Source organism: Protopterus annectens, chromosome 2.part1 (genome assembly GCF_019279795.1).
Source record: "Protopterus annectens isolate FY-2018-M chromosome 2.part1, PAN1.0, whole genome shotgun sequence".
NCBI classification, from domain to species: domain Eukaryota; kingdom Metazoa; phylum Chordata; order Ceratodontiformes; family Protopteridae; genus Protopterus; species Protopterus annectens.
Genome location: NC_056729.1, coordinates 125155951 through 125228039, shown reverse-complemented (window position 1 = coordinate 125228039; position 72089 = coordinate 125155951).

Below are 72089 nucleotides of genomic sequence, written 5' to 3'. Positions count from 1 at the left end.
CTGAGATGGCTTGCCAGAGATGGCCTGCATCTTTCACCCCTGGGTTTCCAGGTACTGGCTTACTGTCTTGCCACGGGTTTATATCATAACATCAAATTTGCATAACATCGAACGGCCATAACTTCAAATGTGCCTTTCATTGAATCTTTTCATGTGCGAGGCTGTGCCCCCCCACATCCCCCGCTAATTATATATACCAACTCTGAGGTTGCACTACAGTGAGGAAAGGGCATATTTACTAAACCTCACTGCACCACGATCCCACAAGTACAGATTCGATGAATGGCACATTCAAGGTTATGGCCATTCGATGTTATGCAAATTTGATCTTATGATATACACCCTCTTGCCACCCCTATAGTGTCTTTTTAGGCAGTATTCCAAATCATATTACCACTGTAGCAGCTATACATATATGCAATCAGAGGGTCATGCTGCTCAATACTAGACATCTACATATCGAGGTGCAGCCACTCGAAGCACTCCTCAAAATGCAGAACACTGACATTTGTGCTGTAACAGAGAAATGGTTTAGAGCAGCGGACAGCACCCCTGCACTACCAGCCTATAACTCATTCCACACCTTTCAACCCCAAGACATGGACCACATCTACAAAGGCTTTGGTGTCTCAGTATTAATAATGGATATGCACACATCCAGAGTAGTATCACAGCACAGGGTTCCTATTACGTGATCGAACTTCAACAAGTTCGAACCCTATATGGTCAAAACCATATAGTCAAACTTGCAGACGTTCAAACACGGAAAAAATAAATAAATAAATAAAACATGCAACAGTAAACTGACTGTTGCAAGCAGGGGGGAAGCTCCCCTGCAACCCCCACACCCCCGTTCTTTAAATATACCAACTCCGAGATTGTACTAAAATGCAGAAAGGGAATATTTCCCTTTACTGCACTGTAGTGTGATCTCAGAGTTCGTATACTTAAAGAGCAGGGGGTGTGTGGGGGGGGTGCAGATGGGCTTGCCCCTTGCTTGCAACAGTTTGTTTACTGTTGCATGTTTTATTTTTTTTTCCTTGTTCGAAGTTTTGAAACTTCAAACAGACAAGTTTGATATTGTCGTTTTCAAAGTTTCAAAACTTCGATCATGCAATAGGAACCCCACAACAATGGCATCTGAGATACTTCAGGTACAACTGACATTGGGTAATAGTGCAATCAATGTCATAGCCTGCTATAGGCCCACATCTATTTCCCGAGATTCTCAATCTACATTCCCCAACACCCTGGAAACTATCAAGATCCAACCCAACACTCTCATACTAGGAGAGTTCAACTACCCCTCCATAAACTGTGTAAGATACTCAAGCACCAATACACTGCCCATTGCTTCCTGGAATTCATCAGTTCCAATGACCTGGACCAGCTCATTCTGATACCCAGTAGAGGTAGCAACATCCTTGATCTGTGTTGATTACTAACATATGGGACCATTGCTTGACAACAGTAGTCAATCGCTACCTGGTCAGATCCAAAATAGAGTAATCAACATGGAAATCCACATCTCACCCACATCCCCCGCAAAGGTACCTACCTTGAAAAACTTCTCCAAATCTGACTTTGGACTCATAAGAACAGAGGTAGCTAACTTCACAGCACCTATACCAATGGAAAATGCCTACATGACTGCCGAATCATACACTAATGCACTGTACAAACATGTACATCAATGCATGGAACTAGCCATACCCAACAGAACCATGAAACTCTCCTCCAAACACTGGAGGCCAGTCTGGTGGTCCCCTGCCATTAATAACCTGTACAACAGAAAGAAGAAACTGTAGCAAAAAAGGTGGAGTCCCAAGAGTGGTGAAACTCCCTTATTAGCCTCAACAACAAGTTGAGATCCCTCATGAAATCATCTAAAGCCACATGTGATGGCCGAATTGCAGCAGACACTGACAACAATCACACATGCTTTGTTAGTGATATCAAGAACCTCCATGCCAATAACCAGAAGTGCTCTGAGTTACTGCACAATGCTACCTCCTATACTGAACTGACTAATATTTCCAAAATTTTTGCCAGCACATTCAGTACCAGCTTTACCCCTCTCTCCCTCACTAGGGGAACAATCAGAATGCCAGAAGAATGCCAGGCACCCAGGATTACTGCCACCCAGGTTACACCTGCATTGTTCCCTGGCAAGAATATAGCTTCCATGGGACCCCAAATTATCCCTCTCTGTGTTCAACGTGAACTACAAGGATACCTGGCACCACATCTGTGTGCCCTGTTCAGTCACAGCCTCTCTTCAGGCTTTGTCCATCACAAATTACCCACTGCTACAGTCACCCCTCTCCATAAAGGTGTGGCAACTACAAACCCTAGGAATTTTCAGTCCAGTAGTCTGATGAATCTGATGTGTACAGCTATGGAGTGCATCATCAGGGACCTGATCATGACACATATAGGTAATCCCCTAACTCATGACCCCACACAGTTTGGCTTTGTGTAAGAGAGATCACCAGGGCTGTGTTTGACAGTAAGGCATTGCATACAGCCTATATCAATCTGGCCAAGGCTCTTGATACTATTCCTCGGTCATGAATTATGGATGAACCCACCAAACTAGGCATCAACCCCTATATCACTAGGGGGTTGCAAATTGGCTCACAGATAGAACACACACTGTAAAAGTAGCAAGCTCCAAGTTAGACTACCCATCATTCATGAATGGAGTCCCATAGGGATCAGTCCTGGGTACTCTCCTGTTCAGCAATTACTTCTCGGAGCCGAGGCCAACACAAATGAACTCTGGCTGACCAAGTTCACAGACAACTGCAAGCTGGGAGCCATCATTAACCCCACAAGTGATGCAGACATGCTACAGAAAGGCCTCCCTGACACCACTGATAGGTTTGGAAACCATGGACTGAAACTTAACACCACAAAATGCGTCATCAGCCCCTTTGGTAAAATCTCAGTTTCCACTAAATACCACATTGATGGGAGCCCACTGAACACTGTAGGCATTATAAGAGATCTGTGGACAGAGGATAACAGCAACCTGCCCTTTAACCACCACATTGCAAAGTGGTCAGGAAATCCATCTATGTGGCACATCTCATTACCAAGGGTTTTGCATCCAGGAAGAAAAAGGTCATCATCTCTGTGTACGCTTCCCTCATTAGACCAATCACCAAGTATAATGGCCCCTATAGTATTTACCTCACTAGACACCAGCAACAGCTGGAGTGACAACAGAAGTACCTCACAATGAGGATCCTAGGCATTAAACACATGTCCTACATAGACAAACTCAAAAGACCGCAGCAATTTTCTGTCTCATATCGCCTACTTAAAGGCGATCTCTGCATTACTTGCAAATCCAAGTCTGACCCAGCTCATTTACAAATGTTACATCTAAAGACATCCCAATCTTTCTGCTCCACACACTGCAGTGACCTTGACCTCATTACTACAATCAACATAACATGCTGGAGGGACAGGTTCCTCACCCAGAGACTGCACATGCCCTGAAATAGACTTCCCACACATGTCAAGCAAAGCACCTAGATGACCCTGTTCCAGAGAGATCTTGATGAGTGGATGGATAATAGAAAGTACACCCCAGGGATCACTCCAGTAGCTCTACTTGATGGGGTCACTGAGAACTAATGTCAGGTGGAACAGTGGCAAGTCACTTCTAAGGGCTAGGCTTGTGATGGCTCCAGGGCCATTAGCCTAGTACACACCTAACAACCTATAAGGGGAGTGACATTAGAATGACTGATACAGAAGGGCAGTGGGTAGGTAACTTAGCAAAATGCTTCTTCTTACAAACATACACAATTCCACACCCACACACACAAATTGGCCAGATCTGAGAGTCAAGCCACTGCCTATCTAGTTATTTGTATTATAGTGTTACGCAGTTATCGCATGTGCTACAGAGTTACTGGACTGATAACTGGCCAAAGGTGCTGATAAGGGGAATGACATCAGCAGGAGTGATAAAGTAGGGCAGTGGGTGGGAGACTTATCAAATGACTTCTTCTTATAAACATACACACACACTCATTTGTCAGATCTCAGATGAGAACCCTTGACTAGCTAGTGATTTTTACTATTGTGTTACACAGTTATCACACATGCTACAGAGCTTACTAAGTTGACAACTGGCCAGAAGTGCTGATAAGGGAAATGACATCAGCAGGAGGGATAAAGTGGGGCTCTGCAAAGTGTTGGGGTGGGAATGGCCTAAAACTGTTCCACCTAAAAACAAACACTGCCTCACTCTCACATACACAACTGTTACACACACACACACACACACACACACACACACACACACACACACACACACACACACACACACACACACACACACACACACACACACAGTTGCTAGTATTGAGATTATAACCCCTATCTCTCTAATTATTTGCACTATAGTGTTACTCTATCACACTTGCTACAGAGCTTATTGGGATGACAAGTGGCCAAAGGTGCTGATAAGGGAAATGACATCAGCAGGAGTGATAAAGTAGGTCAGTTGGTGGGGGAGACTTATCATAATACGTCTTACAAACATACATGCTCATTTGCCAGATCTGAGATTAGAACAGGGTAATCCTGTCTGATGTGTGTGTATGGGGATAGTTGAGGTGTGCATAGCTTTCTGTATGCACAGAAATATATACACAATACAGTCATATATTCTGATGTGGATTCTAACATGTCCTGTGATTCTCTAAGTGTAGAAGCATGCCCAGTGTGACCTTCTATAATTAGAGTGGGACTCCATTACAGAGATAGGTGTACTCCAGTCCAGGGTTTTGTATGCTACAGCCATACCTCTCAGGGGTACACAGGACTTTCCTCAGGGTACTTGCTTGGTTTAGCAGACATTTTCTGACAAATTTGTAGTCTGAAACTGCAATGTACTGTGTCATTACCTAGTGCCAAACATCATCAGATCATCACAGTGCATTACCAGAGGAATAGAAGTTGTATGATGCATAGACCAATATTATGAGGGTAGCTATGTAAATTCTTGCCCAACAAAGTCATTTGTGAGGTGCAGCTACAGCCAGTGTTGTAATGATACACAGCTGTGTGAACAGTCCAGCAACCTGGTGATATAATGGCTGGGATTTCCTGCTTGTCTGGTACCTTTCTAACTTGCAATGTCATATTCTTGTGTGTGCATACCTCTGAGCTGTAGATTTTTTGATAGGTTGTCCAGGTGTTTGTCTAGAAGTTTCATCCTTTCTATGGAAACTTGTGTTTTTATGGCAAGTTAGTAAGATATAATTGAAGTGTGATGTTATAAAATAATACAGACATTACTGTTTCCAAATGCATAACCTTCAGACAATTCCCACTACTGCAAAGCCCTCACCCCACTGACTTTCAGTATGTAAGGGTGATATTTACAACACATGCATACCATTGTGCCTTTGTTCCACTTTTCTTTCTGCCCTTGTCCAGATATTTTGCTGTCAGAGTTTGGAAGTTATGGGTTTGAGTACAGAGTGCATTCAACTGTGAAGGCATGTCCATTATTTGTAAAAGCAAACATAAGAAAAAGGATTCTTGAGAATGACCTCTGGCAACAGTACCACACAGCACTTATATTCACAAAAGCCTTGACATCTCTGCTACACATCCTTTAAGATGTCAGTACTATTTGTAGCATATTCCACATAGCACTGTGACTTCCAGGTATGTTAGTGGCAGAGCAGTGGGTGTAACTGACATGCATAACAGTTGGCACTGCAGTTATCTGCACATGGCCCTGTCAAAGGCAGCACTGTATCTAGGGCAGTACGACATGACTGTCAGGAGAACATGCTGCCCAGATTCAGACAGTATTAACCACAAATACACATAGCTCATTGACCCCTGCATATTGTGGGCAGGCAACATGTTTTCAAGTGTATTGGTACAGCTCTGCCAATGTGTGATATGCTGCTATTTCCATTCAAACATGTATTACTGCATTTGTGTGTGTATATGGGGGGGGGTTCATCTGTCCACTGTACACATTTGCACAGACTGTGCAGGTATTTGCTTTACATTTTGGTTCCATTTACCATACTATTGTGCCCTGTCTTGGGGAATGCAGGCATATCAATAAAGAGCCCAGGTCAGATTGTACTGGCATACATTTGAGTTTCAGACTTCTTACCCTTAATAGCCTTACTGCAACTGTGGGTCCTGCTGTGCTATCACTGTGTGAGTCTGTAGGGGGTTAATTCAACATTGCCACCATTTATGTGCCTTTACCAGACATTTCTCTGTGGTTTTCTACAGCTGACTTGCTGTGTGGGTGTGAGGGGTGGTTATGGGATCCCCACCCTGACATCCATGCCTGTGACCTATGACCCCACACTGAGTTGTCCCACACCTATACGGCTATGGGATTTGCCACCTTGGATACTACTGCATAGTTTTCGGAGGACAGTTTTGGCCAGACATTTCCTGGTGGCCAACATAGCTGTCAGTTGTGTGCTGCTATCACAGTAGGCCACCCCATTCCCTTGCATGCATGCAGCATTACCATACATATGTAGCAGAACATACTATTCCATTCATTTATTGTTAAGAAGACTGACTTACCTTGTGCTTACAGCAGTTATGAGGACAGTGCTTGAGGGCCGCCTATGTTGGATTCACATGGTACACTGCCAATACATGGTAAGTTACAGGTAATGTGATGTGTGTGTCATCCATTTTACTGTGTGTGCGAGTCAGAGAGAGGTGTCAGTACCTGTTGTCCCTACAGTGTCAGTGTGTGGGCTACGGATTGCCTCTTTGCCAAGGCCTGAGCATACTTGGCACACCTCCGTCTGCCTATGAGAGCAGGCTCAGGGCCCTCCTCCTGTGAGTCTCTCTGTGCCTGTGGGGACCTTGCCAATGGTGGTGGGCTGTATAGCCCTTCCTCGTGCTGTTACTGCTGCAGCTGTTTCCACAGGATCATATTGTGTAGCATGGCACATACTATGAACATGTGTGCATATGTGGCTGGAAAGTACTGCAAGGCTCCACCAGATATGTCAAGGCAGCGGAACCATGACTTAAGCATCCCAAACACATGCTCTATAATGATCCTGGTTTGTGCATGTGCCTCATTCTTGTGTGGGTGTGTTTCTGATGGGGGTCATCATCAATGGCTCCAGTGCATAGCCAGCATCCCCCACCAGATGTTCATATGGGATGCCTCTGTCGTATTCTTTTACCATAGAAAGAAGACGCGGGACAACTGTGTGCAGTTGGTACCAACTCCAAACTTTATTGACCGGCCAGCATACATACAGTACACACAACTTCCTGTCTCACGCCCTTGCGTCATGCACTTTCCCCCGCCCCCAAAGAGCACTAGCTAAGGCAAGACAACACAGTCCATTGAATACACCACATCTCCTTTTCCATAAGGCCCCTTTTCACTTAACACAAAACCCAGATCTATTCAATTTCTCCCACTTCACTACGAACTTGGTACATTGACACCAAATGCTCACTTAGCCACATTCAGATTACTATAAACCCCAAATGACATTGTTATTTATACACTGATCTTCACAGATCCAAACGGTCCGCTTGTTAATAACTCTTCCTGATCTGGTCCTCACAACATCACCGTGTGCCGGATTCCGGGAGGGCCATTGCAAAATGGCAAGGCCTCATTGGTCTTACTTAGCACACTTCCGGACACTCAGGGTTTGATTCACAGTCAGGCTCAGATAGGGGAATCAAATGCACACGGTTTCGCCGCACAGTCCCTTGGGGCACATCCACCTTGAATGACCTCGGCGAGTAATGTTTTTGCTCTACAGTACCTGGGGTCTTCATATCTGTCACCCACACCTGGTCACCGGGCAACACATCCCCCAGCGGCCTCGCCTGATGGCGTCTGTTGTAGTTTTCGCCATTATACACCCTCTTCTCCCCCTCTTTCCCCATGAGCCTTCTCCAGTCCGGCTGCACAGGGTCCAACTGCGAAGGATGAATCGGAAGAGAGGTCCGCAACCGTCGTCCCATAAGAAGTTCCGCAGGGCTATAACCATTCTGCAGTGGCATTGTCCTGTACGCCAAAAGAGCCATGTACGGGTCAGCACTTTTTTTTAGCAGGTTCTTCACCGTCTGCACCGCACGTTCTGCCTCCCCGTTACTCTGTGGGAACCTGGGGCTGCTAGTGACATGCTCGAAGCCATAAGCGGTTGCAAAGGCCGCAAAAGACTGCCCTGAAAACTGAGGTCCATTATCAGACACAAGTACCTCTGGAATACCATGGCGTGAAAGAAAGATTTTAGGTGGGTGATGACCTAGTTGGATTTGCTATGTTTCAACAATGCGATCTCAAGAAACCTGGATAAGTAGTCCACAGCAAGGAGGTAAGTGTGACCTTTTAATTCAAATAAATCCGCGCCACTCTTTGCCATGGTCGGTCAGGACATTCTGTTGGGATGAGGGGCTCAGGAGGATTCCTTCTCTCTGAGATGCACGTCCTGCATCTTAAAACCATGTCATTTATCTGCTGGCTAAGTCCCGCCACCAGACGGTCTGACAGGCTCTGGCTTTGCACTTCACGATGCCTTGATGTCCCTCATGTAATTTCAACAACACCTCATTACGCATGGCAGAGGGATAACAAGGTGCGAATCTTTAAAAGCAACCCATCTTTCACTGTTAGTGTGGACCGATCTGGCCAGTAGCTCTTCAGTAAGGGTTCCTGGTTCGCATACAGCGGCCACCCCTGGCTGCACAAGTCCATGACCAGCGCACACACTGTCCGCTTTCAGCTGCTCCAGTGTTTGGAGGAAGGATGGCTTCACCTGCATGTTTTCCACAATACTGTTCACGTAAATATCCGTGTCCTCCATTAACTCCGTTTCCTCCGGGTTAGCTTGGTTTTAAGTGGAGAACGTGACAGGGCATCTGCCACCCACAGTGATTTCCTGGAGTGTACTGCACCGTGTATGAGAACTGCATCAATCTCATCCTAAAGCGTTGGATTCTGGTAGAAGATCCAGCGCCTGACCTCCCAGCAATGAAACCAGGGGTTTGTGATCAGTCTCTAGACAGAACGATTTGCCTAATAGGTAATCTCGAAAGCGTTCACATGCCCAGGTAGACGCTAGGGCCTCTTTCTCAACCAGCGTATCGTTGCTCTGTGGGTGAGTGACCTTGATGCATATGCCACGGGTCTCCAGCCGTCCTCCCATTGTTGCTGCAACACACTCCTAACCCAAAGGAAGAAGCATCCGCGAAACCTTCGTATCCCTCTCGGGTCATACACAGCCAAAACTGGAGGTGAGGTGATTGCCTCTTTTAAGTCCTTGAATGCCTTTTCCTGGTCCCCACCCCAGTACCAGCTGTTCCTTTTGATAATAAGTCTCTCAAAGCTCTGTCCCTCTCAGCCAAATGAGGGATGAACTTCCCACCTGATTCACCATGCCCAGGAAACTCCTAAGTTCTCCTACTGTAGCAGGTGCCGCCATCTCCGTGATGGACGCGGTCCTCCTTGGGTCCGGGCTTATACCAGCATTCGTAATGACATGGCCCAAGAAAGTCACTGTGCCCTCGACAGGTCACATTTCCCTACATTCAACGTAATACCTGCTTCTTCCAGTCTCTTTAATACCGCTGAAGCCGGGCATCGTGCTCCTCCTGGCAACGCCCCAGACCAACACATCATCCATGTGACAAATCACACCCTCTAAGCCTTCAATGACCTCTGCCATCATGCTGAAAGTGTTCAGGTGCAGAATTAATGCCAAAGGGAAGGCGATTGAACGGAAACGCCCAAAAGGGGTTATGAATGTGGTAAGCGCGCCGACTCCTCTGACAAAGGAATTTGCCAAAATCCCATATTTGCATCCAGTTTGCTAAACACCTTCGCCCCAGCGAGCATCCCAAGACTCTGCTCAACCGAGGGCAGCACAAACCTTTTCCTGCATACGTATTCATTTAGCTTAGTGTAGTCTACACATAGTCTCAGTCTGTTACTGTCTTTCTTTGGGACTACCACCATGCCTGCACACCAATCAGTAGGTTCTTCCATTCTGGTAACGACACCCAGCGCCCATCCTCATTAACTCCTCTTTCACTTTCCCCATCAATGGCAGTGGTATCCTCCTGGGAGTCTTCAGAGAGTATGGCACCGCCTTTGGCTGAAGCTTTATGTGGTACTTTCGCTGCACTACCCCAACCCAGAGCATAAGTCCGGGTATGAGGTCTTCAAAGACTCCATGGTGATAGCATCAACACGTTTCAGGAGGCCCAGCCCCAAAATAGCAGGAAGGCCTAAAAGCGGCATCGGAGTCCTTTTACAACGTACACTTTCTCACATGTCTGTCTTTGTCCATAGCCAAGCTGAAGCTCCAAGGATCCTGTAACCTCCAGTGGCATCCCTCCAGGACCCAACAAGGGTTTCTCCGGCTGCTGGAGCACAGGGCATTCTTTCCACTGAACAAGTTGTGCAGGTCTGACTTGGAGATAACAGTAACATCCGCCCGTGTCAAGCTTGAAAGTCATAGGTGTGCCCTGTATTTTCACCTCCACAATCCAGGAATGGTTCCCGAGGAGACAGAACCAAGGAAGAACCCCTGTTCTTCACGCTCACCCGCTCCTCGTTCCTCAATGCTCTGCACCGCCTTGAACTGTCGGCAGACCCGCTGGTAGTGGCCCTTCTTCCCACACGAGCGACATCTTGCAGCAATCGCCAGGCATAGGAGTCTATGGTGAAATGGCCCCCACACCTGTAACACTGCGAGCTCGGGCGTCTTTACTTTTGCGCCTGGCGCTGAAAAATCGGTGCCAAAGGCTTACCCTAACTTTTCGAGCCTCTGGCCTGCGCCTGGCGCCCAGTGGTGTCTGCACAGCATTCACGTTATACTGCAGGGCGGTACTGTCGCACCAAGGCCGCTTGCTGCTTCTTGACCTCCTCCGACTGTCTGGCCATATTTACAGCTCTCTCTAAGTCCAACTCTTTCTCCATCTGCATCCGCCGGACAGTCTGGTGTCTGCTAAGCCCACAACAATTCTATCCCTTATAAGCTCGCCGTGCAGCGCCCCATAACTGCAATGTTCGCTAAAGCATGCAGGGCAGTAACAAAACCATCAACAGTCTTGTTCAGTTCTTGTTTTCGCATGTTAAATCGTGCACGCTCAGAAACAATGTTCTTTTGACAATAAAAATCTTTGAAACCCTCCTTCACTTTGGCATACTCCTGATGCTCTACCTCGGTTAGCTTGAGGCCTCTCAAGACATCGCCGGCCTCATCGCCCATACAGTATATCAGGGTGTTCACCTGGTTCCCTCTGGGTTGGAAGATAAATTACTGGCCTGCCGGAACCGCTCAAACCGCGAATCCATCGTGTCCATTCGTGGGGTTTGGAGAAGTCAAGGGCTCTGGCGGCTGAATACTGAATGTAGCATTGGGAGCACTAGCCGCCATGTTGATTCTAGCACGTGGCTGCCGACCATTCTCGTCGTCCGACATGTCCGCTCTCCACGTCACTTGGCCACTCGTACAATCTTCAGCAAGAGGTCAGCACGCCCAGGCACAGCCACACAGCACTTCTGACACCATGTCGTATTCTTTTACCATAGAAAGAAGACGCGGGACAACTGTGTGCAGTTGGTACCAACTCCAAACTTTATTGACCGGCCAGCATACATACAGTACACACAACTTCCTGTCTCACGCCTAAGGCCATGCACTTTCCCCCGCCCCCAAAGAGCACTAGCTAAGGCAAGACAACACAGTCCATTGAATACACCACAGCCTCCACTGGCAAATGTCTGATACAGCTGTGACAAATGCCAGATGTGGGAGTCGAGATAACTTCCAGGATTCCCAGCACACACATTCATGATAATGCCCTGTGCATTGCACATGACCTGGCAGTTGATGGAGGGGAAACCCTTGTGGTTATGTAGACCCTACCCTGTTCACCAGGTGGTGCTTTGATGTGGATGTGCGTGCAGTCTATGGTACCCAGTACCTCTGGGTATTCTGCTACACAATGGAAGAGACACATATTGCTAGTCCTCTCCTCATAGGTGTTGAGGAATTAAATGTGATCACTGGCTTATGGTAGCACGGCATCCAGGAAATGGTGGAGTACCCTGGATGCAGATGCCTGTGAGACACCCATCATGTCCCCAGTAGGTCTTTGGAAAGTACCTGTAGCTAGTATTCTTAAGGCTACACATACATTGGTATCCACTGGGATGGGTTCCCCTCTGTTGGTTCTAGCTCTGAGTTGAGGCTGGCACAGCTCAGTGAGTTGCTGAAGTATGTCCCTGTCCACCCTGTAGTGCTCTTCTATCTCCAGATCATGTAGCCCCTGGTAGGTTACCCTGGGTCTGAACACTCTTCTCCTCCTCCTTGGTCTGTGGTAGTTGTCAGCATTATCCTCCTCTCCGCCCTCAGCCTCTAGCACATACTGATGGATCAAAGCAATAACAGCCCCTAACATGTTTCCAGTTAAAATTCCTCTGCATATAGACACCAATGGTGCAGAGTTTGTGGGAAAAAAAACAGACTGTAAGGTGTTTCCATACTTTATACTGTTGTGCTGCAGATGCTGCCTGTATGATTGGCTGACTATGATGCATTCCAGCTGCCACCTATATTATTCATGGCTTTGATTTGACCACTGTGAGTGTTAGAGGCATTACTGGTAAATTGTGCATGATTGCCTTTATTCTGTTATTTCCCTTGTTTTAATTATTTTTTACTTACATCTCCTCCCCCTTTCAGCTATGCAGCTCCCTGCCAGCTGTATTATTATGTGCTTTGCCTGGCCCATTGTAAGTTGCAAGAGTCCCGTATTAGTGATTTCTACTTCATTTCTCCTTTATTGTGCTGTTGCCTTTTCTTTCTTTTTTTACATTTACTCCCATTTTCAGCTATGCAGCCACCTGCCGGCTGTATCATTGTGTGCTTTACCTGGACCATTGTGAGTTGCAAGAGCCCCATAGTGATTTATACTTTATTTATCCTTTATTGTGCTGTTGCCCTTTATTTATTTATTTATTTTTTACATCTCCTCTCATTTTCAGCTATGCATCCACTTGCCAGGTGTATTGTTGTGTGCTTTCCCTGGCCCATTGTGAGTTGAAAGAATCCCATATTAGTGATTTCTACTTAATTTATCCTTTATTGTGCTGTTGGTCTTTATTTTTTTTTTACATCTCCTCCCATTTTCAGCTATGCAGCCACCTGCCAGCTGTATTATTGAGTGCTTTCAATGGCCCATTGTATGTTGCAGTATCCCATATTGCTGTTTGTACAGGATTTCCCTTGTTCTGCTATTTCTTTTCCTATATCCTTCCTGTTTAATCCCCATCACTACCCAGACCCATTTAGCTAGTGTAAACAGCAAGAAATGGGCCTCCCCTAGGTATGAACACACTCCTCAACTCATGAAATAAGTGTAAACAGCCTCAAACGCACACCCTCACTTAGGTGTGCTTAGCTAAGCACAAACCCAGCCCATGTTAGTTGCTCCTCCTATCAACACAGTGGTGTTACAACACCTACACAGTTAGGTGTTGTGTGACATTTAGAAGAATTTTGTGTTTCAGTAAAAGTCCCCTCATTAACATACCCCACTGGCTTACTCCATAGTTACTCCACTACACAAGATCCTTCCCCCTTAGCAACCACTGTTCCCTGCCATTGTTTTGATTCTGCTTGCCATTGACTATAATAGCAAAATGCAGCTTTCACCTAAAATGGACTTTGCTCCTTTTGTTTTTTATTTTCCCCACCATCCCATTTGCGCGGCGCTACCCTATGCTTTAACAGCCGAGATCGGCCAAAAAAAAAACATTTATTTTTATAAACATTAACCACTTTCCCATGCCAATGGCCATATATTTGGCCATTGGCATGGCCAACCACTTTAATACATGTTATTATTGGAGCTGTCATAGTTCTGTTTTCTTTTTTCCAGAAATGTATTTGGTTAGTAACTGTATACATTTCTAAATCTTACACTGTTCCTACACGGAGACCTGCCTACTTCCTGGATTGCTAAATCAGCTCATTTGCATGGTTTTCACCAGCAAATGAGCTGATTAGCATACTGCATGGCTTTCCATGCAGGAAAAGTGTAGGGCCGCTTGTGCACATCAAGATGGCACATTCGTGGATCTCTCGGCTACCATATTCTGTGCAGGAGGGGCTACACTGCTCTTGCACAGAATTTTAGCATCACAAACCCTATGGACTGTCATTTTGTGATATTTTAAACTGTCAGAAAGCTTGACTTTGAGTTTTATTTGCTGAAAATGTTGACCCTGATGTAAAACTTTATAGGCCTGGCTTGTCTAACCCTCCCTTGACCCAGAGCTTGAAGCTTTTCTAAATATGAGCAAGGTGGAGATTAAAGAATTATTAAAGCAAAAGCCTGAATAAAAATATTATAATTTTATTGTTGATGAAAGTAGAGCTTTTTATCAATTATTAAAGAACCAGGATATAGTTATTACCAAAGCTGACAAAGAACATGCAATTATTGTTTTAGATAAGCAATTTTACTGTGATATAATGTTCAGCATGTTATCTGGCACAATTTTTTATAAATCAGTTTCTTTTTGTGATATTAAAAAAGTGTGTTATTTAATTGATTCATTTATGGAAGAATGATTATGTGAGGGTGTAATCATCTGTGAAACAAATTTTCTTTATAACAAAAATCCTAGAATTAATAAAATGTTTGGATTGCCTAAAAGTCATAAGGTCTTAGATGATCTGCCTCTTACACCTATTGCGGCCAGTGGTAAAGGGAAGACTGAAGCCATGGAGATTTTGTTGACAAGTTTTTACAGCAATTAGTACAAAAGAGTGCCTCTTATATTAGAGACATGTTTGACTTTATACAGAAGATAGAACAAATTGTATTACAAAATTCAGATTACTTAGTAGCATTGGGTTTACAGTCACATTGCACATTGATTCCCAATGAAATAGGGATGGATTTAGTAAGGTTAGAATTATGTAATTCAAGCTATTTTCAAATGATATAATTCTTCTCATTATGGAAATGTTTGACATTATTTTTAGATTTTTAGGTACATTTTTTGAATTTAATTACAACTTTTTTCAACAGAAAAACTATACGACTGCAGTGGTAGTGAGGAATATTTCAGATCACAAAGCTAAAATAGTATTAGTAGAAATAACTGGAGGATTTTAAGCAGTGTTCTAGATGTTAAGAGAATAATGGGTGAAGAACCTACATTTGTGTGTCAGAGGGCTAAGAACTTGAAAGATTATTTTCAGTCTCACTTAAGTTTGCAACCTAGCAAGAACAGTAGTAAGATTGGGATGTACAAATGTTTTAGTTGCAATTATTGCAATATTTGTTCACTGGAATCACTGACATAGTTGTTAATAATGTTAACATTTATTTGTCCAGCTATTTTGCTTGCAAATCCAGATTTGTTATATACTTAGCTGTGTGTATGCCCTGCTCTGCTTTTTACATAGGATGTATGACTACAGGATTATACCGCAGGATATACGCAAATTGTTATGCTATGTCTACTAGTGATAATTATAATGTTTTAAGTAAACATCATAAGAATACTCCCTGTAATGTTGATTTTAAATTTATTGTTTTAGATCACATATTGAACTAAGAACACATTTGATGCACAGGAAGAGCTCAGTTGGAAAGAGTATTTGTGGCAAGTTAAGTTGGATGCTTGTATTCTACCTGGACTAAATAATAAGGAAAACTTTAAAGTTTTTCCTAAAAGAAAGAGAATCGAGCATTAATTAATTGCATCATATGATTTTTAAGTATTTAAATTCTGTGCTGTGTAGTGTTCTTTAGTCTGATGAAGTCTTAGTTTGAAGATGAATGTGCTTACTGTCTGTTGCTCAATAGTGGATTTTATTGTTTGTGGAAAAAAGAACATTTTTTATTTGCCCTTTTTTGTTTTATTAAAACAAGTCATAAGTTCTGGGACAATCCTCTGGCAAAGGTTCAGTAGTATATGGGTTAATACATCTATCTTTAACCTTTTCAGCATTACCCTTCAATTTCTGAGTGGATACTGAATAGTGAAATATGACCAGAAGTACTTCCGGTCTGCTTAGAATCAACCACTCTGTAAAACCTTTTTGCTCTTTGAGCTCATATTCCAGTGGTTCTAATGTAACAGTTAATCTAACATAGTTTGCATTATAGATACATTTGCATCTTCATATGTAGCCAGTTAATTCTCTTTGTATGCTGTTCTAAAATATCTAGCTGCTACAAAGAGAGAAAGCACTTCTAGTATTTTTTGGTAACTTAGGAATTTTAAGCCTGTGATCTTGTTTGCTAGGAATCTCTGGGGACATAACTAGCCAGAAACTGAGGGATATCTTTCTGGGTACTTAAAACCATGGTTCAGTGATTATACACATACTGATGCCTTCCAAATGCAGGCATACTTCCAAAACATGCTGTTTAGTCTTATAGCATTGAGCATAGACACTTTAATTTGATCCTGTTTTGATATTAATAAGTTTGCGACATAAGAATGCCCATTAACTAAACTTTGCCTGAAAAAAGACACTATGGTGGCAGCAAGGGCTTTAACCAGTATGCATAAACCTTTAGGTGAGACATGTAGACCTTCCAGAACTGAACGTGTAGCCAAGCTCAGGTTAAACATCTTATGGAATGATTCTACCAAGAGTATGTTTAGTACTATTTAACAAGTGGCCCTACATTTTATCTTCTCCCATGGAGGAAGTCTTATTCTTGAACAGTATTTTCAGTACCAGTTTTTTAGTGGTTTGAGGATTGAGAAATAAGGGTATCATAGGTCTTTGGACAATTGTTCCAGGAGTAAAACTTGCACTTGGATGTTCATTTATGTGCCTGGCTAATGCATTATTGCAATCCTTCCTATGTATGCTATACTGATGTTCATAAATTCATTGCTTCAATTGTCTTTCGGTTTTTCCTATGTAAAACCATGAGCGACCTTGGCACTCAGCCAGATAAACAACTCCGGGGCTGTTGCAATTATATCTTCCACTAGTGGAGTAATTAAAGTTTCTTATAGAAAACTTGGTTGAAAGTTTTATAAATTTACAATAATTGCAACACCCACATTTTAGCATACCCCCAGTTCTATGGTAACAATGTATGTCCCTCTCAATTACTTTTTTAAGAATAAACCCTATTTTATAAATTATTTTGGGCACTTCTGGGACCTTATCTCTTATTTGGGCATTATCAATAAGCACAGCCCAGTTCTTACATAAAATATTCATTACATGTTTTCCATCAAGTGAAAAGGGGGTACTAAAAGTTAATGCAAAATTACAATCATTTCTATCAGCCAAGATACTATTTTGTAATATTAAATTACATGGCCTTTCTTTTTCTATTTCTGCAAGACTGCACAGTATAGGTCTAAACCAACCTGATTCATACTTATGGGTGACCTAAAATGTTAACTCAGTTAATTTATGTGGATACCCACGAGCTAGCAACATTTCTTTAAGCAAAAGACACTCATCTAAAAAATCCTGTTTGAGGGTGGCCATCCGGGCTGCCTGTACAAGTTGTCCTTTTACAACAGACCGCTTCTGGTAATATGGGTGGCTGCTTTCAAAATGTAAAAAAACAATTAAAATATGTGGGTTTTCAATATATTTTAGCAGTATAACATTTATTAACCCTGGCTTTAGTTAATAACACATCAAAAAATGCTATGGTATCAGTATTAAATTCAAATGTGAATTTCAAAAAGGTGGTCATCTCTGATAGTTCCTAAACAAATTCAGAAGCATGAGTTTCATCACTGTTAAACATCACAAATATATCATCTAAATAGCATGTATATCATATAATATGTTGTTTAAAGTAGTCATGGCAGAATAACATTTCATTTCCTCAATATGCCATGACACAATTAGCAAAGCTCCCACCACAGGGGGAGCCCATAGCTATCCCTGATTTTTGAAGATAGATATTACCCCCAGATAAGATGTAGTTTTTAGCCAAAATGATATCTAACAAATATTCAATCAAATTTATCTCCTTGCCTGCAACACCTAGTTTATGTAAGAATTTGTGGGTCCACATTATTCCTAAAGTTTATGGGATTACTGTATACAGGTCCTGGACAGTGAGTTTATAAGAGTTTGGGGTCGGGAGGTCCTCTTCATCTGCCTTGTTAGTATTTAGGTCTTGTTAGTATTTTACAGATTTCCTGCACCACAAGGTTGGGAGGTACTGTTTTACTGTTAATCAAGAGGGAACAATATGGTGGTTATGCAATTATTTTGCTGGGTTTTTGGCTACCTTGACCGAATTAGTGGAATTGGGAGCTGTGTTGTCTAATAGTGAGTACAATTCATACTGGGTTCAGGCTGGCATAGCCATTGGTGGTACTGGCACTTGTTCTTCACTTTGCGGGTGCCTTGCAAGCCCAGTATATGGCTGTGGTCAGTCGGTAACTGCTGTTTGCGGTGGCCTTTCATTTACTTATTATTTGCATTGGTAATTAAAAAAAAATTGTGTTTAGCCATGGTTTCTCACTCTTGTGTGGTTTCCTTGGGGGAGGGACCAGTGGGTCATGAAGCAACCATGAGTAGTCACTGGGCATGTGCATTGGCAGCATATTAGGAGGAGAGTTAGTGGCAGGCTTTCTGTTCGGACTTTCTGAGTGTTTTAAGCAAACAGGATGTCTAATGCAAGTTGCTTTGCTCATGTGTTTGATTTTGTTGATCTGTTTTATTACACAGCAAGGTGTCATTATATTATTGTTAGACCTGTGATAGTTCTGATGGGGTAGGGTAGAAATGCTGCAGCTTACTTTTCATGGGCTTAAGGTGCCAGGGTAATGTGCAACGTCATATGCAATGGGCTCTATGAATTTTGATTAACACATCCCATTGTTATAATAACGTAATTTAACTGTCAGTTTTTAATGGCTGCAGCTGTGTGTGCAGTTAGGGATGGTGGCAGGCTTATAATTTGCAGGCTGCGGATCCGTTGGAGGTTCATGTTGTTGCAGGGCTTGCTCCAGTTGATTTCTGAATTTGCAAGTATCCTTAGTGGTTCAGTCTGCCAGGAAGGTCTCAGTTAACCTAGTAAGATAAAACCTTTCACAACTTGCGCAGCATGCATACCTACTGTCAGTACACATGGCAGAAGTCAAATCTTTCACTTAGATACTTGCATTTTAGGCATTGCTGACAATCGGGCCGCAAATATATTTACAATGACACTCAAAAGAGGCTAAGGGGAGTGTCATCACATTTTCAGACAAATGATCATGTTTCTGGGACCATAGGGGTTATAAAGGAAGCATAAATGGAAACCCTTCAGCACAAATTGTTACAGTGGTAGTATTCCTTAGGTTTTAGGTCTTAAAATTGAGTTTTATGGGTCACAGTAAACACAGTAACTGTTATGTTTGTAACATCTTGTTAACAACTTACAAGATCTCAGCAACCACTCAGGTTGTACGGAAAATGTCGGTGGCATTTTCTTCAGCTAGCTGAGAGCTTTCATATGAGACTAAGGAGTCTTGTCAGGTTACTTGGTCGTGGAGATATTTAGAAAATGTAAAAAATTGTAGTTATATAGATTAATATCATAAAAACAAGAGTTAAAGGACCTGATGCCCATCTTTGTTGTGGTGTCATTGGGGTGGGGTTGCAGGGCTGTATGCATGCAGGGAAGAAATTGGTAGGCCCTATACTTTAAATGAGTAGGTGTAGTAGTTCATTAAAGAGGGAATTGGTAAATATCAGGCATGAGAGGTAGGCATCTTAGTCATGATTCGGGGTGGGTTATTTCTAACAGGAATCTATGTAAGGGGGAGGACAGGCTTTTATTGTCTTACTGGAATAATAATATTCACTCTATTGATAATGTTTAATCTACTCATATTGAGGTGATGGTTGATGTGAAAAGGGGGTGTCATGGTGATAAGGTGTTTGATGCATAGTCACAAGAGACAGGGACAGAGGTTCATCTTTGTTCAGTTTTGTAAAGGCAAGTGGTTTAACTTGCTTTTCTTTTGCAGATCGTGGAGGTATGGAACTGGAGTGGGCATCTGTTGGTGACCTGAATGAAGGGGTCTCACAAGAGGATGGAGGCTGCTGCAATGGAGGTCCCGTTCCCTTGGGTGGTACGCAATGAAGTCATAGGTGAGGGAGCATTGAGTGAGCAACTGTGAGTGCTCTGATGGAGGTGGATTTGAAAGGCAACGGATTCTGCTTGGATGGAACTTTTGGTTGCTTATGTGGTGTACAATGAGGTCGACTGTAATCTTTATTCAGCATTTTGAGGTAGTGTGGGGGCAAGATGAAGTGGCGGTCTATTTGGGGTAGGGTAGTGCAGGGTTGGGTATTATTATAGGGTCTGGGGTTTCTACAGGTGGGGTGATGTCAACAATCATAGGATCCTAGGACTCTACTTATATCTGGAAAACTGGTTGGGGCCTTGGCTGTCAGAAGAGGTGGAAGATGGCAATGGAGTGGTTGTGCTGTCTGTTTGCAGAAGGTGTATCATGTTGCATTAGTGTTAAAATGCTTGCTGCAGGATTTTGGGGCACATCTTTATATGCATTTAGGCATGTCAGAATTGGGTGGAACTCTTATGGTACATTTACAGTTACCCTTCCAGCTTACTGTGTTGGTAGAGGGCCCATAATGTACTCTGGTAATAGAAAGCATGAAACTGGTTATAGAGCATGGTAGGTATTGGTAGTGTTATATACTAGGTTAGGGTCTAGAAGGGAGTACCACAAGAACCATTTCATTTATGCTTGAGTGAATTTTGTAGGTAGGGTTTTAGGAGCATTGTAGGCATGAGAGTGTGTTTGGGAGCAGATTGTTTTGTTTATGTGGGAGATAGAGGGTTTAAACAAAGCATGCTTTGGAGTTTTCCAGCAGTTGGACATGTTGTACTTTACTAGTGGCATAAGTAGTATGGGGGTTACGGTTAGTTTTGAATGTTGTGGATTAGAATTAGGAGGTAGTGAATTTTGGGGTGGTTTAAGGTTATACTGGTGTTAGGTTGTGCAGGCAGTCAGCACTATAATAAGTAGCATGGTGCAGTACTATCATAACCCTTTAGGTGTCATATGTTGCAAGAGTTCTTTCTTGCTGTGCATCATAGGGAGTTTTCAGGAACTAGTTTGTGGGGGACTCAGGGAAGGAGTATATTTCTAGTGTACAGTTTTCCAGGATGTCTGAATTTTGGTTTTCTAATTGGTTGCCTTATAAACTATAGTGGGTTCGATGGCAGGATTATTAGGCAATTGACCATTTAAAGAAAGGAAATAGCATTGTGGTTACGAGTATAGCCATTATAAAAAAAAAAAAAAAAAAAAGGTGGGGCTGCACTTAGCATGATGGCAAGTTATTGACTTTGTTTTGTTTTTGGGTGTATCCAATATACAGAGGTTATGCTAGGTTATGGTTGTTCACTTAATCATTGTAGTGGTATTGGGATTTAATTTTAACTGTTTATGCAATTCACTACTTTGGTTGTTTATTAGGTAGGACTTTAGGTAGTGATGACAGGAATCCAGTGTGGTGAGTGAGGATGCCGTACACTGAATGGCGGTTTATGGGTAGGTATGAGGTTAATGGTTTTAAGGCCCTTGTAGGCTACCTAAGTTTAATTTCTTATTCCCACATATGGCTGTTGTCCTTCAAGGGACATGGGTGGAATTCTGGGGTGAAGTCTGTTATCCATTCAGTGGATGGTGGGTATGATGAGGATTTTTAGACAATTGTTTCATTAGGGAAAGAAATGGCAATTTGCTCATTAGTATATCCATTGGGTGATCAGGAGGTGGCTTTTAGGCATGATGGGATGTCACTGATTGTGTTTGACCTGGTGTCATGGGGCATTGCAGGTTTGTGTGGTACATTGTGCTTGGGTAGTTTGCTTGGCTTGGGTTTAGTGTTTGTGGTGCATTTCGGATGGTATTTTTAAAAGACCAGGTGGGTGGTTTAAATGCAATTTTGCTCATAATGAGTAGTTGGCATGATGACAAGACTACTATTAAATGAATATATAAGAGATTTTAGGTGGTTATTATATTTATTGGGCAGGAAGATGGAATTTTATATGAAGGTATGCAATTGCCTCTGCATGGTTTCAAGTTGCAGTGTTTGGTTGTCTGGTTGGCTGGTGATGACCAGAGAATCATTATGTAGCTTTTATTGTTATGGTAGTGTGCTGAGTATTTCAATCACATATACTGGGTATGCTAGGTTATGAGGTTAGGGTTGGTTACCTTAGCAGTGGATAGGAAACAGTGGTTTGCTTTCAGCTTTTAGGCAAGTGGCTAATTTTGCTATTTATGGGATAGGGATTTCAGAGGTGATGACATGGACACAGTTTGGTTAGGAAATATGCTGGTACACTGAATGATGTTTGGCTTAATGCCTTAATGGCGGTTACGTGGCTGGAAGTTTGGTGGGAGAGAGGGGGAACAGCCTGATCAGGCTGGTGGGTGGAGAAGAGGGGCAGGCTACCTTCTTCTGTTCCCCCATTGGTGTTGGATGTGCAATTCAATAAGTTGGGAAGGAAAGTGAGTGGTTGCTCTGTTGGATAAGTTAATAAGCAAGCAGAGTTGCTTATTTGGATGGTGGTATAATTCAATAAATTGAAGGTGAATGGGGTAACGCTGCCTTGTTAGCGCAAGGATAAGTGAGCAAGTGGGGGACACTGCTTATCAAGCCTGAGTGGTTATGCTGCCATTATGATTATTTTATGTTTTCATGGATGCTATTATCACCTGTGTCATGTTTTGATTGAAATTTGTAACTACTGGTTAACAATCATGTTTATGGAAGTTTAACAAAAGTCATCAAATGTCATTCTGTGTTGCGTGTTTGGACCCAGACAAATGAGGTTTGGAAGAGACCATTTTGTCCTGGGACATCTTCATGTGGGGCTTGATACATAGATTAGGAGGAATTAATAGAATAAGGGAGGATAGAGTTAAATAGGATGGAAGGATGTTTAGGAGGATATGAGGTAAGGGTAGGGAGGGGCTTAGAAGGTTTTGTCAAGTGTAACTGAGGTAGGAGTCACATTTTTGGCATGAACTTGCTACCCTCCCGCCGTCCCCCTTTTTATTAGTGGAGATTGTGGTTAGGCAGATTAGAGGGGCAGGCATGCCCTCTTCTGTTTCCACTCTGGTGTTGGATGTACAATTCAATAAGTTGGGAAGGAAAGTGAATGGTTGGATAAGTTAATAAGCAAGCAGAGCTGCTTATTTGGATGGTGGTGTAATTCAATAAATTGAAGGTGAACGGGGTAATGGTGCCTTGTTAGTGCAATGATAAGTGAGCAAGTGGGGGACGCTGCTTATCAAGGGTGAGTAGTTACACTGCTCCTATGATTATTTTATGTTTTCATGGATGTTATTATCACCTGTGTCATGTTTTGGTTGAAATTTATAACTATTGGTTAACAGTCATGTTTATGGAAGTTTAATAATGGTCATCAAATGTCATTTGGTATTGTGTATTTACTGAAGTGGACCAGGGCAAAGGGATACTTGCTTATGGTATGTTTTAATCAGACAGAGAAACAGATAGACAGACAATGAGAAAGAGAGTAACTAGTGGAGTTTTGAAGTACAAGCTCTAGAAAAATTTGTTCTCTAGTTGAGCTGGTAAAAATCTTTTCCATTGAGTTTCTATTCATTATTTCTAAACATTTCTGTGCATATGCTATCTTGGAGGACTAGGAACCCAAGTCAATTTATAAGTGGATAAAGTTTCCCAGAATGATGGTTTTTTTTTTGGAAGTTTATCTATGATATTTAGGGACTTGACATAAATTTCCAGGGTTATGAAAGGTGTCCTGTAACAGAAAATAAACTGATAGTTGATTTTGCTTTGCATGATTTGAACATCAAAAAGCTCCATTTGTGGATCTCTGTGTATCTGTCTAGAGGTGATATGTTCTTTGAAAAATATAGACAGGTTACCACTGGATGTGAAGGCATTGTAGGCACTAAACATGAATATTGATGGAGTTCTTCCTCAGCATTTAAACCATATTTCAATGAATACAATAAAGAAGTGCTTCAAGGTTAGTATCAAGAACCAGTACTTAATTTGTTTGCAGGCCTAATATCTAAGTATCATATAAAGATTTTGGAAACACTTCTATAACCTGCTTAACACTAGAAAAATAACATCCACCCCAACCCATTACATAACGTCATGTCAACTAAAGCAGCAAATTCATTTAGTGACTATTTTAATATAATCTGGATTATTCTTCCCTTCTCATTACCTATTTTGTCAGAAAGTCTTCATCTGACATCCCAAACTTGCAATGATAATGACAAAGGAATTCCGTAAATGTTCCAGAAAATTTAAAATAAAGTTCTCCTGTAGCTGATGGCATTGTACCATGATATGTGAAGTCTGCATCAGACTTGATAGCCTATACATTTTTTAGTCTTATAAACAAGTCAATTAAAAAGACAATGTCCTATCAATATGAACATCCCTCACAGTGATCCCCTTGTTTAGAGATAGTCCTGAGCTATGTTTAGACATACTGCATTTCTTTTACCTTGCAAAATTGCTAAAATAATACATTTCCTTGAAAACCAAGTCTTGTCTAATGTCAAATAATCTCCTAATCACTACATAGCATGGTTTCTGACCAGGGCATAGTTTCCCCTGTTTTAATTTCTTCTGGTCTTTTGGGTTTCTAATACCATGAGAGGAATGCACCCTATTCCTAAGTGAAAGTATGATTAAAGTTCATGAAATTAGTATTGTTTCAATCCTTGATGTTAGCCAAAAGTGCTCTTCACAGCACCTACAGTGGTTGCAGCAATGACTCCTTCTGCAATTCACATGGATTTACATGTATTGGTAGCATATCTAAGTATGATTGTAAATTCTTTTTTATGAGACCCATTGTTCCTATTAATATAGGAACTGTCGGAGTATCCTTTCTCCATATATCCCTCATTTCTGCCTGGAAATCCTGCTACTTTATGTCTCTCTGTACGTAAGACATTATAATTACTGGGTGTAGCAATTTCTGTCTTCTTTTCATGGATTACTATATCTGGTTTTCTTGCATCTATTTTTTGAACTGTTGGTAATAGATGATCCCATATGATATAAACTTCAACATTTTCTGTAATCCTTTGTGGCTCATGTTTCCAGTGTTTTTTTAATGACTTCAGTATTATAATGTTTGCACAATTCCCAAAGCAATAGTCTTGCCATAATATTATGCCTTTCAGTATACAGTCCTTCTGCCATTAATATATCACAACCAGCAATAAGATGTGCGACTGTTTCTAATTTTGTTTTACAAAACCTACATTTGTCTGTTTTTTCCACGTGTTCAATGGCCTTTGTAAATCAACGTGTATGTAGTCCACTACCTTGGGCAACCAATATTAACCTTTCTTCTTTTGGGTGAAATTTACCTATCCCAAACTATTTCTGTGTTCAATCCAGATCAAAATGAGGCAGTTCCAAGAGTTTTCTATACTTACAACTATATTTATGCATTTTCCACATTTCTTGCCTTCTCATCTTATCCTTCACCTTATATTCTTTTTTGTTTGTTTTTTGGCACATTCAGTTGCTGCATGATTTTTTTCTACTAGTTTGCTTTCCATTGCCACTTGACACTGATATGCTTCTGCTAAACTAAACAGGGACGTCATCACAGACTTATCATCATGTTTTAAAACTTTCACTACATTTGGATCTTGCGAGTTCAACAGATATGTATGCAATTCTACAATTGCTGATCTATACATGTAATCAATTTTGAGAAGGTCCATACCTCTTTCAGAACTGGGAATATATAATATTTGTATACACTGATTTTTAAAAATCATTTGATAAGCATGAAGCATCCTTCCTGTTTTCCTGTCCAACTGATCCAACACCTTTTGAAGCCAGTCAATCACTCCAAAACTGTAAGTTAGGCCAGGAAAAGGAAATTACTTTATAGGTTGGACTTTGCTTCTAGATGCCAAAGCTGTGTTCAGTATTAATTTTAGTCTTCTAAAATATTCCTTACTTTTATTTGATTTGTTAATGTTTTATTGCTGATCCTTCATCAATTCCCAAATATTTATATATCCACTCTTGCTAAAGTTTTTTTTATTTCAAATTCCTGTCCCAAACTGATGTATTCTTGCTACTGCAGCTTTCCTGCTTTAAAGGTTGTTTTTGCACATTTACCAAGACCAAATGACATTCTTATATCATCTGAAAAAGTTTTGACCACTTGCAGCAGTGCTTTCAGTTCCTCATCTGATGAACTATACAGTTTTAATTCATCCACAAAAAGAAGATGAGAAGTCTTTACACTTCGTTGTTTTCTGGGAACCAAATTGTAGCCATGACCTAATCTGTTAAATAGGCAACTTAATGGGTTAAGGGCAAGACAAAAGAGCAGTGGTGACAAAGAGTCACCTAAGAATATCCCCCTTTGCATTTTTATTCCTGAAATACTTTATCATGGTTTAATTGCAAAGTGGCTTGCCACTGTTTCATCATTGCTCTAATGTAATCAATCAGTGTAGGGTGTATCTTGTACATTTTAAGCACTCTTTTATCCATGAATGTGGGATTCTGTCAAATGTTTTTTTTTTTGTAGTATATCCATGCCATAGTTAGATTCTTCAACTTTTTACACTTATCCATTATCACTTTGTTTAACAACAAATGATCATTTGCTCCATATAACTTTCTTTTGTTACCCTTTTGTTCTATTGCCATGCTTGAGTTTCCTTTTAAATTACTATAAACTCTGTTGGCATCAATTGCAGTACATATTTAATAAGTCTGTGTAAGGCAAGTTATTCATCTACAGTTTTAGTATAGCTTGCAGATTCACTCTTATGTAAGAGTATTGTTTTTCCTGTTGTTAATCAGCCTGGTGTCTGTTTGGGGTATGCATATAAATAGTGCTTACTTTTGACTAAATTTTCATGTAAAGATGTTAATACGTTTAGCCAGTAGTTAGGTACTGCATTTGAGCCTGGAGTTTTCCAATTAGGAGCTTTTTCTAAGCTTGTTTCAATCTATCTGGCAGTTACTTCATCCCATTTTATATCCTGTACCTTTGAACTTCTTATTTTTTCTTTTACTTCTAACAATTTAGCATGCTTGTTATGTTCCAAAGTATCATCAGAGATATTTCTCCAACCATATCTATTTCTTCTTTGTTGCTGTTTCAATTTCTTTTGCCTTGTTTCCCAGTTCTCTATAAAACTGTTTTGGGTCATCAGTAAGTCGATTATTTTGTACTTTTCCTTTATATTTATCTGCATATCTTCTAAGTTTTTATGCCGTTACTGATATTTTTAATTTATTATTTGTGATAATGCACAATAGATCCTGATCTGTTCTGATACTGCACATTGTTTTATCGTGTCTATTTTTGTGAGTATTTTTGTTGATCTGCTCTCTCTTTTATACTCTTCTAAAAGTGATACTTCTTGTCCTAATTGCTTTACAATTTTCTCTATTAGATACTTCCATGATGGCATTTGATTTCTCCCCTTCATTTCCCTTACTGCCTGTGTTTTTGTGTTAAGATTTTATCTGTCATTAATTTAGCTGTTCAGTAATACATTCTATTTACTTCTGTTATTTTGCATGAATCTCTATGAACAGTCCTAATTACTGTGCTCATTTGTTTTATCAAATGACTAACTTTTTTTGGATTTTATTGACTTTCTGTAGTCAATTTATTTCATTGATCTTAACATGTCTGTCCATCTTTATTAAATCAAGCAACTCTTCTCTTAGAGCATTTTCTTCTAAATTGAGGGTACATTGTTTGTTCTCTATTTCCTCTGGTCATGCTATAGAAATTTCCAGCGCATCTTCTTATGCCACATTCTCTTCAGATGAGTATAGGAGACTATGACCTCCTTGATCTAGATGAGAATCCCTTCATGATAAGGTGGGCAATGTAGAAGGTCTTCCTAACTACTTTAGCTACATGGGTGTCGAATGACAGACTACTATCAACCTGGGTCCCCAGGTCCCTGATAACTTCTTCTGTACTCAGTGGATTGCCACCTATTTGGTAGCTAGGGGTAACCTTGTTTTTCCCGAAGGGTATGACTATGCATTTTTTGGCATTTAACTTTAGGCCATGGCTCTGGCACCAGTTATCCGTTTCTTCTTTGTTGATGTTTCAATTCCTTTTGCCTTGTTTCCCAGTTCTCTATAAAACTGTTTTGGGTCATCAGTAAGTCGATTATTTTGTACTTTTCCTTTATATTTATCTGCATATCTTCTAAGTTTTTATGCCATTACTGATATTTTTAATTTATTATTTGTGATAATGCACAATAGATCCTGATCTGTTCTGATACTGCACCTTGTTTTATCGTGTCTATTTTTGTGAGTATTTTTGTTGATCTGCTCTCTCTTTTATACTCTTCTAAAAGTGATACTTCTTGTCCTAATTGCTTTACAATTTTCTCTATTAGATACTTCCATGATGGCATTTGATTTCTCCCCTTCATTTCCCTTACTGCCTGTGTTTTTGTGTTAAGATTTTATCTGTCATTAATTTAGCTGTTCAGTAATGCATTCTATTTACTTCTGTTATTTTGCATGAATCTCTATGAACAGTCCTAATTACTGTTGCTCATTTGTTTTATCAAATGTCTAACTTTTTTAGATTTTATTGACTTTCTGTAGTCAATTTCTTTCATTGATCTTAACATGTCTGTCCATCTTTATTAAATCAAGCAACTCTTCTCTTAGAGCATTTTCTTCTAAATTGAGGGTACATTGTTTGTTCTCTATTTCCTCTGGTCATTCTATAGAAATTTCCAGCACATCTTCTTATGCCACATTCTCTTCAGTTTCATCCTGTATCATCCATTGCTCTTTCATACATGGGAACACACTGGCTAATCACTCCACAACTTTATGCCAGAGTTGCCACAGTTTCTTGTTCCTTCCCTTGCTGTATATCTCCAATTGTCCTTTTGTACTGCTTTTCTATGGAAGGCTGCAAAGTAGATTCATATGACAAATGATCAGATGTTCCCCACTTCACTGGTTTCTCCTTAATTTGAGGATCCATAGCTTTCTCCTGCTATGATGTTATCAGAGTTAGATTTTCTACACTAAATCCTTCACTTTGCAGGTAATCCTTAACCTCACTTTCTATTTCTTTAACTTCTCCATTACTAATCCTCTTTGCTACTTTTATTTTTTGTTTTCCTATTTTTGTATTGTAATTTTTTTTCAGATTTGGGTGCATTTGCAAATATTTCTCTTCAAATATCTTCAGTGCTCCTCTTTTTGTATTGATTAGTTTTGTTTTCCCATTTGCAAAAATATTGCACCATATTAAATCTCTGTTTCTTTCCCATGTCCATATTTCTTCTTCAGATGTCTCCTTCTCCTCCTGTTTCTCCATACTTGAGAGACTTGTTCCATCATGCTGTGACATAACCTGTGTTAGACTGTCTACACTAAATCCTTCACTTTGCAGGTCTTCCATAACTTCAAATTTTATTTTCTCAACTTCTACTTTACTAATCATCTGTTCTACATTACCTCTTTGTGATCTTATTTTTTTGTATTGTTAAATTTTCCACATCTGGATGCCTTTTTCTATATTTCTCTTTCAAAATCTTTGGGGCTGTCTTATCTTTGTATTGACTAATTTGGCTTTCTCTTTTAAATAAATATTGCATCGTATCAAATCTCTATTTCTTTCCCATGTCCATATTTCATTTCATACCTTTCAAAAATCTCAATGTTTTGTTCTTTATATTTTTGCACTTCCTCAGTCACTTGTTTTTCCAAATGTCCCAAGGTTTCTTTTCTTGTAATATTTTTCATAAATCTCTTGTAGTAATGAACCAAAAAATTTAATCCAAAATTTTATTTGAAGCTTCTGTTTTTCTTGTGCAAGTTTTTTTTTTTTTTTTTTTCTTTTTTCTAATTTCTTACTTAATCATTTTGTATATCTTCTGTCTGGAAATTCTGGGCTTCTTGCATAATAATAACAATACATAATTTCTTTCTTATCCTCAATAGTCCACTGTATTGTCTTTATGGCTCTTTTTTACCTATCAATTTTTGTGGAGTATTACTTCCTTCTACAGCAGGAAGGCCATCCTGCCCTGGGCCTGCCCTAACCCTATTGTAATTGTAAGAATATTTATTTATCTTGAGGATTCTATACTGTACATTTTTCCCATCCTGGTACCAGTGCACCTATCAGGATTGGACACTTTTTTTATCATGGGTCTTGTCCACCCAACTATTTGTTTTATTTTTAACCTACTTCTGTCCATGATATAGGCTATATAAAATACAGTCTATGTATCAGTGCTGTCTTGGTGAGATTTTGTGAAAAACAGGGTACATACCATGAAGGTACAGTTTCCCTGTTTGAGCTTACTCGTTACCTCATAAACAAGCTCAGCTTCAGTGAAACTATATACTCCAGCTTCATAGATCTGTCAAAAAGCTTTTGACTTTGTAAATTACAATACACTGTTCTCTCATCTTTAAAAAGACATGCTTTCCTGAGATGCTGAGTAGACCAGTTTAGACAATGGCTTATTGAAAGAGGGTGTAAGTTTGTGAATTTACCCCTTGTACCTTAACATCCTAACAGTCTGTAACTAATATCATATGGCATATATATTCATGCTCTCAATGAGCTACACTCATTCAGAAATTAGAAACCACAAAATTACCATAAAGTGGAACCTAACTTGAAACTTTTACATGCCTAAATATTTTTTTTCTTTGAAAGACCTTTCTGATGTTTTCTTTATATTTTTTAGTTTATATATATGCTCTTACAATATGTGATTGTGAGCTGGGTTTAACTAACCGCCTCTACATTATTAAGTAGCATTTATGAATTATTATGGTCTATTGATTTTGTTAATGATGTCATTGTTGTTAGTCACTGTTCTTATTGTTACTGCATTGTCATAAACTTGCTTCTGAGATTTGTTCAATAAAATTCACCAATTATGTCCACAAAAAAAAAAAAAAATGCAGACACTCCAAGCAGTCAGTATTCTGTATTTATTTTATTTTATTTACTGACATTTGTTGACCGGGAAAGTCCACTGGCTCAGAGATGCATTCTCAGTGGAGGCCCAGGGGGAAAAGCCTCACATAACAGTTCAAACTTAAAAAAAAAATTCTACATATAAATGTAAAAAAAAAGTAGAGACAATTTGCACAATAAGAAGTTAAACAGTGACAAAATTAATGCCTAGAAAATTGAAATCAATTCAAAAAGGTCAAAATGTATAGTGTACAGTCAAGTACAATATGAGGATTGACAATCTGATTTATATATGATTACAAAGAGGTAGGAAAAGAAGACGTAGAATTAGATAATAAGCATATGTGTTAACACAAAGACAAGTAGATTGTGGCTATTAAGACACAGAGACTTAGAAGTATAGTGATAGAAACAGCAGTATTGAGTGCGAACAAATGCTAATTAGTTTGCACTAGCAACAGAATGAAAGCAGTGATGGAGTTTGGGACAGTGGATTTACATGAAATTATGGTAATTTTGGATTACTTAAACAGGTACAGATACGATTGTTAAGGTAGTGGGACTTTAGTTTAGCTTTGAAGGTATTTATGGAATCTAGCTGAGTGAGGAAGGAAGGTAGATTGTTCCAGAGCTTAGTAATCTTATAAGAATATAGGCTCTGACCATTTGTCTTGTAGGATTTAAACATACTTTAAAGCTGCTTGTTTGTGGAGCATAGGTTAAGGGTTGGCATATAAGTTCGTAGGATAGGTTGGAGTGATGGACAGTTATTAGGTTTGTAAATGAGTTTATGGGCAAGAGCAAGTTGTGTGTAGTGTAGGTAGTGAGGTAATTCAAGCCAGTTTAATTCAGAGATGGCTTGACAGTGATGTGATTGGGTAGTCATACTTGAGTGAAACTTTCCTATTTTGTTCATAGGTTCATATGTAGGTACTAGGCTATTGGCCCTAGGGCCTATATAAGCCTAGCCAAAAAATGTACCCTGGCTTTTGCCACCCAAGACAATTATTTTCCTGTGCCCCTGTCGAGCAGAGCCACAGAAGTGATCCCTGGGATGAATTTCCTATTTCCCATCCAATCATCAAGATTTTTCTTGAAGAATGCTGTAATAGCAAGATTGTACTTTATTGCTCAGTGATGTATGGGGGTTGGTGAAGAATAGACCTCTGTATAGGTGGGAAAGTAATAAGTAGGGCGTTCACAAGCTTAATTTAGGTAAGTTTGTCTAAGTAAAGTTTGTGACTGCAAAGTTTACCTAGTTTAAAGTGTTTATTGTATTCAAAATATGGTGTTCAAAGGTGAGTTTGTTGCTAATTGTTATTCCTAGTAGTTTTGCTGTTTTTACTTGTTCAATTACTGTACTGTTTTGAGAGAGAATTTTGTAGTCAGTGCATAGCGCTTTTGATGAAAATTACAAGAGCTTATATTTTTTGGGGGTTCAATAATAATTGGGTACTAGTTAGTCATGCTTCTATGGATGTGGAGGTTGTGTAATTTTTTGTAGGTCAGATAAATTAGTGAAGGTGGAGATTATGGTGGAGTCATCGGCATACTGGACAAGGATACTTTGTTGGGATGCTTTGTAGAGATCGTTTATGAATATATTAAAGAGAAGTGGTCCTAAAATTGACCCTTGGGAAACTCCTGTATTATTTCCAAGGTGGTCTGGCAGTTTATTTTGCCATTTGATAGCTTGTTTCCTTGTTTTAGGTAGCTAGAAAACCAAGTTAATATATTTGGGGAGCAGCCTATGTTTTCTAGTTTTTGCAATAATTTGGTGTGTGATACTGCATCAAAAGTCATGGATAGATCCAATAAGTTCACAGAGGTAAATAGACCTGCATCCAGGGCTTTAAAAACAGTATATGTGAATGACAGTAGGACTGTAGTGGTGCTGTGTGCTGGGCGAAATCCATGCTGGGTGCCGGCAAGTAGCTTATGGTCTACAAGATACTTTAAACATTGGGCATGTATACATTTCTCTAGGATTTTAGATAATGGGGAGAGAATAGAAATAGGCCGGGAGTTTGAGAGGTCAATGATGTTGCCACCTTTGTGTTGTGGGGTGATAATGGATTTTTTCCATACTTGGGGGACATACGACTCTGTGATGGAGCAATTTATAAGTATACTAACAGGATAGACAATTGCGGAGGGAGCAGGGTCTTAGTTTTTTTTAGCAGTTTAAGTACTAGTGAGGTTTGCACTGGTTGTATAGAAAATGATGGAGTAGAAGGAGCACTGTTGAGTGCATCTATTGGGTAACAGGGGAAAGAGCTGATGTTTTCTTGGGTGGTATTGTAATTGGGGTTTGCTGCTGAAGAGGAGTTTTTGAGAAGATTTTGAATTGCATTGATAAAGTGCAAGTTGAACATTTGGACAATTTGCTATGGGTCATTATCTTGTGAAGGAGATGAGTTTTGCAAGGTTCCAGGATTAAGTAGGGTTGAGACAATTTTCCAGAACATTTTCTGGATTGTTACTTTGATTGGATAATTATATTGAGAAATATTTTTTCTTATCATTTATAACTATTTTTTTTTTGTTTTGTTATGGAGTTGTTTGTAGCTGTATTCATGTATTGGGTCCTTATTTTTTGCCATTGTTTCCATGCTCTTTCTCTAGATAAGAGGGGCTGTCTGGTTTCTTTAGTTAGCCAAGGAACATGGCTGTTTTTCGTTCATTTTGTATGTAGAGTTGCTAGGCTACTAAAGAGTTTATTGAAGTAGTTAACAGCATCATCTAAAGGAAGTGTTTTCAAGGGGAACCAGTTGTGGGATTTTAGGGAATTTAAAAAAGTATCAAGACAGAAATGAGTAAGATTTCTTGATGTTCTCTAAGAGTGAGCTTTAGGAATATGTAAGTGGCTTCTATGGGTAAATGTTGACTGGTGTTCACTTAATGTGCTGGGGAGGATTCCACTTTTGGAGAAATTGAGTGAATGAGTTGCAAGGATCCAGTCTATGGTAGATTCTGTTTGGGGGGGTAGGGGAGGAAGTATGACCTGTAATTAGCTGTGTAGGCTTAAACTATTTTTTGTGGTGTTAGAGATTAGGTTCTGCTAGTTTATGTTGGTATCACCGAGAATGATAGTTTCATAGGAGATATTATGGTTTACCCAAGATAGGAAGTCTTCTAGAATTGGTAAATTGTGTCCAGGGGGAATGTAGAGTATGATGATACATATTTTCCTACTTCTATTTATGTGAAAGGATGTAATTAGTAGTTCTAAGTTGCTAAAAGAAGGAACTGGATTTTGAAAGACTGTAATTGTAAAAGAGTTGTGGTATATTAATGCTATGCCTCCACCTTTTTATGAAGCATTGCTTCTGTGGTCAGGCAAAAGAGTTCACCAAAATGGCCTGCATCACTATAAAACTCCATCTAAAGTAATTTGGCAAAGGGTGTAGCACTTAGGCAATATCATTCTCTATATTTTTAGTAGAAGGCCCAAATACTGTGATATACTAAACTACATCAGTGTACAGCTGATGCCAGTACTCTGCTTATTTCTAAAGAAAATGTTCTCTTATTCAGTCATTGATTGCATTATCTAGCCTACAAATAAAAACATCCTAGTGTTTAGCATTCCAAATTTTAACAAATGACAATTATCTACTTAAGACAGTCAATACTGTCAAATGGTTTGGCATCACCAGTGACAGTGAACTAAATTTAGTCAACATAGCAACAAATACTACTTAACATAGATTAGAAATTCAGAATACTTTATAATCCATGTTATTATTTTTCAATCAAAGCATCAATCAAATCAATACACATAGAGAAGAAATCAACAATATCTACAATCTGTTGAAAAGATTTAACAAAAATAAAGAAATAAGTATGTCAAAAAGTTGCATTTCAGATAATTATCAGTAACATGGTTGACCAACCAATTATATTTATCAAGTGCATCAATACATTTATCCTGTGGCTAATTTTTTACTTTCCACTACTAGAGCTCATTGTAATGACAGTCATTTATTTATTTACTTTTTTGGAAAACAACTGTGGCTGAGCTTATAAAGTCCTTGACATTTGGAGCATGTTCACTTTTCAAGTCCATGATGATGATCTTTCTTATAAATGCAAGTAAAGTATATGTAATATGATATTGTTCTTTACAAATAGAAGATAAAACTGGAGCATAAATATCAATAAAAGATCAGAGATTTCACAATTATCAGATCATATGGCCTTTAATAAATTCTTAAACTCTTCCCAATATTGCTTATTTTTTTCTAACAGCTAAAATATATGAAGTGTCAATCTTCATTCAAAGAGTTTCATGGACTTTTTATATCTCTACCATATATTCTTACCAGGTTTATGAAAGATAATTTATTAGACGTGATAAAAACTTGTAAATATCTCCAAGCAAAGATTCTTCATGTATTACAAGAAGCACATTTTACTGAACTCAGAATAAGATTTCTACAATTTTTATTATCAACATCATTAAGATTATACTGAACAATGTAATTCTAACATCCAGTCTTAAATCTAATATCTAAATTTGAAATTAGACTATCTACCTCTGAAAGCAAAGGCTTTATATACCATCCCCATTAAAGACTAAAAGAAAGTAACCTGATGTTAAAATGTATTTATTATCGATTGAGAGATGTTCGAAAAGTTAAAATTCTTTAGAATTTTACCCATTGTTTAGATACTTGAATCTTCTAAAAGTTAGACCAAAGAATAATGTTTTGAAATTTAAGTTTCATCTTTAAATGCTATATTTTACTCTCAGAAACCTTTGAGAATAAGCTAGCAGAAAGAGTAAAAAAAATCAATTTTTTTAGGACATAGTTCCTTTTATAAACATATCAAAAGATGTAATTAAAATAAATGACTGTGAGTTTGCAAAACAATTTGATGGATTAGAAAATAATCTTTAATATACATACAAATGTTATTATCAATAAGTTTTAAAGAAAAGGAGATAGGTTTTAGATTAGAATTTCAATATACATATTCAAAAATTAGTTCACATTGTGCAATAAATGAATCACAGACCAAAGTAAACAAATAAGCAGATTTTAGTGACTGAAATAACTAAAATATTTGGAAAACCAATTCCTCCTTATTTCTACAATCCAGTGTGATTTATAAAGGCAGTTCATAGTTTTAGTGTGTGCCAAAGAAAGTTTAACAATGTTCTATTACTTTTAATTATTATCTCATCAGGGTTATGTAGAATTTTTATTAAAAAAAAGCATTTTGATTAACAACAATCTTTCTTCAAATGAGAAAAGCAGATTATTTAATTTATCAATTAAAGCATTTCTCTCCTCCGTTATAATAATGACAGGTCGATATTATGTTGCTGAAATGGCAAAACATTGAATGCCATTTCAAGAACACAAAAACAGCAAAATACCAATAACTTGAATGGCCGGGTCACCGATTTTTTTCCTAGGGAAAAAAATGGTAGACCAACCAGACATGACACACCATCTAAATCATTAGAAAGTGGGAGGCTTCACCCCCACTCCCCTAACTAAATATACTAACTCTGAGTTTGCACTACAGTGGGGTAAAGGGCAATTTCACAGTGACAGCCTGGCCATTTGTGTTAGTGGTATTTCGCTATTTATGTGTCACTGAAATGCCATTCTCTGTTTTGCCATATTGACAACATAATATAGAGCCAATAATGACATTCTTGTTTATAGTTAAATCTAAATTTCTAAGAAAATGTATTCCTAGGTGTTTAAAATGACTTCTAACTAATGACAATGTATAATTACCATATTTATTATCAATTAATTCCTGATTAAAGAAAATAATATAAATTTTTGTTTTTCTTTAATTTTATTTTAGACATTGCTTCAAACAGTTTAATTTAATTTAACTAGAAATTTCTATAATAGATTTATTTATATCACCAATTGTCAATAAGATATAATCAGCAAAAAGTTGGATTTTTGATTCACAGTGTGTACCAATTTTAAAACCTTCAGTATTATTATTATTACTTTCAATATATCCATCAAAATATTCTGTTGCAAGATTAAATAGTAAAAGAGACAATGGACCATCTTGGTTACTGCTCATTTTAATTTCAAAGCAGGATAAAACAAAGAATCCTAACAATGTATGCTTTGGAGTTAAAACATACATTTTTTAATATAGTAATGAACAGTAGAGGAAATATATATATATATATATATATATATATATATATATATATATATATATATATATATATCTTCAATGATTGAGATAAGTAATTACAATTGACAGAGTCAAATGCCTTTTCCAAATCAAGACTTAAACTTGTTAGTTTAGTTCTATTTGTATTTGTGGGTTCATTAATTATTAATTCTTTAATATTATCATAAGATATATCATAGATATAGATCATAGGATCATAGGAGGTTACTAGGCTAATGGCTCTTACAAGCCTAACTAAGTTAAACCATTGTACCCAAGAGTTGCCATTTAAAGCAGACACTAAAATCATCTATTGCCCCTGTTCAACAGGGACACAGGTGGAACCCCCAGGGTGAATTTCTGGTCACCTATCCAATTGTCCAAATTTCACTTAGGTTCATTGAGGGCTCTGTTTAGCATGAATTGGAAGCCTGTTCCAAAGATGAGGCACCTTCTGGGAGACAAATCTGTCTCTCCAGCAGGCTCTGTTGATGTTGCATAACAGGTTAATGTCCTTAGAGTGAGAGACTCATTTGCCAATTGACTTGCAAATGTAGTAGCCCAAATACAGGCTTTGCTGTATTCTGGACTTTTGGAAAGTTCCTGTGTTGCCCATTTCCTTTCTTGGATAAAGGGAGGCTTCTTTGTTCACCAGTGGAGCTTGGAGCAGCCTATCTACCCCTGGAGGAGTGTTCCCAGCATAAGAATCTGGTAGTCTATTGGCAGTTTTGGGCCAATTTCTAGCTCTTTCAAGTCCCCCTGTATAAAATCCGCTTTAGCGTGGCTTTGCGCGATTTTGCGCATAGCGCAGCATCAGGCAGCGCCACTTAATTGGGTTTAAACCATTCTCGGCTCCACAAAGTCTGCTCTTCACTTTTTCCCTTATAACTGATCTAGTTCTCATAATAAACACCCTATTCCCACTCTAAAGCCTGGCACTTGCTCACTAAAGCAATTATATAAGTTAGCACTAAAAAATTAAAAGCACTACACCCTCACAAACTCCTCTTGAGTACTTTGTTCCCCATTGGCCCTTTTTTCAATTATAAAGGAATTCCCAATACTATTCTAGCAAGTCCAAAGGTCAGTTGTCAATCTCCTCTCCGGTCCTGCTGGTGAATCTGGGAATCTTGAGGCAATGTTACAACTGCCTCATGTACACATACAACCCTCTCCTCCTCCCAACAAATTCCAACACATGTGAGAGATGCAACCATATATCCAAACTGGAGCTAAGCTCTCTCAACTCAGTACTGGCATAACCAGTCAGGAGGAGAAGGAAACCACACTCACTACAATTCCAGTCTCACATAGATCTACCACGACAGCAAACCAAACACATAAACACACAAAAACATATGCGGAGGTTCTAAATAAAAATCTGCCTAAGCAGCAGAGACTTCCAAAGCAGACACCCAAGCAACCGCTACCCCAAAACAAAACACGTGCAACACATAGCTCACAAAGCCAGTGTGCCAAACAGTCACAGCCCTTAAGGCTAAACAACACCCCTGATACACTTGTAATAGGTGACTCTATCGTCAGGCACACTGACGTCCCGCTCACCATGCTGAACAAGGAGAAGGTCACGGTGAGCTGCCTGTCGGGTGCTAGGATCCGCCACATAACACAAGCACTCAGGACACTCCAAGGCAAGTCATTGTCCATGCTGGTGTGAATGACCTGAGACGTACCTCCCTGGACTGCATGGAAAGAGACATAGAGGAGCTCTCTGAACATGTAGCCCAGACCGGTATGACCCTGACCTTGAGTAGCATCTTACCCTCACCAAGAATGATGCCACAATATGAAGACAAGATAATCAATTTCAACAATTGGTTTAAGTATTGGTGTCATTCAAAGGGGATCCAATGCCTGTCAGCCTGGGATGACATGTTCGACAAGCCACGATGCTTCGATAGGGACGGCTTGCACCTGTCACCCCTGGGCTTTCGGATATTGGCAAAGGCTCTTGCCACCCCCATAGTGCCTTTTTTAGGCAAGGCTCAAAAGACAAACCCACCTTCATAGGTATCACAAGGGATAAGAAATTAAGAGTAATGCTACTCAACGCCAGAAGTCTAAACCTCAAGATGCACGCACTCAAAACTCTCCTTAGCATGGAGAACATTGATATCTGTGCAGTAACAGAAACTTGGTTCAAGGCTCCTGAGAGCACCCCAGCACTACAAGGTTATACCTCATACCATGTTTTTCGGCCCCAAAACTTGGACCAAACCACAAAAGGAGAGGGAGTATCAATATTCATCAAAGATACCCACACCTCCAGGTTGGTGGCACAGCACGAAGCATCAGCGACTATCCATGTGCAACTAACAGTGGGTAAAACTGCCTTCTAGTTTATAGCCTGCTACAGACCACCCTCCCAAACCCAGGAACCCCACTTGGCTTTCCTGAGAACACTGGAAAATATGAAGGTCTCTCCAAACACCATTATATTGGGCGACTTCAACTACCCTAACATAGACTGGGAGCATTACTCTAGCTCCAACACCCTAGCCCGAAGGTTCCTAGAATTTATAAACTCAAATGCTATGGAACAACTTGTTGCCACTCTCACAAGAGGGGAAAACATACTGGACCTGATCATCACCAAGATGGGGACTCTATGCTCCAGACCAGAAGTGTATCCCTCACTGGTAAGATCAGACCATAAACTAATCTCACTAGATATTCACATCCTGACCCCAGCCCCTGCCCAGAAAACCACAGTGAAAAACTTCTCTAAAGCAAATTTCACACTCCTCAAAACCAAGGTGGAATCCTTCAAAGCCCCCAAGCCTGTGGAAAATACGGCCCAGACTGCAGAATCCTCTATAAACGCATTCTATGAACACCTTCAGGAATGCATGGATCATGCAATCCCAAATAAAACCAAGACCCAATCCTCCAAAGTTAGGCGTCCTGTCTGGTGGACCCCAGCCATAAACAAACTATACAATAGAAGGAGGAAGCTACTACATGATAGAGCAAAATCCCAAAAAGGGAAGGCATCTCTGATCAGTATTAGCATAAAACCACGGGCACTCATAAAATCGTCTAAGGCCAGCTTCGAGAAAAAAATTGCACAGGACACTAAGGATAATCACAAGGCTTTCTTTAGTTATGTTAGGAACCTGATTGGGAATTCCCAGATATGCTGAGAATTAGTCCAAAATGACAAAAAATACACCAAACCCACAGACATTGCCAACATCCTAGCTGACAGGTTCAGTGCAAACTTCTTCCACCCTTCCCCACCAAAAGGGCAAATATCTATCCCAGCAGAGTGCTGCCCCCCTGACATATCAGATGCTCAGGTAAGAACCGCCCTTTCCAAAGCAAAAAACACAGCATCAATGGGACCAGACGGTGTCCCGGGCTGCGTCCTACATGAACTCCAAGAAGAACTAAACCCAAACATAAAACTACTGTTCAATCTCAGCCTCACTACAGGATATGTACCCAACGAGTGGCGTACAGCAACAGTGGTCCCTCTCCACAAAGGTGGTGCCTCAACGGATCCTGGAAACTATCGCCCCATAAGCCTGACTAGCTTGGTCTGCAAAGCTATGGAAAGGATCATCATGGACCTCATAAATAAAGATATTGAGGACCTACAGACACTGGATCCTACCCAGTTTGGCTTTGTTAAGGGCAGATCATGCCTCTTAAACCTGGTTGATTTCTTTGAAACAGTCACCAAGGCCATTGACGAGGGAAAGGTGGTCCACACAGCCTACCTGGACCTTGCAAAAGCCTTCAATACAATACCCCACTCGGGTATTATAGAGAAGCTCACCAGCTTAAATATAAACCCCTATGTCACTAGATGTGTTGCAAACTGGCTCAAGGACAGAACCCACATGGTTAGAATTGCTGGAGCCATGTCAGACTCCAAACCAGTTACAAGTGGCATCCCACAAGACTCAGTCTTGGGACCTCTCTTGTTCGGTATATATTTCTCGGAGGTACAGGCTAACACGGAAGGACTGTGGTTGACCAAGTTCGCAGATGACTGCAAACTGGGCACCATAATCGACTCTCCAGCCGACACAAGCATCCTACAAAAGGGCCTCATAGAAACAAACAACTGGTGCCAGAGCCATGGCCTCAAGCTAAATGCCAAAAAGTGTATAGTCATCCCCTTTGGCAAAAACAAAGTGCCCACATATTACCACATAGGTGGTAATCCATTAAGTACAGAAGATGAAATTAGGGACCTGGGGACCCAAGTTGATAGCAATCTCTCATTTGACAACCACATGGCCAAAGTGGTTAGAAAAACATTTTATATAGCCCACCTAATCATGAAGGGATTCACATCTAGATCAAGGGAGGTCATCGTGCCTCTTTACTCATCCCTCATCTGGCCCATAATTGAGTACAATGCCCCTTTTGGGATGTTCCTTACCAGACACCTGCAGCAACTGGAAAGACCCCAACAGTACCTCACCAAGAGGATCAAAGGGCTCAAACAGATGCCATATGCTGTCCGGTTAAAGAAACTCCAGCTCTACTCAGTGGCTTACTGCCTGCTCAGAGGCAATCTGTGCCTGACGCATAAAGCCATGTCCAACCCGGAATTAATGGACATGCTTCACCTCAGAAAATCCAAATCCCATCGAGCTACGCGCTCGAGAGACTTGAACCTCAGCACTGAAATAAATAGGACATGCTGGAGGGACAGATTCATAACCCAGAGGCTCCCTTCACTCTGGAATAAAATCCCAGTCCAGGTTAGGCAGAGTCCCTCATTGACTCTCTTCAAGAGGAATCTTGATGAGTGGATGGGAGATAGTAGGTTTACCCCGGGTATCACTTCTGTGTCACTGTTAGACAGAGGCACAGTATACTAACCTCGAAAAAGGGCATAGCAAAATTCATTTAAAATGGGTGGCGAAAGCCAAGCACACTCTGGCTAGGCTTATAAATGCCCTAGGGCAGATAGCCTAGTATGAACCTATGAACCTATGAACCTAAATGTGCAGCATTTCCATTAAAGCAGGGTCGGAGATAGCTTTATATGCAAGGCAGAGGATACTTATGTGTAGTCTGTATGACACAGAGTAAGGTGACAGTGATTTCAGTCTGTCCACATATAACAGATGCTAGAGTCCTTGACTTTTCTTTGTAAGGAACCTTTGCAGTCTCTGCAATTGCTGCAGGGGCTTGGAAAGGTACATACCAAAGGGACCATTGCAGTCAATTATAGGCCTGATGAGGGAAGAGTACAGGGGGTTATAACATTTTTTTTCTGGAAGCAATGCCCTTACTTAAGAGATTAGCAATATAAATTCCTTTCTTACTACTGTGGAGACATGGTGATTGAAGTTAAGGTTGCTGTCAACCTGTGTCCCCAGATCTCTCACAACTGAATGCTTGCTTAGGGTATTGCTATTTATGTGCTAGTTTGCAGAAACATTGTCCTTGCTGAAGGGGATGATAATACATTTTTTGCATTTAGTTTAAGATCATGACACTAATAATTAGTTAGTGTAAGCCCCTATTGTAGGATGTTGACATCATCTGGGGACTCAGTGACTGCTTCCAGTTTGCAGTCATCCCCAAACTCTGTCAGCCATAAACTTTTAGTTTTTGCCTGGACTTTGGAGACGTAAATTACAAATAGTAGGGGTCCCAGGACCAGTCCTTGTGGGACACCACTGGTTAAGGGACTGCTAGAAGAAATGGAGTCCCCTATTTTAACTGAATGAGTTATGTTAGTGAGCCAGTTTGCAACCCACCTGACAATATGCAGATTGATACCCAAATGGGTGTCTTTATCAATGATGCCTGTGTGAGGGATTGTGTCAAAGGCCTTGGCCTTGTCCATGTAGACCGTATACACAGATTTACCTCATAGAGTACTTTACTGACTGTCTCAAAGAAGGCCACTAAGTTTAACAGATAAGATCTCCCCTTGACAAAGCCTCACTGGGGGACCAAGCATTTGGAGATGTCCTATATCTTTATTGATAAGGTTCATGATGACTCACTGCATGGTATTGCAGATAAGACTAGTGAGGCTAATGGGTCTATAGTTCCAAGTGTCAGTGCATCTATAGACCCATATGTTTTCTTACTTGAAATGAAGCAAATTTTGTTATTGTCAACTAAAAAATCTACTATATTTTTTAAACCTTTTTGTCAGAGTTAATGTAACAATTTTATAACCAGTATTTAAAAATGAGATAGGTCTATTTGAAGTACATTTTATGGGATCTTTGCATTGTTTTTGCATAAGAGAAATAAGGCAATATTTCCATGTTGGGAGGAATTAATTACTCACCTTTTTAAACAGTAGGCAGACATTTTTGAGTTAAATTAATAACTTATGTAGTAGTAATTTTACAAAGCTCTTGTATTAATCCATGTTGACCTGGGCCTTTATTATGCTTAAGATTTTTAATCTGCTCTTTACTTTCACTATAAGATATATATTTCATCAGATCAGTAATATAATATTTATGTTTTTTAAGAAAATCTTTGAGGTGTTCTGCAAGATTAGCAATTGACATATTTAATCTTTTGAATAATTATTGTAAATAATAATATAGCATCTATATTGGTTGGAATTTCATATTAAATCATTTAGCATATTGATTATTTGATTAGTTTTATTGATTACCGTTGATCTGTTGGATACACTGTGAAGACACTGTGAAGGAGTAGTAGCATATGAATTCAATTTTATTTTTCCAAAGCTAATTATGTCCTATGAGACAATAAAAGCTGGCAATCCTCTCTTAAATCTTTAACAATTTTAATTTTATCTTTTTTACCATTCTGAAAATATTTTTCTACAATTGGCTTTCCCTGTAATATTTCAAGCCCTTCATCACATTTCCTGTTTTTTCTTTACACCAACTCTTAGTTTTTTGTTGAATATATACTTTGAAATAACCCCAAAGAAATATATATTCAATGTGATCATTATTATTTATATCCATATAATTATCTGTGTCTTTATTTAGCCAATCTTTAAAATCTGCATACTTAATTAATTAAGCCAGAGTTCTTGAAAACGGTAAATCTGATGTTTACAGTATTATTAAAAGTAATGGCATTATGATATGTAAGGTGGCACAGACTTTCTATAACATGTTCTAAATTATATTTTAATACAGGAGACATGCTAACTCTGTCAATTCTTGTTTAAGTTCCCAAAACAAAAAAATAATGGGTAAGAAAATAAAGAATCCTTTTCAGCTTATTGAAAAATATCTCTAAGACTTAAAAGATTAGACCATTTTAATATTTTTGCAGTATCTGAGATTCCTTTTACCTGAAAGACAAGTAAAGTCACAAATAATGATAAAAATATATTTCATCGTTGATAAAATATTCTCCAAATGATTTTTTTAACTAATTTAGAACCCATTCCTGGAAACCAATATAAGTTTGTTTGGAAATTATTTAAAAGTCTAAAACAATTGAGGGTAAAATACCTTTCTTATCAGAATAGACACAGACATTGTTGGCATAACAACATTGTTTCTCCATAAAGTGACCATATATCTTCTTTTGTTTTTAAAGAATGAAACCCTGATTAATTCATAATCCTTATTAGCCATATATTTTAGAATTTTATTTTCTAAAAGATGTTTCTTGTAATAGAACAATATCAGCTTTATTAAAATGTAATATTTAAAGAAAGGTCTTCTTTGTTAACAATGCCAATGCTATTTATGTTAATTGAAAAACACTTTTAAAGAGCTCTTATATTTGAGTGATATTAATAATCTTAGAGTGTTTAAGTATGTCAACTATTGAGCAATAAAACTGAAAAGTAACTAATCCTACATTTTTAAATAAAACATAATTTCCTCAATATCATACAAATGAAGATGAAGTGCAAATTCAAAAAATCCAAATTAACATAAAATATATAGTATGGACACTGTAAAAACTCATAAGCCTATGAAAACAGCATTCCTAATCTTGCTTAGAAGCCTAAACTGACTAACACTCTTTTTAGGTACTAACATAACCTATATGCTTTCAAATTAGTAAAAGTTCAACAGATTATAACTAGCCTAAACTGACTAACACTCTTTTTAGGTACTAACATAACCTATATGCTTTCAAATTAGTAAAAGTTCAACAGATTATAACTAAGTACAGCATTACATACTTGAACTAAATATATGATTAAATTATGATACACTGCAAGATTAAAAAAATCTTATGATATAAATAATTATAATACAATATTATTGACTGCAAATCTAATTTTAAGCTATATTTTATATACTATTATATTAGTTACATCAGTTACTAATAAATATTCTCTACTTACTGTAAATTATATATGACTTTAAAAGTGATTAATAGAATGTAACATAAATTCTAAACACTTTATAAAGAAAAAAAATGCTCCTCATACATCAAGCCTTGGTCTATTGCATGCATAAATATTGCAGAGAATTGGCTAGTTAGATTGTTGCTTATCCCTTAAAAAAAAAAAAAAAAACATGAACTATACTTGAGGAGTGCAGTAAATAAATAAATACCTGTTACAGATGTAGTGTACTGAATACTGACACAAAGATTCATTAATTCTAACAGCCATGGCTTTTAAAAATGAATGAATGTTGATATGCTGATACTAAGTGAATGCCAACAATGCATTGTTAGTACTACACTTCCGCTCAAATGATATTGTCAATCACATTCCCCAACAGCATGCACTATGGTCAGTAACTTCCTTTGCTGCAGCCTAATATTCTTCCTCCCATGGTTCTATGCTGGAAACAGCTTATAACCATACAGTCAAACTCACTGTGATAATTCCTAGTAAATCTCATCATTGTACAGCCCTTCAGAAATACACTGGCTTGAGTTTTCTCATGATCTCATCTCACTTCAGCCCACAACAGGGAACATTATTCTGTATAAACCTTTGAACTGCCTTGTCATCTTGTTACTAAACTAATGCACACTGCACACAATTGCTACATATCAAAATCATTACACTTAAACCATTTTCATCATATGCAGTGTTCTGGCTATGTTCCAAAACTGGGAAAAAATAACTAGCAATGCCAAATTTTGATCCTTGTCATAATACAGCAGATTATGCCCAGGTCTGGCATCAAAACCAAGTTACTATGTGTTTGAAAAGTGGATGTCAAGAAATTAAACTGATAGCAAAGTGAAGCAAAAATTGAGATATGAATCTTGGGGTTCACTTTATAATCTCAAAATACTGAAATATTGAATGTCAGTATCTCGAGACTATAAGTGAAAGCTCAGTTCCATGAAAGACCACATAACTGAATACGGAAATATTGCATCAGCGGTTATGGTGGTGCGCTGTGTTACTGGATAGCTGGAGATTCAGGTAAGTGTGTATATTTTAAGTGTTTTTGGGTAGGAATTTTATTGTATGTTAGTGTGTTGGGAAGTTGTAGGTGTAGGTAAAGGGTATGTAGGTAAGAGTGTGAGTGTGCAACTGTTGAGAATGGTGGTGTTTGTATGTATGTGATGTGTGTTTGTGCAAGGGGAATGTAGATTGTGTAACGGTGGGTTTCATGTCTGTGTCATTTTTAGTGCGACCTTGGAGTTGGTATATCTATCTATCTATATATATATATATATATATATATATATATATATAGATAGATATATGTATATATCTCAGTAGTAGGGGTGTGGGGGGTGCAGCTTATATTTTTGGTAGGTATGCATATTTGTGTTGTTTTGTTTGTGTGTGTTTTACTTGTTTGTTGTAGTGTGGGGAGGAAGGTGTATGTGTGTTTGTTTGTGTGGTGTAGGGTGTGTTTAAATGTTGTGGTTTTGAATTTTGCAGTTTTGTGGTTTTGGTATTTTGATTTTCTGGCTTTATAGTCTCGAGATATTGAAATTCGATATTTCAGTATTTCAAGATTATAAAGTGAATCTGAATCTTGACATCCTTTTGTGGAACAAATAACAACTTGGTAATGATGGGCTTTACTTCCTCTTTGAATTACCAATTACAGAGGAAAAAATATGAAAGAGAGAGAGAGAAAGTGCACATGATCTAAGAGTTTCATCGTTTTGAAAGGTGCTAATCAAGTAATTCTGTCAGATGCTTTGTAGTTAATTTATCTTTTGCTGCTCCAATGTACTGCAAAACATGAGGAAAGAGGAAAAGAAAACACAAACTGTAAGAGAAAAATGTATTTTACAGACTTGAAAGCTGTAACAAATTTATCACTATCTCACATATAGCAGACAGAAATCAAATATATTTCTGATACTATAACAGCTTTAAATACTGTAGCATACTTTACATTGCCACACATAAAAGAAATGTGGCAGGCCACAGTACATGCATCTTTTGAAACCACTTTATCTTTTTGCTGGTCTTTCATATTAGCCACTATTAATGCTCAGGTTTGTGATGAAACGTAAAAGTCCTGAAAGATCTTAACATATCTTTGATAAATAGGTTCATAGGTGTGTACTAGGCTAATGGCCCTGTAGCCTTTACAAGCCTAGCCCATAGGATTACCCTGGCATCGTGCCACCTGACCTTAGTTCCTAGTGCCTCTGTCGAGTAGAGCCACTGGAGTAATTCCTGGGGTGAATTTTCTATTTCCCATCCATTCATCAAGATTCTTCTTGAAGAGGGCCAGTGAGGTACTCTGCTTGACATGTATGAGAAGTCTATTCCATAGCATGGGCAGTCTCTGGGTTACAAACCTGTCCTTCCAGCATGTTCTGTTGATTATGGTAATGAGGTTGAGGTCTCTGGATTGTGTGGTGTGGAGGGATTGGGATTTCTTTAGATGTAGCATTTCTAACAGAGCTTGGTCAGACATGGCTTTGTAAGTCAAGCAGAGATTGCGTCTAAGTAGGCGATATGAGACAGAGAATAGTCCGAGTTTTTTGAGTCTGTCCATAGAGGACAAATGTTTAAGGCCTAGGATCATCTCTGTGAGGTACTTTTGTGGCCTCTCCAGTTCTTGCTGGTGTCTAGTGAGGTACATGCCAAATAGGGTGTTGTACTCGATGACTGGCCTAATGAGGGAAGAGCAGAGGGAGACAATGACCTCTTACTTCCTGGATGCAAAACCCTTAGTAATGAGATCTGCCACATAGAAGGACATTCTGACCACAGTGACAATGTGGTGGTCAAAAGAGTGGTTTCTGTCAACCTGTGTTCCTAGATCTTTTATAACGCCTTCTGTGTTCAATGGACTACCATTGATGTGGTAATTTAAGGCAACTGGGTTTTTCCCAAGGGGGGTGATGACACATTTTTTGGTATTGAGCTTAAGGGCATGGTTCTGGCTCCAGTTGTTGGTCTCATTGAGGCCTTTCTGTAGGGTGTCAATATCACTTGGGGAGTTAATAATAGCTCCCAACTTTCAATCATTTGAGATCTTTGTCAGCCAGAGTCCCTCCGTGTTGGCCTGAACTTCAGAGAAGTAGATACCAAAAAGGAGAGGACCCAGGATCGAACCCTATGGGACTCCACTCATAACTGGACGACAGTCTGACTTGGAATCAGTTACTTTCACACTGTAGGTTCTATCTGTAAGCCAGTCTGCAATACACCTAGTTATATAGGGGTTGATGCCTATCTTATTGAGTTTTTCTATGATTCCTGAGTGGAGAATGGTATCAAAGGCCTTGGTCAGATCAAGGTAGGCTTTATGAACCACTTTGCCTTCATCCACAGCTCTGGTGACTGACTCAAAGAAGTCGACCAAAATGAGCAGGCATGATCTACCCTTCACAAAATCAAACTGTGTAGGATCCAGAGTTTGGAGATTTACTATATCCTTGTTTATTAGGTCCAAGATGATGCATTCCATAGCTTTGCATATCAGACTTGTCAGGCTAGTGGGGAGATAGTTCCCGGGGTCTGTAGTCGCTCCTCCCTTGTGGAGAGGGATGACTGTAGCAGTGTGCCATTCTGTAGGAACAAAGCCTGAGGTGAGGCTGTGATTGAACATGGCACACAGCTGAGGTGCCAGTTCACTCTGTAGTTCATGTAGAACACAGCCGGGGATATTGTCAGGTCACATAGAAGCTGTATTATTGGTCTTGGACAGTGCTGTTTAAACCTGTGCAGCAGTAATACTGGATGCCAGGCAAACTACTGGTATTGTGATTGGTCCTTCGGCAGGGTAGAGATGGGTAAAGTTGGCACTGAACCTGTCGTCCAGTATATTGCCAATAGCTGTTGGCTTGGTATAGGAGGTAACATTGTACAGTAGCTCAGAGCAAATCTGGATATTGCCATGGAGATTCTTTACATAACTATAGAAGGCCTTATGGTTGTCTTTACTATCTGCTGCAATTTTGTTTTCATGGCTAGCTTTACAGGATTTGATGAGGGATCTCACCCTTTTGTTGAGACTGATAAGGGAGTTTTTCCAGTCTTGGGACTTCACCTAATTCCGCATCAGTTTCCTCCTTCTGTTGTAGAGTTTGGTTATGGCAGCTGACCACCAGATTGGCTTCCTTTTTTTTGAGGTGAGGGTCTTGTTCCATTGGGTATGGCAACATCCATGGATTTGTGTACATGTTCGTTCAGTACATTGGTGTATGATTCGCTGGTCATGCAACTATTCTCCATTTGCATGGGTGCCGTGAAGTTAGCCATCTTTGGCTTTAGGAGCCCAAAATTAGCTTTGGAGAAGTTTTTCGTGGTGGTTACCTTTGTGGGGGGGGGGGTGGATTTCTAAGGTGATTAGTTTGTTGTCGGATCTAACCAGGGAGGAGTTGATTATTGGTGTAGAGCAATGGTCGCCCATGTTAGTAATGACCAGGTCAAGGATGTTGCTACCTCTAGTGGAGGTAAGAACAAGCTGGTCCAGGACATTGGAATTAATGAATTCCAGAAAGCCTTACATCAGGAAGGTGCTTATCAAACATGTATTTCTCCCACATCTGAAGTGTAATCATGGTACGCCATACACTACTACCTTGTTATAGTCTGGTGCAGGCATCAGAACAATGATAATTGTGAGTCTCAGGTTGCCACACACAAGACACACAACATAGAACTGCAAGTAAAACAATCAATATTATGTAATATGGTGAGATATAAGGTGAAGGGCCTGACTATGGTCAAGTTGACCAGAGTTTGGATAGTGGCTTAGGTATATGATTGAGCTGTCAGGATGTGCCAGATCATTTTTAAGTCCCAGTCAAGACCAGGACTTGAAATAATTTCTGGGGTGGTCATCTAGAAGGACCAAGGAGTTATGGATGTCCAAGGGTCTTTGGTACATTCTCAGCAGGAAAGTTCTCATTGCACAACCCAACATATAGCTGAAAGTAATCACATTGGTTATAACACCTGAAAAATAATGCTGCGGTTTCTGATAGCAAATGTGCTGCTGCTGGATCCTGCACCTGCTTCCATCCATAAGAATCCACTTCCACTTCCAAACCCACATGTGGTACTTTCTGTTTGGAAAATACTGGCCTGCACCCCCTGACATTTGACTTCTATTCCCTTCATCAGAACAACCCCACCTACAGAGTATTACTAATATTAGAGGTTAGAGTAGAGTTAACAAGAACCGAGCAGTTGAGTATCTTGGGGATATAAGGAAAATCAAAAGCAACAATAATAACAAAAAAATGACAACATTAGAAATTATTAACATACTTTTTGGTGTTACATTCATAAAAATCAAAAGTGTGACTGTGCAGTGTGCCTAACAGCTTTGAAAGCTGTTAATTGAGAAGTGCTACACTTTGCCATTGGTTGCCATTTATGTGTCAGCATTAGGTGTGTTACAGTGTAACAAAAATTCCATCCCTATGTTTTTCAAGGAATTATATCTATATCACTAACCATAATTGCTTGTCATGAATTTTCAAAATATAGTAAAGAAACTCACCTCTCAGGCTTTTGGTATCTGACAGCAAAAAGTGGAAATGTATTCGTGTGGCCATCACTTATGCATTTATTCATTCATTTTTATTACAATCAAACATATGAGGTATACACAATGAATAAATGGTTCTAATTTATGGATAACCATCTGTGGTGTGTGTGTGTGTGTGTGTGTGTGTGTGTGTGTGTGTGTGTGTGTGTGTGTGTAAGGGGTTGAAATATTTACTGTTTTTTTGTTACAGGTTTTCTTATTAAGCTAATGGTAAAAAAATAACACCAAGAAGCTCAGCCACATCACCCAGTACTTGTAATAAACTAGCATTGTCCCATATTAAGTAGAATTTCTCCACATGTAGCTAGTGAAGATTTGCAATAACCAATCCAGTCATCCAGACTGGTTTTAAATATTGCTAAGAAGTACTCTGCTTGATAGGTAAGGGCAACCTATTCCAGAAATAGGGTAGAAATTGGGTTAAGTATCTGTCACAACATCTGGTCAGTTGATATAATAGCGTATGTTTAGATATCTAGAATCGGTGTTTGATTTACCTCTTGTTCTATTTAGGTGAAGGAGTTGAAAGAATGCTGCGTCATTCATAGCATGGAAACCTAAGCAGAGGTCACCCCCTCAGGAGTTTGTATGACACTATGACACTGAGTAGAGTAACATATGTTTTAGTCTGTCAGAGTAACTAAGGTTGACCTGAGATCTTTTTTATAAGGAATTGTTGAGGTTGCTCAAGCTGATTTATGTGGTTGTTGAGTTACATTCTGCAGGGCAAATTCGATTCAATGACAGGTCTAATAATGCATAAATAAAGTGGGACAATAAGTTCTTTTGATCTTAAAAAGATGACACAAAGGATAAGCTGTGTAAGGTTGAAAGATTTTCTAACCACCAAAGAGAAATGGTTGTTAAAGATGAGTCTGTTATGAACATAATATCCATATTCCTGATGGCTGCATTACATTTAAATGGAATTTTATCTATATGGCAAGTGATGCTACATTTACCAAAAGGAAACTCATGATTTTCTTGTTGTTAACAATAAACCCATAACAAACACACCAAACATTTGTTTGGGAGTTGACAACTTTCCCCAGTTTGCAATCATCAGCAAACTTAGTCGACAGACCCTAGATATTGTATTTTATGGCACATAAATATATATTAAAGAGGGGGGTGGCCTGGGGCATAGCCTTGTGGGACATTGTAATTGATATTTTTCTGTCCAGCTGTAACAGAATTAATTCAGCTAGACAGCAAATTACTAATCCAGTCAACCATGTATGGTTAATGTGTTGGGAGAGTTTGTTAATAATCCCAGTAGGGGGTATAGTGTAAAAGGCCTTGGCAAAGTGTAGACAGTATAGTCCTTATCTCCAGTCTCAGTAGCCCTTTCAGAGAATTCAATCAGGTTGACCAGATATGGTCTGCCTTTTACATAGCTGAATTGATGTGTATCCAGGAATATAAGGTCACCTATATCACTGTTTTTTTTTTTATCAAATATACTTTATTCCAAAGCTTTAAAGATGATACTATTGGAGCTAATAGGCTGTTAGTTCCCAAAGCCAGAACATGGGCCATCTTTATGCAAGGGTGGCAAAACTGTCATTCTCCACTCCTCTGTGACATAAGCAGAGAGACTCGGGTAGAAGAGCTGATAGAGGAGTTTTGTTAAGTGGGACTTTATACTTTTCAGCAAGCATTGAGGGATATTGTCAGAACATTTGTAAAGTGCCAAAAGGAACTGGTCCAAATTTATCTCACAAAGGGGAGTGTGGGGGGTATGGAGTGGAAAGAGTGGAGGGTTGGTGAAGTAAAGTTAAAATATAATTTGTCCACAAGAATATATTAGCAATGCCCTTGGGGTCAGAAAAGGAGGTATTATTTAAGATAGATTCATTACAGAATTGAACGTCACATCTAATTTTCCTAATATAACTGAAGAAGGCCTTATGATTAACTTTTTAATTATTTACAATCTTAAGTTGATAGATGGCCATACATTTTCTTATGGTAAGTATGAGAGACATACTTACCAGTTTTAAAATCATTTTATAACGATGAACTGGGCATATTTTAATGATGGCATGAACTTTATATTTCTATTGTAGCATTACTGATGTGTTAGTTCCACTTTATGGATTAACTTCAAACTTGCCATTATCCTTACCCTGGAATGTCACAGGAACTTAATCCATCAACCCAGGAAGGAGTAACAATTAAAGCAGTAAGCAGCAGCCTCAGTTACAATATTTGTTGATGGTCAATACCATTTGTGGTTGTCAATAAGATTAATGAATTGTAAATTAGTAGTCTTGGAGCAATCCATGAATATAGTGGGATTAGCATGGGCCATAAAACATGCTTTCATAAGAAACATCACAACAAATTGTCAGATTTGAGTAGGAAAGGGTACCAAGCAGACTAGTTCAATTGGAAGAAATGTTTGTGAGGACAACATCAAGACTGGCTCCTCTATTGGTGAAGGCTGCAATTTGTTTGATTGTATTGTCATTTACAAAGTCATGAAATTTATGGACATACATGCTTTTTGTAGTAAATGCTTACCAGTTTATTTGAGGATTGTCAAAGTCACTCATAAGAAAGGCATTTGCTTTAACTGTTAATTTTCTTAACTGGTTAAGGTGTTCTGCATGTACAGAAGGGGTCATAGATGAGGATGTAATTGACTGTAATGTGATAATTCATTTTATTGACTGTAACCAGGACTTCAACCAGTTCCAGATTTGTATCATGCAAAATCTGATGAGAAAGAATAGAATTATGAATAAGTTGCCGATGGAACTGAATGCATGATAGCCATTGTCTCCAGCAATGGGAGTGCTATCACTGCAATGGAATCTGAGGAGTATATAATTAGGAAAGTGACAAAATTATGGGACAGAGGAGCTGTCTGTGGATAAAAATTTGTTTGACCAACCCTGCTGTCATTTATTCAAATAAAATAGTCTGTACTTAAGTTTTGTGGGACTATGTGTTTGTGTGAAACAAATTAGAATATTTTACTTTCACTAAGCTGAAACACATTACTTATTGTATTTTACTTTTCTCAGTTAAACAGCATAGAAAGATGATCGAGGTAGCCACTTTCAAGTTAATCTCAAAAAGAGTGCAGAAAAAAAACAGAAATCTGAAGTACACTGCTTATCAAAATAAAATATAAAAAAAGATAAATAGTATGTAAGGTTAGTATAGCGAAATATGTGACTATTATTTATTATCACAATCAGATGTCTGAGGTGTGCACCATCAAAAAGTGGCTATAATTGCTGTATACAGGGTGTCTCTGTTGATGATTGTGACTAGCCTTATTAGGATTTCCTCAGATCAAGGAGATATCATTCTGTCCTTTCATGTGACTGAGATCTTCACAGTCAAAAAGTGTCTATAGTTGCTAGGTGGCAATTTGTGTATTAAAATGATCGAACCTGCTGGTGTCATTAATTTGCCTTTGAAAAGCTGATATGCATTTGGATGAGGTAATCTGGGGTACTTGACAGTGTCCATCTGTTAAACACATTCAGACATCTGATCTGAGGTAGGCACCATCAATTAAGGGACTGTAATTGGTATGTGCAGGGACTGTCTGTGGATGGAAGTGACTAATTTGGGAGAGGGTGAATCTAACAGTAAAAGCTGGCCATAATTACTTTTTGTTTGCATCCCAGTCAGTCATTAGCATTGTACACAGTACATGAATATGTTCACTTGTCTGGGCAGGATGTTTGTAATAGCGACTGATCATCATCACAGTGGCAAGATGAGTAGTGTTTACATCTCATTGCAATCAGCAATCTGGTTGTGCTCTTTGCTGTGATTCCGTGTCCTCTTTGTCTCTGTGTGGGTTTTATCCAGGTTTTTTTGTTTCCTCCAACTCTCCAAAGATATGCCTTATATGGAGTAGCATTCTTCCAATTTGTTTGTAGGTAATCATTCAGTGTCTATATGTGTCCATGCATATTTTATGACAGATCTCACTTGCTGAGCCAGTGTCAGAGACAATGTCAATCAGTGTGTACATGTATGAAAACATAGTAGCAACAGTTTTATCCACAGACTCACTTAAAATTGGAGGCACAAATGAGATTTTGAATGGAGATCACTTCACAGTCAGAAACCAGGTGCTCTCTTTAAATGCTAAATTTTAATACTAAAATTTATAGGTTCATAGTTGTGTTGTGTACTAGGCTAATGGCCCTGGAGTCTTTATAAGCCTAGCCCATAAGTGCCTGGCATTGTGCCACCAAATGTTAGTTACCAGTGCCTCAATCAAATAGAGCCACTGGATGGATCTCTGGAGTGAACTTTCTATTTCCCATCCACTCATCAAGATTTCTCTTGAAGAGGGCCAGTGAGGTGGTCTGCTTGACATGTATGGGAAATCTATTCCAGAGCATGGGCAGTCTCTGGGTTATGAACCTGTCCCTCCAGCATGTTCTGTTGATTGTGGTAATGAGGTTGAGGTCTCTGGAGTGTGTGGTGCAGAGGGATTGGGATTTCATTAGATGTAGAATTTCTAACAGAACTATGTCAGACATGGCTTTGTAAGTCAAGCAGAGATTGGCTCTTAGTAGACGATATGAAGCAGAGAATAGCTGGAGTTTTTTGAGTCTGTCCATGTAGGACATGTGTTTAAGGCCTAGCATCCTCTTTGTGAGGTACTTTTGTGGCCTTTCCAGCTGTTGCATGTGTCTAGTGATGTACATGCCAAATGGAGCATTATACGCAATGATTGGCCTAATGAGGGAAGAGTAGAGAGAGATGATGACCTCTTTCTTCCTGGATGCAAAACTCTTGGTAATGAGATGTGCCACATAGAAGGTCTTTCTGACTGCAGTGGCAATGTGGTGGTCGAAGGAGAGGTTGCTGTCAGCCTGTATCTCCAGATCACTTATAACGCCATCAGTGTTCAGTGGGCTCCCATCAATGTGGTAATTAGTGGAAACTGAATTTTTCCCAAAGGGGATGACGATGCATTTTTTGGCATTAAGCTTAAGGCTATGGTTTTGACACCAGTCATTGGTCTAGTGAGGCCTTTCTGTTGGATGTCTACATCACTTATGGAGTTAATAATGGCTCCCAACTTGCAGTAATCTGTGAACTTAGTCAGCCAGAGTCCCTTCTTGTTGGCCTGGACTTCTGAGAAGTAGATGCCAAATAGGAGAGGACCCAGGACAGATCCCTGTTGGACTCCACTCGTGACTGGTTGGCAGTATACTTTCACACTGTGGATTCTGTGAGACAATTTACCACTCACCTAACGATATAGGAGTTGATGCCTAGTTTGCTGAGTTTATCAATAATTCCTGAGTGAGGAATGGTATCAAAGGCCTTGGCCAGATTGAGGTAGGCTGCATGAACTGCCTTACCTTCATCCACTGCTCTGGAGACTGACTCAAAGAAGTCAACCAGGTTGAGCAGGCATGATCTACCTTTCACAAAGCCAAATTGCGTGGGATCTAGAGTTTAGAGATTCCCTATACCCTTGTTAATTAGGTCCATGATGATGCACTTCATAGCCTGACATATCAGACTCGTCAGGCTAATGGGATGATAATTCCCAAGGTCTGTAGTCACTCCACCTTTATGGAGAGGGATGACTGTAGCAGTGTGCCATTCGGTAGGGACAAAGCCTGAGGTGAGGCTGTGAATGAACAGGGCACACAGATATGGTGCCAGTTCACTTTGTAGTTCATGTAGAATACAGCCAGGGATATTGTCGGGTCCCATGGAAGCCGTATTCTTGGTCTTGGATAATGCAGCTTTAACCCATGCTGCAGTACTGCTGGGTGCCTGACATTCCTCCAGTATTGTGATTGGTCCTTTAGGGGGGTGAGAGGGGTAAAGGTGGCACTGAATCTGTCCGCCAGTATGTTGGCAATATCTGTTGGCTCAGTTTAGGAGATACCATTGTGCAGTAACTCAGAGCAAATCTGGGTATTGCCATAGATAACCTTGATATAACTATAGAAGGCTTTGTGGTTGTTTTTAGTGTTTGCTGCAATTTTGCCTTCACAGCTGGTTTTGGTGGTTTTGATGAGGGATCTCAACTTTTTGTTGAGGTTAATAAGGGAATTTTTCCAGACTTGGGACACCACCTTTTTCTGCAACAGTTTTTTCCTTCTGTTGTAGAGTTTATTAATGGCAGGTGACCACCAGACTGGCCTCCTTGGTAGGTGACCACCAGACTGGCTTCCTGTTTTTGTAGAAGAGCATCTTGGTTCTGTTGGATATGGCTAGTTCTATGCATTTATGTACATGTTCTTACAGTGCATTGGTGTATGATTTGGCAGTCATGCATCTATTTTGCATTGGCAAGGGTGCCGTGATGTGAGACACCCCTTTTTTTAGAAGTCCAAAGTCAGCTTTGTAGACGTTTTTCATGGTGGATACCTTTGCAGGGGGTATGGGTGAGATATAGATGTCCATGGTGATTAATTTGTGGTAGGATCTAACCATGGAGGAATTGACTATTGGTGTAGAGCAATGGTTGCCCATGTTAGTAATAACCAGGTCAAGGATGTTGCTTCCTCTTGTGGGGGTGAGAATGAACTGGTCCAGGACATTGAAATTGATGAATTCCAGGAAGCATTGGGCCAGTGCACTGGTGCATGAGTAGTTTTCCCAGCTGATGGAGGGGTAGTTGAAGTCACCTAGTATGAGAGTGTTGCATTGGATCTTAATAGCTTCCAATGTGCTTAGGAATGTGGAGTGAGAGTATTGGGACATGGCTGCGGACCTATATCAGGCTATGACCTGAATTGCCATCTTACCCAATGTTAGTTGTACCTGGAGTATCTCAGATGCATTATACTGGGCTACTAGTCTGGAGATGTGCATATTCTTTATGAATATGGAGACACCACCACCTTTGGAGCTTCTGTCCATGTTATGGGGCTGAAAGGTGTGGAATGAGTTATAACCTGGTAGTGCAGGGGTGCTTTCTGCAGCTTTAAACCAGGTCTCCGTTACAGCACAAAATGTTGATGTTCTCCATTTTGAGGAGTGTGAGCGAGTGCATCTGGAATTTAGACTTCTAGCATTGAGCAGCATGACCTTCAGATTGCATTTATTTGTAGCTGTTACAGTGGTAATTTGGTCTTTGGAACACTGCCTAAAAAAGGCATTGTAGGGGTGGCAAGAGCCTTAGCCAGTACCCGGAAACCCAGAGGTGACAGATGTAGGCCATCTCTGGCAAAGCATCGAGGTCTGCCAATCATGTCATCCCAAGCAGACAGATGTGGATCCCCTTAGAATGACACCAATTGTTGAAGTCAATCATTTTTTGTTTGTACTGTGGTATAATTCTGGGCAATGGTAGGATGCTGCTCAGGGCTATGGTCATACCTGCCTGGGCCGCATAATCCGAGAACACCACCATGTCTCTTTTTATGTAGTCCAGGGAGGTGTATCGCAGGTCATCCACACCCACATGGACAATGACAGAGTCATACTTGTACATGTTTTGGAGTGACCTGAGTGAGTGTGTTATGTGTCAGATTCTGGCACCTGATAGACAGCTGACTGTTACCTTCTCCTTATTCAACCTAGTGAGTGGGACATCAGTGTGCCTCACTAATGAGTCACCTATGATTATTGTATTGGGCAAGCTGTTTTTACTTAGGGGCTTTGGTTGAGGGGCACACTGTGTAGGTGAGCTATGTGTCCTGTAGTTTGTATTGTGATGGTAGATTGCATTTATGCCTTGGAGGTCTCTACTGTTTGGGTAGATTTCTGTTGAGAGCCTCTGCAAAGGTGGGTGTGTGGTTTGTGTTTTTATGTGAGGGCTCTGATAGTGGGTGCTTTGGAGGTCTATATGTTCCATGTGGCATGGTGCAGGTGTTGACCTTCTCCTCTTGACCAGCTATTCCGTTCCTGGCTGGAGAGGGCATGGCTTCCAATTTGGAGATATAGGTGCATCTCTCACATGTCTGAGTGTTCGGAGGTAAGAGGACAGGGTTGTCTGTTTGCATGAGGCAGTTGCTATGCTGCCTCAGAATGCCCAAGTTTACCAGGTTAATAGGAGAAAGCACAGGAAACTGACCTTTAGACATGCCAGGAGGGATGGTCATCATTAATAAGTACTGGAGCTGTTTCCTTATAGGATGTATAGTGCTGACAGCACTTGTGTGCTACAATAATTGCTATAAAAAGACTGATGAAATGCTGTTAGCTAATTAAAGTGCAAGAGTGAAGAGAAACTTGAAAGAGATAGAAAAAACTGCACAAACGGCCAATAAAACCATAATTTCAGAGCCTGAAACCGCTCATCTTGTGGTAGATAGGCTACCTAGTGCTTACCACTCCCACTGATAAGCTGGAAGGCTTCCTTCTAACACAGAAGGGTCTGGGGAACTCAGAAACTTACAAAACAGTCCTAGATACTGCAAATCTGTATCTTCTGGACTACTCTAGCAACAGGAAAGGCAAAAAACAAGCCCAGAACTTTTTTTTTTTTTTTTTTTTTTAGAAAAACAGTTAACTTAAAAGACTGGCACTTGCAGTGTAAAATAATACAGTTAAACAGCAACAAAATGCAGTAGATAGCAATGAAATATAGTTAATCAGTAGACTGCTTTGAAACAATAGCTCACAAATCACAACAGTAACAGACAGCACTAATAAAGCAGTGATTCAGTAGAATACTGTCATCAATTCAGAGAGGCTACCAACAAGCAGTAATAAATATGGCAAACAGCAAACTGAAGTAGAAAGAGGATCAGTTTTTTTATATATATAGTAGAAAGTGAAGAGACAGAAAAAATGAGATAATTTAAGGTTCAGTAGCTAAAGGGGTGGGCCTTTGCTAAGTTCTGACTATAAACAGTAGAATGAGTTAATGTAATGTCAGTGGGGGGGGAGTGTCCAGTATCAACTTTATACCAGAGACGGGCAGCTTAAAGCCATCAAGACATAAAACTACAACAACTGGGAGGGTGAGTGGGAATAAACAGTTGCACAGATTACAGAGATATGTATTAAACAAAACTGCAGAAGACAATTGAAAATAAACTCTTCATCTTTTTCAAATATCACAACAGGGCAGTAGGCCAGTCTCACTGCAGCTTACAACAGCTTGAGAAAACAAGTATATCTGATTTAAAATACTGGCTGTTAAAGGAAGAGAAACAGAAACCAGCCCAATTATCCAATAAAAAAAACAGTTTTGCAGGAATGGCCTTAACTAAATTAAACCAGTTTGATTACTTTCTCTCACAAAGAAAACAGCTAGCCCTCTCGAGACAAGATTTCACTGCAAGCTGAAAGGGGCACAACAGTAAAGAATAATCAGGTCTATCACACAACAAAAAGGAGATTAAAAACAGTTGCACAGATTAAACACAAATATGTATTAAAACACACGTGCAGAAGACAATTGAAAATAAACTCATCTTTTTCAAATATCACAGCAGGGCAGTAGGCCAGTGTCTCTGTAGGCCATGTCTTGAGTTTGCTGGGAAGAGCTCTGCTATAAGGCATAGGGACAGGTTTAAGAGAGAAAGGGGGTTTGTGGATAGAGGGAGAGGTAGAGGAGTAGGTACTTGTATATTTTTTAGTAGGTTTCTGAATAGAGTCAATAAAAAAGGAGATAAGAAGTGTAGCAGTGTCTAGGGCAGAGCTATTGGGGGAGGGAGGAAGAATGGAGGGCTTACCTGGGTATAGAAGTTTGTTTATTGTGTTCCAGAATTTTTTGAGGGTTGTTTTGTGGCTTTAGGTAAAAATGTATTTTATCATAATTGACTTGTTTTTTTGTTATGTTATATTATGGAGTTCTCTGTAAGACTGAAGATTGGAAGGAGATTTTTTTTCCAGTTTGTATAGGAGTTATCTCTTTTGTACATGAAGGCATGAGTCTTTTGAGTTATCCAAGGTGCAAAGTTGGATTTAATTCTAATTTTCCTGACTGCAGCTAGGCTAGGGAGTTCAGGATGTTCAGGAAGATGCTGTTGAATTTTAGAACAGCATCTTCTAGGTTGAGATTGTAGTGGAAGGACCAGTTGATTGAGGATAGCTTGTCTTTGAATATGGGTAGGAAGGTGGTCACTTATGGTATCAGGCAGTGTGGTGGGGTTGTGATATATGTTAGGGTTGGATCCAGTAAAGTGTAGAGGTTGTGTCTGTATGTTTATTCAGATGAGTGGGGGAATGATTAGTTGGGAGAAGCCAAAGAGGTTTACACTAGCACTGGGAGAGTTAGTGGTTAGATAATTCCAGTCAATGTTAACATTTCCCAATATAATAGTTTCATAGGGGATAGTTTGTGAGATCCAAGAAAGAAAGTGTTCTAGGACAGGGATGTTGTTTCCTGGAGAAATATAGCTGGAAGCAATAGCTATTTTTTATGATTGCTCAGTTTGCAGTTTGCTAAAAGGATTTCTGCTGGGTGGAAATTAGGTGGAGAGAGTGATAAAGGGTAGAAGGACAGTTCTTCTGCATACAGTATTGCTATTTCTCCCACTCTTTTATACATATATGAGTCTATCTACTACTGGGGCTTTTATAAGTCTAGCCATGCATCCCAAATGCATCCCACAAAGTTAAGAACCTTAGGGTTAGTTTAAGGGGTATATGTAAGTTAGGGCATGATTTACAGGCTGCCTCTATTCAATAGATACATAGGTGCTAGTTCAGGGGTGAATTTCCAATTACTCATCCACTGAACCAGGTTACACTTAGATAGGACTAGGGAAGAGCTCTGCTTCACATGGATGGGGAGACTGTTCCATGGAAGGGGAACTGACACATACACATACCTGCCCCTCCAACATGTCCTATTTATGTCAAAAGAAAGATATGAGTCCCTAGATCGTGTTGTTTTGATGTTATTTGTTTTGAGGATATGCAAAAGTTTCATCAGAGTGGGATCCAACGATGCCTTATATGCCAGACATAGATCCACTCTTTACACTCTGTGGGAAATAGAGTACAGGGATAAGGCTCTGCTTATAAGTTGAGTGATATAGAATAATTTCCTTGCTACCTTTGACACATGATGGTTGAAAGCCAGGTTGCTCTATACATATGCCCCCAAATCCCTGACTACTGGGTCTACTCTTATGAGAGTATTATCAATGAAGTAATTTTCTAGGGTGGCTATCTTCCCAAAGGATACTATTATACATTTATTGGGATTGAGTTTTAAGCTATGATGTTGGCACCAGTCATTTGTTTGTGTTTGTTCTTTTTATAGAATGTTAAGGTTCTTTTGGGGGTTGTAAACCTTCTTCTAGTTTGCAATCACCTACAAACTTGTACAACCAGGCCCTTGACACTGGCCTTAACTTTCTAGAAGTAAATGCCATAAAGCAGTGGACCCACCACAGAGCCATGAAGGACGCTTAGTGACTGACCACTTTGGAGAGGTGATCTTCCCTATCTTAAGTATGTGGCCCTATCTGACAGCTAACCAGATATCCAGTATGTAATACAAGGGTTTATGCCTAGGTCTGTGAGACTGTTTAAAAAGCCTGATTGGGGTATTGTGTCAAATGCATTAGCCATGTTGAGTAGGCAGTACACACCTTTTTTCCCTTATCCATTGCCTTGGAGACTATCTCAAAGAAGTCCACTAGATTGATAAGCATGATCTGCTTCATGATCTTCTTAGAGGGATGGCCAGTATCAGTCCTCTCTAGTGTTTCAGTTATTGATAAAGACATTGTCCACTCCCACAATGTCCTTTTAAGCAATTGCAACCCAATAATCCTACCAACATAATGAAGCTAGCAAAGGAAAATATGAAGATGTTACTGATGAAGGCTGGGAGCCTGAACAAGAAACTCCATTTGCTGCAAGGCCTTCTCACCCTGGTGGACATTGGCATCTGTGTAGTGACTGAGACAAGGTTTAAAATAGTGGAAAGCACACTAGCTGTGCAGAGATATAACTCCTTTCACACATTTAGACCGGCTACTGAGCAGGAGGGGAAAAAAAGTGGTGTATCAGTCTACATTAGGATGAGATTCACATCAAGGCTGATAAAGTAGCATGATGATTTAAACTTCAGAAAGTTCCATACCATATATTAACTAGCTATCAAACTCCTTCTATTACAAAAAAAGCCACAACACCTATCTACAGGAACTAGAATAACTCAGTATTAAGCCCACTATCATTTTCCTATGTGATCTAAACTATAGAATGGAAAACCTATATTTCCACTTATGCATAAGCACAGAGATTCCTGGAATTTGTCAATACAAATGCCATGGGAAAATCAGTCAGTACCCACTAGGGGGAATGATATCTTAGATTTTGTCCTTAATAATATGGGAGCATCTTGCACCATCTGTTGCATATCTTCATCACTTGTTGGGTCTGACAATAAAGCAGTGTCCTTCAAAATAAAACTTGAAATCAGATATACCTTCCACTCAAAGTACCATTAGAAATGTATTTAAAACAAAATACCTACTCCTAAGTGATACATTACCAAGCTTCAAATCCCCACTAAACTCATTAACTCCACTGAATATGCAGAAATGTATGCTACCACATTATACCAGCATGTAAACATAGGAACAAGTGTATGGCAAACAACAGAAACAAATCCACATGGTGGAACCATAATATCAACAAGCTTTAGAATAAAAGGAAAATAATTTTGTTGAAAAGTAAGAAAGAGTAATTCCCAGAATGTTAGAGCCTCTGTCACTAAAATAAACAAACAGTGCAGGAGCGTAATAAAATCCATCAAAGCCAAGTTTGAGATTAAAATATCTATTCAAGCCGAAGACAATCACAAGGCACTTTTTATTAATTTTCGTAACAATTGTGAATGATGTTACCTACAACAAAGCTGAAGATATAGCTAACCTACTGGTCGATAATTTTTTTTTTTTAACTTTTCCTCTCTCTCTCCCCTCCATCTGTCCCTCAAGATATACCTGAAAATGGCATACCTCAAGCTGCCATACAAGACCAGGCTCTAAAAGGGCTATCAAAAGCTAAAAATGCTGCATTATTGGGCCCCAACAATATCCCTGGATGCATCTTAGATGGCATGAAGCATGATTTAGCCTCAAAGCTAACAACACTTTCAATCTCAATCACCATACAGATTTTGTAACAAGCAAGTGTAGAACACCTATAGTCATACCCTTGCATAAGAGGAGACCTTCAACAGACTCAGGCAATTGCAAACCCTTAATTCTGACTAGTCTCATTTACAAATGCCATGGAAATAACGTATGATGAAATTAATCAGTCAGGACATTGGGATCTCCAAACATTACATCTGTCTCAGTATGGATTCATTAAGGGCAGGTCATGCTTACTCAGCCTGATAAGATTTTTTTTTTTGAAAAGGTCACCAAAGCACTGGATATAGGCAAAATGGTACACAACACAAACCTCGACCTGGCAAAAGGTTTTGACACAATTCTCCACTCAGGCATAGTAGAAAAGCTAAATAAACTGAGAATAAACCCCTGTGATACCCACTGGATTATCAACTGGCTCACAGATAGGAAGCATATAATCAAAATAGGGGAAGTTACTTCCACAAAGACACCAGCCACCAATGGGGTCCCCCAGGTTTCTATGCTGGGACCTCTCCTGTTTGGCATCTACTTTTCTTAAGTAAAAGCCAATACCAAAGGGCTCTGACTGACTAAGTTTGCAGATAAATCTAAGCCAGGGGCAGACATTAAATCCACAAATGACTTAACCATCCTTCAGGAAGGCTTGTCTCAAATAAATAACTGATGTCAAAATCATCATCTGAAACTAAATGCCAAAAAATGCATTATTGTATCCTTTGGGAAGTCATCTACTCCAGGGAACCACCAGATTGACAATATCCCCTAATAGCTGACCCAACTGTTCAGAATTTGGGAACTTATGTGGACAGTGACCTAACTTGTGACGAACATGTGTCTGGTGTTGTAAGAACGTCCTGCTATATTGCATAGCTTATAAACAGATGGATTGTGTCTACCTACAGATGTCATTATCCCCATTTAATCAGCCCTCATTAGGCCAATGAGTGAACATAAATCCCTCTTTGGCATGTATCTGTCCAGACACATGCAACATCTGGATCAACCAAAAGAGATAACTTACTAAAAGAATATAAGACCTAAACAACATGTCTTACATGGAGTGATTCAAAGTCCTGTCATCATACTTGATATCCGACAGACTGCTTAGAGGTGACCTGTGTTGGGCATACAAGGCATTCTCCAACCCATTACTGATAGATTTACTGCACATTAGCAAGTCAAATGTCATCAGAAATACTCAGCCTAGTGATCTAAACCCATTTTCCACCATCAAAAGAACAGTTTGGAGAGACAGATATTTCATGGAGGTTGCACTGCTATGGAACAGATTTCCCATCCACATACAACAAAGCTCATCCCTGTCCATTTTCAAGCACAACTTAGACTTATGGATGGGAAACAGAAAATTTACACTAGAACTCTATCCTGTACAACTATAGACAGATGCAGCTCCTAAATGCTTTATCCTATGCATGGGTCCCCTCAAATTATCTGTTATATGATCCCAGTTATTCTCAATACGAGTAATATATAATTATCAACCATGGGATGGGTAAGGACAATGTATAACCAAGTGGGATAGGTTATTTCATGCACAAAAATGGAAATTGGCTAGGCTAAAATTGGTCCACAAGGGCAGTTTGCTTAGTACTTATTTATGAACCTAAGAAACTATAATCTCCACTTAAAACCAAACTGGGTTAGATCTGGTGTCTGGCTGCTTTCTACATCACTACTGATCATTTTTATGGTAATTCTTTTCATGCATATGAGACTAGACAAATGTATGGGTTTGTAGTTCCCAGTGTTTCATGATGACCCTCCTTTGTGAAGAGGGATGACCGATGCAGTTCTCCATTCATGCAGCAGAAATAATTTCTGGAGGCTATGGTTAAAATGTGATGCCAGTGGTCCCAACAGGTCATGTTTCAGCCTTTAAAAGGCATTCTAGGATATTGCTGGTGTGTATCGATGCAATATTCTTGGCCTTAGAGAGTGCACCTAGGATCTGCTCCCTAAAGATAGCTGGAGGAGTTATGTTTGAAGGCATTTCCTTTTGTGGGGCAGGAAGAAAGGGGGTTAAAAAAATTGGAGCTTAATTTGTCAGCCAGCAGATTCACTATATCTTCCAGCTCATTGCAGATGGCTCAATTTATAATAGGTTTATTACACACTTGTACTCTCCCCTTGAGGTTTTGGACATAGCTAAAGAAAGCGTTGTGGTAGTTATTGGTCATGGAGGCTATCTTTACCTCAAAATTGCTTTTATTTGTTTATCCTGATAAGTATAGCACTTATTAATCTGGGATATAACTTTCTTTACTATTGTTGTACAACTTGTTTATGTTTGGACTCCACAAGGGAGGTTTGTTTTCTGAATTTGTCCTGGGTTTATTCCTGGTAGACACACATGTCTCAATGTATTTATTAAAATGATTGTACAGGGTTTCAGAGAACAATTCCGTGTAGTCTACTATGTTCTAAGGGTTTCAGGGCACTTGAGATTTTGTCAGATTATCCCTTCTTAATAGGAAGTTTTCCTTAGAATAGTTCCTAAATGATATGGAGTTAAATGTGGTCAAGGAACTAATTTTTAATACAAAAGAGACAACCTTATGGTCTGTCCTTACAGAGAGGACACTAGAGTAGGGAGATACAGTATTCTCCCATGTTTGTGAGTACCAGGTCAAGTATGACTTTGCACCTCCAGTGGGCATATGAACTATCTGTCCACTAGCCCTAATCTCGGCAGGAGCACTTTCATGCTGATTGAAGGGCACGATAGTTTACTGCATGCGGTGGACAATATCTAGCCTTAAACTGGCCAACCTCTCATTCTGTTTTAGCATTCTAATAAATCTATGTTGGGCTTCCAAGTCTGCATAATTCCAGGCTATGGATAGGAATGGTGTACCGAAACATAGCAGCTTGCGTCCTATTTCTATGATACTTTGAATTGTACGCCGCCAGCCATCTTTGTTTTTCAAACAACTGTAATAGGACTGAGCCCTATGCTATTATTTAGTAAGGCACAATAACTCACCATTTAGTACCTCCCATCCACAAGTAGCTGGCACTATCTGTAGATCGCCGATTCTATTATTGTGGCTCCACATTAACTATAGACAGGGCATTGAACAGCTTTATCTGTGGATGAGGTTCTTTAAATGGACATACACGTGGCTCTGATAGTATCTTACCATATTCCTTTAATCAGCTAAACCAACTGCTGATCACCCAATATTCTGTTTGATTCCATAATTTTCCATAGTCAGGGCATTGCATTTGCCCTCCGCCAGGCAGTTAATTGTAAATTCCAATTTACCCCGCCTTTCTAGTATTTTTTGTAATGATAGCCTGCCAAAGAAGCAACTAAAGATCTACATGTCGCTTAGTCACAGAAACACTGTGCTATCCCTGTCTTAGATGCACAGGACAAGGTGGAATAAATAGTAATTATTGAAAGGACTATATTCATTTTTTCTATATGCCAATGCTCTAGTTCTTTAACAGTATAAGCAGCACCACTTTGAGTTAGTATAATCTGGGCAACAAGCGCCATCTTGTGGAGTATGATAACAGTTCATAAAAGCAGTTGCACAGGCTGAATTGCACCTGCCTTTCTCCATGACCTCCATAGCTAGCTTTAGACACCAGCAAACCCTGCAGTCACTGGGGCCCTCCTGTTCCCTTAGGGCCCCCAACCACAGCAAGTTATCTTATCCTGATATTTTGTTACATGCCTGTCAAACCAACAAAAGTTAGTACAGCATTCTTGTATACTTAATAAACCACATAGATAATAACTCTTATTTATACCGCCTTTAAAACTGAAAGATATTTCTGGTTGTAGTAACAGTGTTTTGTCAAATAACAGGCATCAGAATTCATTAAATATTTTATTACTGACATAGTGCCCATGGCTTAGTTAAACCCTGCTGTTGGACATTTTCTCCACTAAAACTAACTACATAGCCATATTTAGGTCCCTGCTATACCTGTGGCTGCAGCGGGCCCCCCCTTAATCATCCTTGACTGTTTTGGGGGCCCCACAAAAGCTGCTGCTGGATGGGGAAAAATGAGGAAGAAAAAAATGTATTAATTTCCTAATTATGCACTTTAACCTGAACAGGGCTGTGATATGACCCTGTTAGGATGAAGCTGATAATGAACATGAGCAAGGTAAGCACTAGAGATATCAGCAGCCCAGAGTGACTTATTACAGTGCAAATTTTGGATTTTAAGAAGAGCTGATACTTTTGATCACCAGGGATGGTTTTCTCTTTCAGGGAGTTTTATAAATACAAGCAAATACCAGATAGTATAACTCTCAATTCCTTTGCTAAAGAATTATGTTCAGTCTCAAAAATAATAGAATAAAGGCTCAGAATCAGGACTACATTTTAAATATTACTCTAATGCACTTAAAAAGTTAGCAGAATAACACCTTTTACATCAACACGTATTTTTGGACAATAAGTATAAAACTAAGATGTCTGTATCTACTGACTATTTGTAATCCTGAATGATTTACCAGCAAATCAAACTTTTTGAGAAGGAGAAAGCAAAAGTATGAACAAAATCAGGGAAGGTGTGTGACATCAGGGACAGTGACAGGTATGCATTACTGTCCAATGAGGTAAATAAGTGACTTAACCCTGCTGCTGTTTGAGGAATGCTAGTTACTGATCTGGTGTGGCAGTATCAGTGTTACACAATATACTGCTATTTCCTGAAATAACTACAAAACTAGGACTGATATGGCTTATGCTTGTATGTGTGTAAAAAACATCACTGATTTTGGTCTGTGCATGCACCCAGTAATGCCAAGACACAGACATTATTCTTCTGGGAATCAGTAAAAAATGTACTTAACGAGTAATTATATTTCAAAAGTAAGACATAAGATATATTGCAGAACATTCAGACACTTGAATCTTTTTGGAGTCTGGTGGCCCCCACTCAGCAGACTGTATAAATGGATACCGGGGGCTCCCTTAATCATCCTTGACTCTGTGGGGACCCCCACAAAAGCTATTGCTGGTTGAAGAAAAATGATGACAAAAATGTTTCAATTTTCTGATTGAGCTGTTTAACCTGAACAATGCTGAGATATGACCCTTTTAGGATAAATCTGATAATAGCCTTTGGTTTCAACCACACCCATTCTAAAACTAGCTCTGCTCAAATGTGTGTGTACAGAAATCTGCTGTAGGTTATGGGGGTCTGGGGATTGTGTATTTATTACAACTTTAATTTTCATCACAGTCAAACCTTAGAGATGTGCACATGAAGTTATTATAGCTTGTGATTGAGCTGAAGACAGTGTGGTAATTGTTTATTTACTTTTCTCACAGACCTCAGAGGTGTAAAAAGAAGGTTACTATAGCTTGTGTAGGGGTGGTGTACTGTCTAAGAGCAAAAAATTAGAATATATTACAGAAATCATTCTCACACACATCAGGCACATATACATGGGACTAACTTTGAGAGTTTGGGGGTGAGGAAGCATGCTATGTATACTTATACCAGCAGTCACTTGAAATATATGGCTAAGGCAATTTAAACCTCTGCTTTCATCCTAGTCTAACACCAGAGGGATGTATAGGCAGTGACGTCCTTTGTAGGGGGTTAGAGAGGCAGTTTTCCCAGATAACACCTATGTATTCTCACAACTGGCTTGTTAGTTTATTGTGAGTTACTATTTTGTCAGCTTTGGAGATTAAGTCTTGGGCACAACTTCTGTCTTCCTTGAAAGAAAAAAATAAGATGGAAATTCTTTTCTTATTCATGATTTTTGTTTAGGACACCATTGGGAGTAAAATGCTGAGAAAATCCTCTAAAATGCATCCCCGGGCACATATATAACCCCTATGGCTTTGGGGGCACCAGCTCAATTGAGTTATTTCCTAAATGGTTATTACTGTGCTGTCTTGGTCAGGAAAGTTGTGCTGAAAGGATGCAAAGAAAACTAAAGCTGAATAGCAACAGTGAATTTCTTTTCTTTCCTTAATAATAATTTGTGTTCAAGCCATTATTGGATGAAAACTTTGTGTAAAAAGAAAAAAAAAAAACTTTAAAATGCACTTCAGAGCATATAGAAAGTTATGGCTTCTTGAAAAAGCTGAGAGTAAGGCAAAATGTAAGAACAGGACGAAAAAAAGTAATGTGCATGGTATGGAGAGCCCAATTGGGGGGGGGGATTAGACGAGAGGACTGGAGGATGTGTGTGGGGTGTTGAAACAGTAGGCCTGGTCATCATAGGTTCATAGATTAGTACTAAGCTAATTGCCCTTGCGAGCCATTTTAAGCCTAGCCAATTATCCCCCTCCTGGAGACTCTGCTGTAGTACCTAGTGTTTGTAAGGCAAACACCTTAACCATTAGGCCACCCTCCCAACACTTCATCTAAGTCCAGACCTGCATATATAGTTGTTGTAATGTATCTTTTTTTGCAACTAAATGCCAGCAACTGTAAGTGTTCTTTTGTTAGACAGGTTAACGTGTGGTATATCGGCCTGTTGTAATGTAACAGCTTGTAGCTATGGTGTGTCTGTGTGTACTACTCCTAAAGGTTTGCAGTACAAACTAAAATGTTTCTTAGGAGGTGTGGCATTGACAGGATGATACTTATACTGGAAGTGTCTAGGGGGCTCCCAACTTGACACTTGCTGGGGGCCCCCCAAAATGCTAACAGCAGCCCCGATGACCTCTACTCTCTAATCAGAGAGTTATCACCTAGGACCTTCTACAACGTACATGTTGGGCTTGATGTAACTGGGCTTAGTGGAATTACTATTCTATATCGTAACTGTGTCCTAATATTACAGTATCACAAATTATTACAGTTATATTTGTATGAACTCTAAACATTCAATATTTGCTTATTAGTAATATTCTTTTTTATTATAGGGTTTTAATACAGTACTTCCCAGCAGCCAATAGCTCCCCATATTCTGAGCACAAGCAACCACCCCTGTGAATGCCCCAGGACAGGAGAACCATCAGACATTCTGTTGTTCCAGGCATAAACAATATAATACAGGCCACTCAACAGTCAACAGCCCCCCCATTTACTGAGTACAAGCAGCCATCCTTGTGAATGACCCAGGACAGTGGTACCATAAGTCCTCCTATTGTTCCAGGCAAAAGGTTAATATCTGCCTAACTTCATTAGCTATACACCACAAGGTTTGGCAGTGGGAAAGTGTATTCCTAATGGTAGCCTCCCACCATTCCCCACAGGGCATACAACACCACATCCAAGATTCCTAAGGGACATTTCTCCCTCTGCCCCCCAACTCAATCCATTTTTTAGGTATTTATCACTTAAACCTCCTCTTGTTTGTAATTAGGGAAATAGCAGTCTTCTGTAGTTGTTACAGAATTAGTACTTCCCATGTCTTCATTCATATTTCATTCACCTTCTTGCTGATAGTTTTTTGCAGTCACTTACCTGCACTCCTTGGTGCAGCCACAATCCATTTCCCCTCGCTAATGCTTGGGCTCACTTTGCTCCCAACCCTGCCCCCATTTCCCACATGCCCCCACTACTTGAGGATTTATTCCTACTCACTATCATCTGATCATCTACCACACCCAACAATCACCCAATCCAACTCTACCACACCCACAGCCCACCCATACACCTTTTTGACCCTCCCCTTCTCACCTTCCTTCTACACCCAATTCACTTTATCATCATGACTCACACCAACTACTAAAAAACAAAAACAAAAAGCGATATCGGAAAAACTGCTTGACACGAGCCTCTTATAAGAAATAAAACGTTTTAATGTTAGCTTTCGAATGAGCAAATACCCAAACATCAGACAAACTTACACCACAAACACTTCCTATCTATCTATATATATATATATATATATATATATATATATATATATATATATATATATATATATACCTATCCTTCCACAGCCATTTCTAATACACAATTAATGAGAGAATACACTTAATTGAATAACTGTTTAAAATGGCGATGAGTG